General features: G+C 33.5%; 1 pseudogene; it reads left to right on the plus strand.

Annotated features, from left to right (window-relative positions):
• Nucleotides 1-7,501: 7,501 nt before the first annotated feature.
• Nucleotides 7,502-31,170, plus strand: LOC139841957 (peroxidase 17-like; annotated as a pseudogene).
• The last annotated feature ends 40,919 nt before the right edge of the window (nt 31,171-72,089 follow it).

A 72,089-nucleotide genomic window follows, 5' to 3' on the forward strand; every position in this document is an offset into this window, starting at 1 on the left:
TGGGCTTACAAGTTTTAATACATGAGTTCATTAACTAAACAAAGCCCAAGTTCAAGTAGTTAGCAAGTAAATCAATAAAAGTCCAAGTTAAGCCCAAGTAACTAACTAATTGCTTTAGTTAATTAAAATGATTAATAAAATTAATCATGAAGGTAAATAATACTTGAAAATATTATTCGTGCAAGTTCCGGGTGTCACAAAGACGTTTCGGGCATTTAAAGTTCAAGTACGGGCAATTAAAGCAACATGTAAATGTAATAACATACATTCGTTTAATCAAGCGTATTAATAATAATAATTATTAATAAATAACGTTGGAAAAACCAGGGTCGTTACATAAACTCTAACCCTAAAGACACGAGGTAGCTAAATTGAAAAAAAAAGGGTCTTATGATACTGAGAATAAAGATGACTTTTTTGACTTTTTTTTTTTTTTCATTATAATTTAACAATATGGTTTGACCCATTTATCCTGTTGTCAAGCTTGGTTTCAATAGAACATACCCATTTGACTTTTTATCTATAGAACATAACTAGTTTTTGAACCCTCGCTTCGCGCCGGGGGTTAGATTTTCAATGTATTTTATTGCGTTTAGTTTGTAAAATTATTTCGTGGCTAACGATGATGTCTTTGAAGCGCAACTCAAGTCGAACTAAAAGGTATAACCCGTGAAAGATTTAAATGTTAAATTAACAATATATGTGCATGTCCGCGTTTAGCAATTGAATTGTCGACTTTTAAAAATTTAACGCAAAATCAATGTGTATGAAAAGTACCCCAAATATTTAGCGTTTTTTAGAAAACGTCCGTTACGCATAGTTAGTGACATTGTGTTCCTAAAATTATTTCGAGTATAAGGATGGTGTTGGAAAAATTTAACTCGTTGCGAGCGAGAAGATATGACCCGTTGAATATTTGGGTGGAGTTTATTTAAGATTTTTTATGAAAATGGTTATTTGACACTTTACCCCCCTGTTTGGGGGGTCGATTTGAATTTTTGAAAAAAATGTGCGGGGCTTTGTTGGTGTGATGAAATTTAATTAAATTTAAAAAAAAGAAAGTGAAAGAACGAAAATGACCCTAGTTACTATTCATCATTTTTGTCTATTAGATAGTATAGTAATAGTAATAGTAATAGTAATACCCATTTGACCCATTTGACTGATTTATAATAAAACATACCCATTTAGACCCATTCGACTTTTTCATCATTTTAATTTAACAATATGATTTGACTCATTTATAATAAAACACACATGTTCCATATTACAAGAAGAAAATGTTCCAACCCAATACCTTAATGTCTCGGTGTATCAAACCCATATTATGCAAGTATTCAATTACGCAACTTCAGCTGCGTAAAAGCGTTCTTCATCCTCAGTTAAACGACCTTTTTGTAATAAGCAACTCGATAGATAAATTAGATATCATATAACAAAATTCGTACGAACTTAAAGAACATAAAGATGGTAAAAAATTAAGGTTTAAATATAACACATTCATTAAAAGAGGAAAAGAGTTGACAGTTTTGTAGAGTTTATATCTTGACCGAACATACCTACACAAATAAAATGCAGAATATACCGTAAACGCTCACTTTAGTTGAAGCCAGCACCTCAAGGAAGAAAAAGCAATTATACCGTTTAGCAACATAGTAGTGGCAACGACTTCTTGCAGCAACTAATGTATAGTTTTGTTGTTAGCACATGTTGCTAGAGCAAACTTTCAATGAACCGCCATAAAAATTAAGTAGACTATCGAAATCAAAGATGTAGTTGAAGATATTTATATAAAAAATTTTTTGTAATTGAAAATGAAAAATACTTGTCGGGAGAATATTATTTCACCTTAAAGCCAACATCAGAGAAGTCTTGCGTACCAAGGACTTAATTCAAACAAATAACAGTATAATTAAACATAAGCACATTAAAACATGCCAACATATGAAAATAATGAGGAACCGGCTAGTGCAGCGCGGGTCGATAGCGACAAATGATAAATCACAGACGTATACATCGATTTTCCAGAAAAACCACCGAATATACAGTAAGTCAGTAAGGAGATCCGACATGTTTGGAAGCTGCATTTCAAAGATGTTAACAAACAACAAATCATTACACGCTATTTCTGATGTTAGTATATGAGTTAGTAATATTTTATATATTCACTTTGTATAACAAATAGCGCTAAGCATATTTCGGATGGATCAGATATAAAGAATAATCACTGTTAGTAATATACTGAAGTACTGCAGATTGTGAGCATTCGTTTTGATGAGCATTCCTGGCCGGAGGTTCTTCAGGAAGCAATCTCTTGGCTCTCGGGGAGTAGAGGGAGGGACGATCTTATCTAGTCGCGGGTTCTATACTCGCGGGTGGAGTAGTGACTTCCTTCTAATCTAGGGTACGTACGAGGAATGATTGTCTACACTCCACCTCTCCCATACCCTACATTCGTGGGATTGGGTATTGTTGTTGTTGTTGTTGTTGTTGTTGTACTGCAGATTGTGAAAGAGATGTACTTTTTGAAACTGACTTCTCAAGTTGTTTCGATCCTGCAAATATGATGTGATGTTAGTACAGTGACAAACCGGCACATATATTTTCAACTTCACATGATGTTTAGTTGATTTAATTTCAAATTCTAAAATTTATGCATATGACATGGTGTAGTTAAAATGATTCCAACAGTGAGGTTTTTTAACAAATAAAAGAATCAACTTGTAAGAGTTGTTTGATTTTCTATATTTTTGAAATCTGAAGCAATTTATACTTACCATTAGTTATATCATGAAAAGGTGAAGTGCGTGGAACAGACACACTTTATAAACTTGGGATCTCATACTGTTAGTGGCTTCAACTGTACATTAATTACAGACCATTTGTCAAGCTGGATTTTTCAACATCCTTCACTTACATAATTAAAAAAAACATTAAGAAGTATAGAAACATAACATAATAAAATCACAATTTTTGAAATACCATTTTGAAGGCCATTTAGAACGAAGAGCAGCTTCCAGCATAGGTTTACCAATTGGATGAATTTTATTAGATTCAAGTATGGTACACTTATGCGTACTAAGGATGTCCAACAATAATCAATCATACCCTTTCATTACACTGTTTTCCAACATCCTGCAAACACTTATGCTTCTTTATTATATCATAAAGATTTTTTTTTAAATGGTTTTTTTTGTTAGAGTAATTACAGAAGTGGTTTTTTTTTAAAAAAAGAAAAAATATAGAAATAGGTAAACCGATGTTTCAAACATCGGTTTGTCATTCAAGTTCCAAACCGGCATTTCATTTGCCGGTTTGGTTCCTCATAAACCCTAAACGTATACATTTCTGACAGATACTGATATTCACTGCAAACCGGCATTTTAAATGCCGGTTTGGACGCTGATATTTACTGCTTTTTCAGTTTTTTCAGTGTATTATTACTGTATTTTTCAGTGTATTATTACTGCAAAACTGCAATCTATCATGTCATTGTTTGTTTGTGCATTTGAATTTTTCTGCCAAAAATTTTATTTATAGAGCTATGATTGGAATCAATTAATCTCAATTTCATTGTGATTACATCTTGTTCTTTAATCTCTACAACACATCCTCATATTACTGAAAACACTAAAACACCATTATATTCATCAAATATAATGGCCGAATTTACTGGTTTTATGGTTCATTTTATTTGGGGTGGTAGAATTATATTTCAAAATGGGTGGTTAACTGGTGATGAAACATCACTTAGAACCAGTTTTTCACTATACCAAAAGATTAATTGCATGCAGTTAAACGAAATGGCTTATAAATGTGTGGGTGCTGATCCAAGAACACATACATTGAAGATGATTATGTGGAATGATTACTTCGGTAATGCGTGTTCGACTGAAATTCACGACGATAGGTCTTTGGAATCAATGTATTTTTTGGCAGGTCAAAATGCAAGTTACGTTGGTCAAATTGAAATTCAGTTTGAGCAAGTCTTTCCAACACAAGGATCCGGTTTTGTTGATCAGTTACAACGTTTAATTCAGTCTTCTCAAGTTACACAAACTGGGGCCGGTGGCGCATCCACATCTCAATCGGGAGGTGTGTTTGTAGATGACGATGAAGATGAAGATGAAGAGGTGGGTGAAGAACAAAATAAAGAAGTAAATTCCGACGATGGTGCGTCAACAACGAGTGATGGTTCCGTAGAGAATTATATTGCTGAAGGTGATATATCTGAAGATGATCAAAACGTGATCGAGAGACCGATCCAACCTATCGTGAACCATTATTTCGAGTTTCTTAATGTTGAAGAAGATTCTGGTCGATCTGCGTTCGATGAGGATGACGGGCTAGGATGGGATTGTTATAACGACGATGGTGTAATTAGAAAATGAATGGTTTTCAGAAATAAAGAAGAACTTGTATCCGCTGTTAGGAATTGGAGTATCGACCGACAGAGAGAAATATTTGTTGAAGATAGCAGGCCAAAATATTATAAAGCAATTTGTTACACAAACAGTCCTCATTACAATGGTCCAAACCAAAATAGACGATGTCCTTGAACAAATCCGTGACCTCGTCACAGTACCAAACGTCGGCGGCTTCGCAATCTACCCTATCGCGTATAAAGCTTACTACGCGTTCTACATCGAAGCCGGTAACATCTAGAGCTTCGAACGATTGTGTATACCCGTCGTACCAATACTGGCGGTTATCGGAAAGCTCACCGTTGTGATGGATGTCGAGGTTGATCAAGCAACGATTTGCCATTTTTTTTAGTTGTAAATGTGTATAAAATAATAGGGAAAAGAGAGAATTTTGTGTAAATGTATGTGTAAAAAATGAGATTGTGAGTTTTTTTATATAGAGATATAGAAATGTGTTAAAAAAATCTATAAATAACTTTATAAAACTCAAACAATGATATGATAGGTTGCAGCTTTACAGTAATAAAACACTGAAAAAAACTGAAAATATCAGGGTCCAAACCGGCAATTCATTTGCCGGTTTGCAGTAAACATCACATCTGTCAGGTACGTACTACGTATATATACGGTTAGGGTTTAGGAGGGCTCAAACCGGCAAATGAAATGCCAGTTTGGACCTACACTGACAAACCGATTATTTAAATGCCGGTTTACCTAGTTCTATAATTTTTTTTTTGAAAAACCATTTCTGTACTTACTCTAAAAAAAACATTTAAAAAAAATCTGTTTTGTTAAGGTAAGCATATTCAGATTCATATGTTTTGCTTTTTTTTTTTTTTTTTTTTTTTTTTTGAACAGTAAGAAAAAATTATATTAAATGAGAAAGGATACAAAGATACAAGGGTAATTTAGATGATGCCCTTTTGAAAAAGTACAAAATCGAAAAGCAAACTATAACTATTAAGAACCTACACGATTAATCATTATCTAAGAACGAGCTTGGATTTAGCAACCATTGATTCCAATTGAGCGTAAACTTTCTAGAACGACTTGAGATCCATTCAAACGATTTTAATTGTATTTCGTTGAGAGCCATAGGACCATTGCTTAATTTCTTTCTAAAAACCGAGGCGTTCCGGTTTGACCAAATTATATAACCGCACGTCCATTCGATGGCCTGCCATAAGGGGAATACCGGGATTGATTTGCCGTGTTGTAGTGACCCAGAAATAACTCATTCATGTTTTGGATCGATCTATTGGGTTGATTCCACCAACGAAATATTCTAGACCATAAATCTTTTGCGAACTTGCAATGAATGAGAATATGATCGACCGTTTCGATATCTAAGGGTGTCTAAATCAATACCTAGTTTATCCAACTCCACACGGACTGGTAGTCTTCGTTTTTGAGCTCGCCAAATAAAAAGTCTCAACTTTTGCGGGACTAGACGATTACACTTCGTTTCTTCATTTGCTCGATAAGCTGCCAATATTTTTTCATCAATCAAAGACGCGAGAGTTTTTGTAGTGAAAATCTCGTTTGTCTGTAGGTTACAAGTCCAGTAATCAGAATCTTTGTTCCCGAAACTGAATTTGTTAAGTAGCTCCGTTAGTTCGATGAGTTCATCAAGTGTGCGACCACCCGGATCTCTGCTCCAACTCCACGAGAATTCCCATGAGTTTCCTGTTTTGAGCAGCCTGTCCCCAATCATTGCCTGCTGATTAGTTTCGAGCCGGAACAGGCGGCTGTATTTCAACTCGAGACTGTGGTTGAAAAGCCATTTGTCTTTCCAGAACATTGTATTTGTCTTTCCAGAACATATGTTTTGCTAACAATTCTTAATTCTTAATTTGATTTGTTTTAATACAAAATAATGTTATCATAAATAATTATTCTTTGTACTTGTTCCATGTTAAAGTATGTAGTCAAACAAATTATTAAATGACTTGACTTATATTGATGCAACCAGATTTATATGTTGATTGTACCTTAATTACATGAACCAAATATTCTGTGGGGTTGTCTAAATCTACCGAACTTTTCTACTTGATTTACCATCAACTTGCATCTTTTTACATTTTCAAGATAAACATACATGATACACCACCTACTTATTATACATCTATATATCCGTATGATTAAATAATTACATTATTATTAATTATTACTATTACTATTATTTTATTTTAAAATTATTAAATTACTTAATCAATAAATATTTTTAAATATTAATGAGATAATGGTTGTGACTTTTTTATAATATTTATTTTATTATTTATCTTTAAGTTGCTTACAACATTTTTACCATCTGCAAATAATAATAAAAGTTACTATTTAAATTGGGACGAATCGAGTATTACTCTGTACAAAGTAATGAAAAAATTATTTGTATAACATAAACTTAAGTGAGTAATACTACTTCTATGTGGGAACAATCACGTGTATTCATAAAATAGGCAAAGTGAATTCAATGATTTAAAACCATGAAAAATAATACTTGAGGTTTTAATTAAGTATATGATTTACAATACGCAATCTCTTAAAAATTCGTACGTGACTCCATGTTAAAGGTAATCTGATTATAATTTTTTTATTGACTGATTGTGGATATGCATAAAAATATGTTCAATAAATGTGATTATTGCAAAATGTAAAATGTGGGAAAAGATGTGGGATAAAAAGTTTTGAAATTATCAAAAAAGTAAAATTGTATTGTGAAGTCCAAATAAAAAGCATAGTTAATATTGTAGGGAGTATCGCGTAAAACTAAAATAGGAGAGAGAAAGTCGAGTTGACTGGGTAGATTTAGCAGTACCTAAACTAAAATAGGAGAGAGAAAGTCGAGTTGACTGGGTAGATTTAGCAGTACCCTATTTGTTTGATTATGGGAGTTATGAATTATTATGAATTTATAAGTTCTGTTTTTTTATTTTTTAATTCTTGTGTGTATTTGTTTGTGTAAAAATAAAAGTGTAGATTGGCAGGGACACCTTAACCCTGTGTTGCCTTTGGCAACCCACCAAGCCAACCCCGTAATAGCTGGATGCCTGTAAAACACCTCCACCGAATACCCCATGACTGGCAAGCACGAGTCTAACCCAAAGGCATACTCCGAGGGAATTGCTCCCCCCGGGACTCGAACCTGCGCCCTGTTTGTGTGTAGCTTCCAAACATGGGGCCCCGGCTTCAAAGGGACGGGTACCGTTGAAGCACTGCTTCTTTGGTTTTTTTTTTTTAATTCTTGTTAGAAGGTAACATAATTTAATTAGAAACAATTAATTAATGAATAGGGATGTGATGGTTCAATGTTGTTGGATGATACTCCGACCATGCTCGGAGAGAAGCTGTCGTTATCAAACATAAATTCGTTGCGTTCTTACGAGGTTGTCGATGAAATCAAGGAAGCGTTAGAGACGTCCTGCCCGCAAACTGTCTCTTGTGCATATATCATTATCAAGGCCTCTAGAAATGGATCGATAATGCTATTCTACCTTCGTTACATCATCGTACAAGGTGGAATAAATTTCTTCCGAAAAAAGTAAATATTTTTCTATGGCGTTTAGCTCTTGATAGACTTACTACCCGGTTCAATTTTGTAAATCGGGGAGTGGAGATTGGGGATATAGGATGCCCAATTTGTAATCATGGGTTGGAAGATATTAATCATACATTTTTTTCATGCATTTTGGCAAAGGAGATTGGGAGGAACCTTCGAATATGCACGTGTGCAGATTTTGATAATTTCAATTCGTGGTTTGATTTCTTAGAATGGTTTGATCTTTGTATAGAGAATGAAACAGTCAAGGGTCGTTTGTATTTGATAGTGGCTTCGATGTTCTGGGTTATTTGGCGATTTCGAAATGGCGTTATTTTATCGGAATGAAGAAAGAGGAGATTTTTGATTCTATTAGAAACTTTTCTTATAGTTAGTTTTCTAGTAGATGTAAAAGTAATATGTCTTGGAACAATTGGCTTATAAAGCCATTGTAATTGTTGTTTATTTGTTTTTGCTTCTAGTTCTTGCTAGAAGCTTTAATAAAAATCATGCCGTTAAAAAAAATAAATAAATAAATAAAAGAGATGCTGTTGCTCTGGTATTTTATTTTTATTTACATTACATTACGTTACAACAAATTATATTAGTTGATTGACGTATAATAATTTAATATAAACTAGTTTATTTAGTGATCACATATAAGTGGTGTTTTGAACTTTGATTGCTTGTTGCAGTTGATAATTTGTTCTTTTGGAAATACATCCTTGAAATGTGTCTGTACATTGCTGCAAGACAAGCATGATAGAAATTTTAACAAAATATGATACTTGGTGGGGACAACTAAAATAAATGTTACCAATTGCCTATACTAAGTTAATTATGCATATTTAAGTTAAAAAAAATATAGCAAAATATAGCAGAATCGAATAAGGTGTGTTAAAATTAATGCAAACTTTAATCATTTTGGAGCAAGTAGCACAACTACTCCATGTGTCTAGTGTGTTAAGTTGCTTTATGGTGAGCAACTTTTTGTCAATGTTTTATGACTTTATTCCATGTGTGTATTAGGTGTAACTCATCAATGATTGATGACTTTATTAGGTGTGTTTATGATTATGTCTTTGCTTTATTTAATATTTAAGCATGTAAGTTGTAACCATTTTGATTCAACGTGAGACAATCCATTACACAAATTAATTTTCATTCTTATTGTTTCATAATTGTTTACGGCATTTTTCATTACTAGCAAGATATCTAGTAATTTTATCGTATCAAGAGTTTGGTTATAAACTTGGTTATAAGTTTAGTTGTAAGTTAAACTTTGTGTGCAATTACTCAAAGTCTAAACTAGTTTCTCGCTAATCAAAAATGGAAGTCTCAAATGTAAACAATGGTGGTATGGTCAATGGAATGAAGAAACTTGTAGGCAACAACTACAAGTATTGGAAGATGTGTATTGAGGCTTTTCTTCAAGGTCATGATCTATGAGAACTTGTGTCCGGAGGTGAAGCCATAATTCCCATAGAAACTCTAGAGAATGTAGAGTCAAGAAGAAAATGGAAGGTACGTTGTGGAAAATCTCTCTTTGCATTGAGAACTTCAATTAACAAAGAGTTCACTGAACACGTTCGTGATATTACTTCTCCAAAAGAAGTATGGGATACTCTTGAGAAACTCTTTTCTAAGAAAAACACCGCAAGGTTGCAATTCTTGGAAAACGAGTTAGCAATCTCAAGACAAGAAGGGATGAGTGTTTCCGAATATTTCTTACGGGTCAAAAATCTATGTTCTGAAATTTCAGAGATTGATGACAAAGAGAAAATTAGTGAAGCTCGTTTGCGAAGATATCTAATTCGCGGTTTGAAGAAAGAGTATGTCACGTTCATAACCTCTATTCAGGGGTGGGCTACTCAACCTTCGGTTGAAGAATTGGAGAATTTACTCTCTAATCAATAAGCTTTGGCCAAGCAAATGGCTAAAGGATTTGAAAATGACGCAGTTTTGTTTTCAAAGGGAAAGAATCACAAGAAAGGTTCTTCAATCAATGAAAAAGAAGAAGATCAAACTAGTTACAAAGGTAACTATGAGAAGAAATCTCCTACATGTTACAAGTGTGGGAAGGTTGGTCACATCAAGAGATATTGTCGTTCCAAAGTCACAAAAAACAAACGTGGCTTGTTCAAGCAACGATGGTGATGAAGTCAAATGGGAGCAATGTTTTACCGTTGATACGGTTGTCAAGAAGAATCAATGGATTGTTGATTCGGGTTGTTCTCGTCATGTGACCGGTGATGGAACTCTTCTTCATGACGTTAGAGATCACAATCAAAATCGAGTTGTAATCACGGCCGACAACTCAACTCATCCGGTGAAAAAGAAAGGTAATGCTATTATTGATGTTAATAATGATACATTTACTTTGAAAGATGTTTATCTTGTTCCTAAATTGACCAAGAACTTAGTTTCGGTACCTCAAATTACCGAATCCGAGAAGTATGTTCTTTTTGGTCCAACGGATGTGAAAGTCCTTGAGAATGTCAAGGAGATTGTGGGCGATTTTTTTTTCACGGGAGAAAAGAAAGGTTCTTTGTTTGTGTTGTCCGCAGGTGAAGCTTAGGTGAAGAAAACAAGCAAAACCGACAACGAAGCTATTTGGCATGCAAGACTAGGCCATGTGGGATATCAAATGTTGCAAAAGATATTCTCACATAAACTAGTTGATGGAATTCCTCAACTCAAGAATGTTCGTGAAGAGATGATATGCCAAGGATGTCAATATGGAAAGTCTCACCGGCTTCCATATAAGAAGTCAACAAACCGAAAACAAGGTTTGCTTGACTTGATTCATACGGATTTGATGGGGCCAACAAGAACACCAAGCTATAGCGGTCATTGCTATGTCATGGTGCTAATTGATGACTATTCTCGTTACACTTGGGTGAAGTTTTTAAAGGAGAAGAGTGAAGCCTTATCAAAGTTCATAGAGTTCAAAGAAGCGGTCGAATCCGAATTTGGGAGAAAGGTAAAAGCTCTTACAAGTGATAATGGTGGAGAATTCATGTCTAATGATTTCTTTACTTATTGTAAAATAAATGGTATTTATCGCCAAATGACTTGTCCGGATACACCACAACAAAATGGTGTTTCGGAAAGAAAGATTGCTTACCTCGTTTCTATATGCTTATCATGGTTACATGACAAAGGGTTGCCTAGGGAGTTATGGGCGGAAGCACTTCAATGTGCTTGTCATGTGACAAATCGGTTACCATCTTGGCCAGGTACAAAAAAATCATCTTTTGAGCTAGCTTATGGTTCAAAACCTAATGTAAGCTATTTTAGGGTGTTTGGTTCTATTTGTTATGTTCATGTTCCAAAAGCTAATCGAACCAAACTTGACCCAAAAGCTCGAAAGTGTATTTTTGTTGGTTATGATTCTCACAGGAAAGGTTGGAGGTGCATGGATCTAGAAACAAAGAAGTATGCCAATTCAAGAGATGTGGTATTTGATGAAGTGTCTTCTTAATTTTCTGAATCAAGCAAAAGTGATGAAGAAAATAGAGATTACAAGTTCATGTTTCCTAGTTTTGAAAATCAAGAAGAAAGTGAGAATGAAGGTGTTTCTCAAACTCAAGAAGAGGCACCCAGTGAAGAAGCACCAACTCAAGTTAGAAGGTCAACAAGAGAAAAGAGACAACCAAGGCATCTAAGTGACTATGAGGTGAACACGGTTACAACTTGTTTCTTTTCAGGTGGTCTAACCGAAGAACCAACATGTTATGAAAAAGCTAGAGATTCTCCGAATTGGAGAAATGCAATGCAAGAAGAAATAGATGCATTGGATAAAAATGAAACTTGGGAACTCGTCAAGAAATCGGAAGGATGTAATCCAGTTACTTGCAAATGGGTGTACCGTTTGAAGAAGAACTCGAATGGAACCATTAATAGGTTCAAGGCTCGTTTGGTGGCTCGCGGCTTTTGTAAAAATTATGGGCTTGATTATGAAGAAACTTTTAGCCCCGTGGCTAAAATGGTGACGGTGAGAACAATAATCTCACTAGCGGCTTACAAAGGGTGGAAGTTGTGGCAACTTGATGTGAAGAATGTTTTTCTATATGGGGAGCTTGATTGTGAGGTGTTCATGGAACAACCTATTGGGTTCACTTCAAATCAATTTCCAGAATATGTATGCCGTTTGAAGAAAGCTCTTTATGGCTTGAAACAAGCTCCAAGAGCTTGGTATGGTAAGGTGGCACAATACCTTGTCTTTTGTGGTTTTGAGATTTCTAACGCGGATTCTAGCTTGTTTGTAAAGAAAGAATCAGGTTTTCATATTTTGATGCTATTATTTATTGATGACATGATAATCACCAGAGGAAACGAGTCAAAAATCTCTCGTTTAAGTGATGATCTTTCGGTTCATTTTAAAATGAAGAATCTGGGGGAGATTGGATGTTTTCTTGGCTTGGAAGTTGATAAATTAGAAAACGGGTACTTTATCTCTCAAAGAGCTTATGCAAGAAGTCTCTTAGAACGTTTCAACATGGGGGAGTCAAAGCCTATGACTACTCCAATGGAACCAAACCTCAAAATGAAGAAAGATCAAGGAAAAATGCTCAACGATGTGAAGTTGTTTCAACAAATGGTTGAAAGTTTAATCTATCTAACCATCACAAGACCGAAAATTGCTTACTCAGTTGGCATTGTTTCACAATTTATGCAATGTCCAACTAATGTTCATCTTGATGCAGCAAAAAGGATCCTTCGTTATGTGAAAGGATCAATAGGCCACGGCTTGTGGTATAAGAAGTGTGATAATGTTTTGTTAAATGGTTTTGTGGATGCAGATTGGATGGGAGACGCAAATGATCGCCATTCAACTTCGGGTTACTGTTTTAACATGGGTTCCGCGGTTATTTCATGGTGTAGCAAGAAGCAAGATGTTGTTGCTTTGTCTAGCACGGAAGCGGAATACATAGCTGCAACAATGGCGGCTCAAGAATGTACTTGGTTAAGAAGATTGATTGGTGACATACTTGGAAAGGTAGATTATGTTGTCAAATTGAAATGTGACAACGAAAGTGCAATCAAGCTTGCTTCAAATCCTGTGTTTCATGCCCGTACTAAGCATATAGAAATGAGATATCATTTTATTCGTGAAAAGGTTCTTAGCGGGGAGATCGAGCTAGCAAACGTAAGGACAAATGCTCAAGTAGCTGACATCTTTACTAAAGCTCTAATGAAAGTCAAGTTCATGGAATTTCGAGAGGCGTTGGAGATTGTTGATCGGGAGTTTGCACTAAGGGGGAGTGTTAAAATTAATGCAAACTTTAATCATTTTGGAGCAAGTAGCACAACTACTCCATGTGCCTAGTGTGTTAAGCTGCTTTATGGTGGGCAACTTTTTGTCCATGTTTTATGACTTTATTCCATGTGTGTATTAGGTGTAACTCATCAATGATTGATGACTTTATTAGGTGTGTTTATGATTATGTCTTTGCTTTATTTAATATTTAAGCATGTAAGTTGTAACCATTTTGATTCAACGTGAGACAATCCATTACACAAATTAATTTTCATTCTTATTGTTTCATAATTGTTTACGGCATTTTTCATTACTAGCAAGATATCTAGTAATTTTAAGGTGTATGTCTCATAATATAAAGGGTGTTTGGTTATGTTTGGCAGAACACACATAAATGGCTACTGTATTATCATCTATCAGATTTTTTCCCTCTTTTTTTGAGGTTTTGTATTTGTTTTTACTAGAGTGGAGGTCTGATAATGCTAAAAACGAACATATATTTCATAGCATTATTCCTCAAGAAAGACAAGCTTTTAGTTGCAATTGTTCTATTTACAAGTGATATTCGTTTAAATAATAAAAGGTGAAGACAAAAGACAGATTCGACGAATTGAAGACGCAAACGACCAAAAAGCTCAAAAGTACAAAATACAATCAAAAAGGTTCCAATTATTGATGAGAAACGTCTCAAAATTACAAGAGTACAAGATTCAAAATGCAAAGTACAAGATATTAAATTGTACGCAAGGACGTTCGAAAATCCGGAACCGGGACTAGAGTCAACTCTCAACGCTCGACGCAACGGACTAAAAATTACAAGTTAACTATGTATATAAATATAATATAATATATAATTAATTATATAAATTATATATATATTATATTTATATAATAAACCGTCGGCAGACTAAGATCCAAATTGGAGTGAGCTGGAATTTCAAACTCCGCGACTCGCGGAGTTTGAAGAGCAAAAATGCCGCGAGTTGCGGAGCAGCCAAATTCGAAAATCCCTATAAAACCCAACGAATTCTGATCGTTTTTAATATCATATATCCATCCTCTCTATATCTATACGTAATATTTATATTTATAATTTATATTTTAATTTTAATTTTAATTCTAATAATAAGGGTATGTTAGCAAATGTTGTAAGGGTGTAAGTCGAAATTCTGTCCGTGTAACGCTACGCTATTTTTAATCATTGTAAGTTATGTTCAACCTTTTTAATTTAATGTCTCGTAGCTAAGTTATTATTATGCTTATTTAATCCGAAGTAATCATGATGTTGGGCTAAAAATATTAAAATTGGGTAATTGGGCTTTGTACCATAATTGGGGTTTGGACAAAAGAACGAAACTTGTGGAAATTAGACTATGGGCTATTAATGGGCTTTATATTTGTTTAACTAAATGATAGTTTGTTAATTTTAATATAAAGATTTACAATTGGACGTCCCTATAAATAACCATATACACTCAATCGGACACGATAGGCGGGGTATTTATATGTACGAATAATCGTTCATTTAACCGGACACGGAAATGGATTAATAGCTACTAGAATTATTAAAACAGGGGTGAAATTATGTACAAGGACACTTGGCATAATTGTTAACAAAGTATTAAAACCTTGGGTTACACGCAGTCGATAACCTGGTGTAATTATTAAACAAAGTATTTAAATCTTGTTACAGTTTAAGTCCCCAATTAGTTGGAATATTTAACTTCGGGTATAAGGATAATTTGACGAGGATACTCGCACTTTATATTTATGACTGATGGACTGTTATGGACAAAAACCAGACGGACATATTAAATAATCCAGGACAAAGGACAATTAACCCATGGGCATAAAACTAAAATCAACACGTCAAACATCATGATTACGGAAGTTTAAATAAGCATAATTATTTTATTTCATATTTAATTTCCTTTATTTTATATTTAATTGCACTTCTAATTATCGCACTTTTATTTATTGTTATTGTATTTAATTGCACTTTTAATTATCGTACTTTTTAATTATCGCAAGTTTATTTTATCGCACTTTTATTTATCGCAATTTCATTATCGTTATTTACTTTACGCTTTAAATTAAGTCTTTTATTTATTTAATATTTTACATTTTGTTTTAACTGCAACTAAAGTTTTTAAAATCGACAAACCGGTCATTAAACGGTAAAAACCCCCCTTTATAATAATAATATTACTTATATATATATTTGTATTTTTATAAAATAAAACTAATATAGCGTTAAGCTTTGTTTAAAAGATTCCCTGTGGACCGAACCGGACTTACTAAAAACTACACTACTATACGATTAGGTACACTGCCTATAAGTGTTGTAGCAAGGTTTAAGTATATCCATTCAATAAATAAATAAATATCTTGTGTAAAATTGTATCGTATTTAATAGTATTTCCTTATAAAATTTAATAGTATTTTATACCCCTTAGCTCTAACTATCAAGTATTTTTGGCGCCGCTGCCGGGGAACTTAAACGCCGAAAGCGCAACGCTAAATATTAAAAAAAAAATTATTTTTAGTTTACTTTTATAAAAAGACGCTTTTGTAAAAATACGTTTTAAATATTCGAAAACATAAAAAGAAAAACAAAAATATAATATTTTTAAGAGTTTGTTAAATATTTAAGTTTTATAAAGTTTCTTTATTTTTATTTTATAAAAATATAAGTTTTATTTAAATATTTGGTTTTATTTAAAACATAAAATCAAAAACCGAAAAAAAATTTATATATAAATCTAGTTTTAAGATTTTTATTTATAAAATTGTAACATATTTTTATTTCTATTCTAGTTTTTAAAATATAAGTTTTATTTAAATTATATAAATATTTTAATTAAATTAAAAACAGAAAAATAAAAAAATATATATAAATAAAATTACGTTGAACCTGTCAAACGAAGCAACCTGATCTGAAATTTAAAACCCCGCGACTCGCGGAGTTTTCTAGCCTCGGGCACCGCAAGTCGCGGAGCAGCCCTGACACGGGTACACAGGAACCCTAACAGCATTAATTACGGGATAATTATTATTATTATTAATTCTAAACCCTAATTAGGGTATTTTTATTATAATATTTAGTTAGTTTATTTTGTTTTATTTAATTTTATTTAGTTTAATTAAATTATAAAATTAATAATTTTATAAAATAAATAATATAAAAATAATATTTTTATAAAAATTGTACTATTTACAACTTTTAGTATATTTTTATATTTTGTCTCTTTTTAATTGTTTTAGCGTAATATTTGTGTTTTTCGCTAGTTTTTAGTTTTTAACTTAATTTTTGACATAGTTATTTTTATTTATAGATTTTTAGGCTTTGTCGTAAAATCCCTTAAGTGCTTTTTTTTTAGACTAAGATCTAGGTGCTTTAGAATTTTGCAACGCCTTTTTTAAGTTTTAGTACCTTTTTAAGTTATTGCCATTTGGGATATAGTTTTACTTGTAAGCTTTAATATTTTTAGACACCTTTTACCTATGTATCAATTATCATTCCAATTAGTAATCTCAATTTGCGATTATAATTTTAAGTTAGTGATAGTAATAAGGTTGGGTTAGTCGAGTGTTTTTAAGTTCTATAAGTCATTTCTTTTTATTTCTTATTTTCCGACGCCTTTTATTTTTCAACCCTTTTCTTTTTCTTTTTCGACGCGCTCTTTTTCTTTCTTATTTCTCGCTATTCTAGTTTTTAGGACATAGATTTTTATTCTACTTCTTATCTAAATTTCTTAAAATTACGAAAATTTATTTTAAGTGGTTAAATTGATAGACATCAAAATTTTCTGGTTCGTAGTAATAGTTGGATTTGTACGTGGACCGGGTTATTGGAGCCAAACAGTCCTCAATTATATTGAGACCAAACGAATCCTGTCCCTCTGCTGCATCTTTTAGCTATTCGAAACGTGGGCAAAATCAGAAAAGTCTATTAATTGGATAACTTATATAATTTTTCTTTCCTTTTTAAAAACTAATAGGATATTCAGTGAATGCACCGAGCAAGACGTTCACCATCTTTTGTACGTTCACCACCTGTAACTAGATCAAGACATCTAGCAAATATTACCGCCGTTGATTTTCCTTTAGAATCGTCATCCAGTCGACCAAGTACTCCAATTCAAATTTCCGATAATCCATTTTTTGAACCCGACTTCACAATTGAGAATCCGGAGAATATTCAGGGACAATTCATAGATCCTGAACCATTAAATTTTCCTCCGGAACCACCAATCATTCAAACAGAGATTGTTGAGGAACGAACCATTAAATCAGAATCCTCTAGTGATTCCGATTCAACAAATTCAATCATGAAAAATCTGGAACCTTTTAGTATGGAAGACCGAATGAGAGCTAAACGCACTGGCCAAGGTCACGCAATTACTCATCCAGACATTAATGCGCCAGATTATGAAATCAAAGGACAAATTCTACACATGGTGACTAATCAATGCCAATTTAGTGGTGCGCCGAAGGAAGATCCAAATGAACATCTTCGTACCTTTAATAGGATCTGCACTCTATTTAAAATAAGAGAAGTTGAGGATGAACATATATATCTCATGTTATTTCCCTGGACTCTAAAGGGAGAAGCCAAAGATTGGTTGGAATCGTTACCTGAAGGGGCGATTGATACATGGGACGTTTTAGTTGAAAATTTTCTTAAACAATTCTTTCCGGCATCTAAAGCCGTAAGACTTCAAGGAGAAATTGTTACGTTCACACAGAAACTGAATGAAACTCTATATGAGGCGTGGACAAGATTTAGAAAGTTATTAAGAGGATGTCCGCAACATGGTTTAGACACCTGTCAAATAGTACAAGGTCACTACAAGGAAAGACATAGATATTGCAGCTGGTGGTTCCATTATGAAGAAAACCGAAACTGATGCTTACAAAATTATTGATAACACTGCTTCCCACTCACATGAGTGGCACCAAGAAAAAGATATCGTTAGATCATCTAAAGCAGCTAGAGCCGATTCTAGCCATGACTTAGATTCCATTTTCGCAAAGATAGATGCTGTCGAGAGACGAATGGAAAAGATGACTAAAGATATACACTCAATACGAATTAGTTGTGAGCAGTGTGGAGGACCACATTTGACAAAAGATTGTCTTAGTATTGAACTAACAATGGAACAAAGAGAGAATATTTCATACATAAACCAAAGGCCTGGAAATAATTATCAGAATAATTATCAACCGCCAAGACCGATTTACAATCAAAATCAGAATTATAACCGAAATATTCCATACAACAACCAACAAGGTCCTAGCAATCAACAAGTATCCAACAATACTTACAACCAGCAAAGACCTAATTTTCAAAACAAACCACCACAAACTGATGATAAAAAGCCGAATTTAGAAGATATGATGACGAAGCTAGTTGAAACTCAAACGCAGTTTTTCACATCTCAAAAATAAACTAATGAACAAAATGCTCAAGCATTTAGAAATCAACAAGCTTCTATTCAAAACTTGGAACAAGAAGTAAGTAACCTAGCAAGGTTAATAGGTGAAAGAAAACCGGAAAGTTTACCTAGTGATACAAATGCAAACCCCCGGAATGAAACAGCTAAAGCCATTACCACAAGAAGTGGTACAACACTTAAACCACCTGAAATACCTGTAACTTCTGATGAAGCTATTCCTACTCCACAAGAACCACAACCTGATCAAGATAAGGAAAAAGAACCGGTAGTTGAAAAGGTTAATGAAGATAACACAGTTAAGGCTAAACCTTATGTTAAACCATACCAACCACTACTTCCTTACCCGAGTAAAATGAAGAAAGAGAAACTTGAAGCCGAGCAATCCAAATTCTTGGATATGTTTAAACAGATAAATGTAAATCTTCCTTTCATTAATGTGATTTCAGGAATGCCTAGATATGCTAAATTCTTGAAAGATCTGATCACGAATAGAAAGAAAATGGAAGAACTCTCGGCTGTTACTATGAACGCTAATTGTTCAGCAGTGCTGTTGAATAAGATACCAGAAAAATTATCTGATCCAGGAAGTTTCACAATTCCATGTTTTCTGGGTAGTCTTAGTTCAATAGAAGCATTGGCAGACTTAGGTGCTAGTATAAATTTAATGCCGTATTCACTATACGCTAAACTAGACCTTGGAGAATTGAAACCAACAAGAATAAGCATACAACTAGCCGATAGATCAATAAAATATCCTAGAGGGATAATGGAGAATATGCTAGTTAAAGTTGGTACTTTAGTATTTCCAGTAGGTTTTGTTGTTCTGGACATGGAAGAAGATTCTCAAGTTCCTCTCATATTAGGAAGACCATTCTTAAACACGGCTAAAGCAATGATAGACGTGTTCGGTAAGAAATTGACCCTAAGTATAGAGGACGAGAGTGTTACCTTTTCAGTTGATAGAGCAATGCAACAACCGCAATCTGCAGATGATACATGTTATTATATTCAAACTATAGATTCACATGCAGAATTGTTGGAAGAATTTCCAGAATTACAAGGATCAGGAGAATGTTCTTTAGGAGAAGGTAATGAACCAATTGATGAAGCTGAAATGTTAGCTACACTTATAGCTAATGGATATGAACCAACAACAGAAGAAATTCAAATGTTAAAAGAAGAAGACAGATATCGATACAAATCATCGATAGAAGAACCTCTGAAATTAGAGTTAAAGCCACTTCCAAACCATTTGGAATACGCTTATTTACATGGTGAATCTGAATTACCTGTAATAATATCGTCTTCTCTTACTGAAAATGAGAAATCACAACTCATTTCTGTGTTGAAAGCTCATAAACCAGCCATTGCATGGAAGATTCATGATATTAAAGGAATAAGTCCTTCGTATTGCACACATAAAATCCTTATGGAAGAAGGTCATAAAACGTATGTGCAACGCCAACGAAGACTAAATCCGAATATGCAAGATGTAGTTAAAAAAGAAATTATTAAACTGCTAGATGCAGGTTTAATTTATCCAATTTCTGATAGTCCATGGGTAAGCCCAGTTCAATGCGTGCCTAAGAAGGGTGGCATGACTGTCATTACAAATGAGAAAAAATGAGCTTATTCCTACTAGGACTGTAACAGGATGGCGTGTATGTATTGATTATAGAAAATTAAATGACGCCACCAGAAAAGATCACTTTCCCTTACCTTTCATTGATCAAATGTTGGAAATGCTAGCCGGAAACAGTTACTATTGTTTTCTAGATGGTTTTTTCGGATATTTTCAAATTCCAATAGCACCCGAGGACCAAGAGAAAACCACGTTCACATGCCCTTATGGTACTTTTGCTTACAAACGCATGCCATTTGGACTTTGCAACGCCCCTGCAACCTTTCAAAGGTGTATGATGGCGATTTTTCTCGACATGATAGAAGAATGCATGGAAGTTTTCATGGATGACTTTTCAGTCTTCGGTGATACATTTGAATCATGTCTAGCTAATCTTGAACGAATGCTTATTAGATGCGAACAATCAAATCTAGTACTTAATTGAGAGAAATGCCATTTCATGGTTAAAGAAGGCATCGTTCTTGGTCATAAAATTTCAAAGGAAGGAATTGAAGTGGATAGAGCTAAAGTAGATGTAATTGCTAAACTTCCACATCCCACCAATGTTAGAGGATTTAGGAGTTTTCTAGGGCATGCCGGTTTTTACCTACGTTTCATAAAAGATTTTTCAAAAATTGCCACTCCTATGAATAAACTCCTAGAAAAGGATGCTCCATTCATCTTTTCAAATGAATGTATCAAATCTTTTAATATTCTTAAAGAGAAACTCACTAATACGCCGATCATGATAACACCAAATTGGAATCTACCGTTTGAACTAATGTGCGATGCAAGTGATTTTGCAATGGGAGCCGTTTTAGGATAAAGGATTGAAAAACGATTTCAACCTATATATTATGCTAGTAAGACGTTACAAGGAGCACAAACGAATTACATAACTACTGAAAAAGAACTCCTTACTATTGTCTTTGCTTTTGAAAAATTTCGTTCATATCTCGTTCTAGCAAAAACGGTGGTCTATACCGACCATTCTGCTCTTAGATACCTATTTTTGAAACAAGATGCCAAATCAAGATTAATCTGTTGGATCTTACTCTTACAAGAGTTTGATATTGAAATCTGAGATAAAAGAGGAGCAGAAAATCTCGCCGCTGATCATCTTTCTCGTCTTGAAAATCCCGAATTAGAAGTTCTAAATGAATCGGCCATACAAGACAACTTTCCTGATGAATATCTATTGAAGATAGATTATAATGAAATTCCATGGTTTGCAGACTATGCAAACTATTTAGTATGTGGATTCCTTGAAAAAGGATTATCGTACTAAAAACGAAAGAAATTCTTCAGTGATATAAAACACTATTTTTGGGAAGATCCACATCTGTTTAAAAGCTGTCCTGATGGAATAATACGCCGATGTGTATTCGGAGATGAAGCTAGAAAAATTTTAAACCATTGTCACACAGGACCAACAGGAGGGCACTATGGGCCTCAACTAACAGCAAGAAAAGTTTATGATGCTGGATTCTATTGGCCTACAATTTACAAAGACGCTCACCTTCTTTGCAAATCCTGTGATACTTGTCAAAGGACCGGAAAAATAAGTCAACGTGATGAAATGCCACAAAATGTCATTCAAGTATGTGATGTATTTGACATTTGGGGTATTGACTTTATGGGTCCATTTCCAAAATCTCATAATAATCTCTACATTCTCGTAGCCATTGATTATGTATCTAAATGTGCGGAAGCACAAGCTCTCCCAACTAACGATGCACGAGTTGTAGTCAATTTTTTAAAACATCTTTTTGCAAGGTTTGGAACACCGAAAGCTTTAATAAGTGATCGGGGTACTCATTTCTGTAATAATCAACTTGAGAAAGTTCTCAAAAGATATGGAGTAACTCATAAAATCTCCACTGCTTATCATCCACAAACAAGTGGACAAGTTAAAAATACCAACCGAGCTTTAAAACGTATTCTAGAGAAAACTGTAGGATCAAATCCGAAGGAATGGTCCATTAAATTGGAGGATGCACTCTGGGCTTTTAGAACAGCCTACAAAACTCCAATTGGAACCACACCTTTTAGACTTGTTTATGGAAAAGCATGTCATCTTCCAGTAGAAATTGAACACAAAGCATTTTGGACTTTGAAGACATGTAATCTTGATTTACATGAAGCTGGACGTCTACGGTTAAGTCAACTAAACGAATTAGAAGAATTAAGACATGAAGCATACGAAAATTCGTTAATCTATAAGGAAAGAACGAAGAAATGGCATGATAAAAGAATCAGAAGTTTAAAAGAATTTAAAAAAGGAGACAGAGTTCTTCTTTTCAATTCACGATTCAAGCTATTTCCTGGAAAATTGCAATCAAGATGGTCTGGACCATTCATAGTCAAAAGAGTTTTCCCATACGGAACGATAGAATTAATAAATTCAAATGGGATTGAATTTAAGGTTAATGGTCACAGAGTTAAACAGTACATAGATAGTCCAATGGAAGTTGACAATGAAGTTAATCACAATTTCGATACCACAGCTAACTAAGTGTGGGGAGAATCAAGTCTTTAAAGGATAATATGTATTTCTGTTAGAGTTAGATTGTCTGTTTTCGTGTAGTTCTCGAAAATGGAACCCGAATGATCTTTCCCTAGCAGACCCTAAAGAACTAGTCTTCTCTCCCCATTCCGAATTTTTATTTTTTTTTAGGTTTTTACGAAATGAAGACTGCCTGTGAACTAAACCATGGTCTAATGCTACACGCCTTGATCACTAAACGTAATAATGACACACTTCCGAGTGAAATAGTATCAGTAATCAGAGAAAGATTGGACGGAGTAAGAAAAGAATCCATATGCGAAGATAATAAGTTACAATTTGGTAAAGGAAAATCAAAATCCGCAGCGAAAAGAAGAGCACGACACCTTGAAAGATGTCACAAATGCGGAAAATGGTCACATGGAGGTAAATGTTCAAATAATCAAACCTATTCAAATACCGAATTTGTTACTTTATGCAGAGACGGACCGTTCATATGTTTAGAAGAAAAAACACTGAATGCTCGAGGTTACGCCTATGTAGCTATGGAAAACCAATTAAACCGACTATCTTATGAGTGGGATAGATCGTATCACTAAGAATACTATCTCACAGGTAAGTCTGTACAGTTTTTATTTTTTTATTTTTATTTTTAACCTTTTGATAATAAACGCTAATTTGTTCGCTATAAAGTATTAAATTGGTATTGAATAAAATTAGGTTTGGCGACCGAAATTATTGATATCATACAAAAATTTATTACAACACTGCGAAATTTAACGTTTATTCTTAAGGTATAAATATCTTTAATCAATCAACCCAAAATATTTCAAAAATTCGTCATGAGTTAAATTAGGTCATGGAACCGAAATTACTTTACCGAAAAGAGGGGCGCATATTTTTGATAATATTTGATTGATTAAAGTGGGATAAAAAGCCAAAAAGATTTTTAATTTTATTTTTACCATGTTTTAAAAATTGATATATAAAAATTAAAATAATATTGTAAACTTTTTAAAATTAATATATTTAAAATTGTAAATATTTGAAAAATTAATCTTTTTAATATAAGTTTGTATGTTTAAAAACAAAAATATAATATAAGTTTGGTGTGAATTGAAAAACAAAAATTTACTTTATTTCGCTAAGTTAAAAATATGATTTTTAAAATTCGCCGTGAGTTGAAGACTAGGTCTTTGAACCGAAATTGCTTTACCCGAGGGAGGGACGAGAACTTTTATTATCATTATTTTTAAACTTATTGAATTAAAATATGCCAAAAACAAAAAAAAACCCAAAAAAAATCTTTGCTTTTAAAACCGCGCTTTAAATAGACAAATTTTAAATTTTTGTCGAAAGACGGACTAGGACATCGATCCGAAACGACCTCATCCTAAAACAAAGGAAAACAAAATTTTAAATTTATTTTATATTTGTTATAAGTTAAGGATTAAAAAAAAAAAAGCACCGCGACTCGCGGAGTTTGCAATGGCCAAATGCCGCGACTCGCGGAGGATGTAAAATACAGAAAAAAAATAAAAGGGGCCGAACAGATCAGTCTGCACACACCACACCCACAAATAACTGCGAAAAACACCCGAAAAATCACACTAAAATCGAATTTTTTCACCAAAAATCATCAAATCTTTTACTAAAATCATGTTGAGAAGGATGCTATCAAGGAATTACTCAAGAAAAACGGTAAATTTCTATACCTAAACACCATTTAATCCGAAAATTAGTGTTCTTGAGCAATTTTATACCCAATTCGATTTTGATGCTTTTTAGTGTAATTATGCTTAAATTGCTTGTGTATTATGCTTGTATAACCTAGATTGATGCTATTTAACATGATTAGAAGCCTTAAACTTCAAATTTTGAGTAATCTAGGGTTTGTGTTCTTGAGCAATTTGGGGCTTTTTGATATAAACAGGTTATGGCCGATTTTTGTCATGAATTGTTGCTAAATTAAGTAGTGTAACATATTTAGGTAGTTAAATGATCCAAACTTTGAGCCTAAACATGATTTTGAGAATTAAAGTGGACTTTTTCAAGTCTAAAATTCATGAACTTGATTTTTAAGAGATAATGCCATTTGAAACTTGTTTAATTGCTAGTAATGATTATTTTGACATGTTATTTGAGTTGAATGCTTATGAACTTGGCGAACATTTTCGTATATGCTTATTTGAAAAAGTGTAGATTTGATAAAAATATGAAAATGAGCTTAAGTTTGATATAAATTGAACATGTCATTGTAATTATTTTGATTGATGATTTTGCTGACACTAATGCATATTTGGATGCAAAAAAATTGTGTTTAATGTGTTTTGCAGACTGAAAGGGGTGAATCTTCATCCCAAGCTCGCAATGCTCCTGCTGAGAATACGGAACAACAGGAGGTGGATAACTACTACAAACAAGATATACCTCATCCAGTCATGACATTTTCATATATGCACTTGAAAGATTTGCACCCGAACTTGAGATTTGACAGACGTTGGATAGATTATCCAAAATACCAATGGGGTTTGCATACTCTTCATTCTAAAGCTGTTGAAGTACCTAGGGTAATAGAATGGGCACCGTTAGAAGCTGTAGAATTAGCCGGGCCAATTAGGGAATTACTTACACAGAGGTATGGTAATTCTACTTTTAACGATTGGGTACGTTTATTCAACATGCGTAGACCTGTATATAAAGTATGGTGTGAAGAATTATTGTGTAGTATAGAAATAAATGATCGGGTAGTTAGTTTAACTGATCGATCTTTTATTAGATTTTTGTTAGGAGGTTCGATGCGCCACATGTCTCTACTAGACATGGCTCAGGCCTTACGTATATATACGCCTGAGGAGTTAGCATCTGCCGATTGTAGAGGGTTGATATTGAACGGTAGAAAAATTGATGAAAATTTTGATACGGATGGTGTATGGAGTCAAATGACTAGCCATCACCGATTTAAAGGGGGAAATTACTCTTATTTGGATATAGATAGAGCAGAGTTAAGAGTAATTCATAGGTTTTTAGCTAATTCGATTACACAAAGAGGTAAGAATAAGGAAAAGGTAAATGAACAGGATTTGTTTTACCACATGTGTATTCGAGACCCACAAAGCGCTGTAAGTATACCTTATTGTGTGGGTTATTATTTATCAGCTATGGTTAGGGGGATGAGACCGCATAGCATAATAGGAGGTGGTATATTTATTACTTTGATTGCTGAATATCTCGGTGTGGATATAAGTCGGGGGGGATTATTAGTCGAAGAACCAGAACCCCGTTATACAATTGGTTTAAATGTATACCATGGTGCTAAAGTTTTGAAGAGGCGAAATAACGCCGCAGTACGATATAATGGTAGACATCCACAGGTTGAGAGAAACCAACAGCCAGGTAATGTGGGATGGGGAAATGAAATGACAGAAATGCAAAGGTTTATAGCTTCACAAGAGTATGAAAATGCTAGACATAGAGCATTTGAAGATTGGCAAGTTCATCAAAACCAAATCATAGCTCATTGCCAACATGTAGGTAGAAACTATATTCCTACTCCATCGCCCGTATTTCCTCCCTGGTCTATAGAGATCCAACCACCGTATCCTACGTATAACCCAGCCGAAGCATTCTATAACACATACGGTTATGCATGGAACCCCTACTGGTATCAGTATCATCCCTAGTCTACTTAGTTTTATTTATTTTATTATTTTTAATGTTAATACATTTAATACTTATGTTAATATTGTAATAGTTTTTATAATTTTCTAACTTTTATTATTAGATTTTAATAATTTTTGAATGTGGGGTAATATACCAAACTTCAAAAATATGTATATATGTTTGCAGTTTATCTTATGTACACAACAGGGTAAAACAACGCATTTTCAAAGACTGGCATTAAGTTCAGCAAAAGCAACTAATTTTGACGACAAGATGCAAAATATATGTGAAATAACAACAAGACGGAATGAACAAATGATGTGCACCATTTATCATTCAACACAAACAACAATATGTTTGGAAACTTTGGTAAAATTTAATCATTTCTACGCTAATCACCCTCAATAATTTAAATTGTTACTGATTTCTTGCAAATGAGGGCATTGCAAGATCTTAAGTGTGGGAAGGGGTTAAATTCTTTCGGATTTTAAAATTTTTTATCTTAAACACTTGGTTACCATTAAAAATACTAGTAAAGTAGTAGTTGTATTAGAATCTAGTGCTCTCTGATAATAAAGAACAGTCCTAGTCTTATATACTGACTACCCAATTCTAGTAAAAAATTTCTATTAAATGAACTCAAAATCATGTTTATACATATTTATGAACGATAAAACTAGGTGTTAACACCGAAATTATTGTTACCTTGGAAAGGACATAAATTGAGAAACAAACCAAAAAGTTAGAATTCATTTAAAATGGAATAGAGGACAATAAAAAGGAAAATAAAAGCCAAGTGTGGGAAAATTTACCAAGTTATTTTAAACATATGTCACATATTTCTGTAACAAATAACTGAAAATACTTTTGCTTTGGACTAAACTAAACTGTTTTACCCGATGAAAGAAAAGAAGAGATGGATCTACACGATGAATCAATTCCATCATTAAAAGGAAGTAAAGTCTTCCAAAAAAGAAACGCGCTTCTTGATTTAGGTAGGGAAGTTGTCGTCCAGACCAGCTGTAGGTTGATGAAAAATCTAGAAAAGTCATCTCTAAAATCAGCAGGAAATCCACGGACCTCAGCATAAAACAGGGTCGCCAAGTGGTCAGATTTATCCTAACCATGAGAAGGATTTATCTCGTACAATGGGGGGCACCGTGCAAATTAGCTTGATAAGACTAATGAATCAGATCTCCAGAAAGGATAATCTCCTTAAAGATTAAAAATCAGCTTATAAGCCTGATATTACTCAATCCTTGAGATTGACCTTAAAGATTGAGAATTCAAACTCATGGAATTCAATGATATCTAAACTCGAGCATGAACGAGAAAAATATTTTGATCAAATTACAAACCGATTTGTTTTCTGAAAACCCATTTTCAATGCGTTCATTACCATTGAACGTAAAATCCTAGGAATTCACCTGGAATTCATTAGGTCACCTGAACCAAATCGGGTGTCAACCGTAAGAACGGTGGTTGCATAGCCTGGTCAAAGACAGGACCTTGTGCCAGACCGAAAAATCATAAGGGTGAGCTTTACTATTGCTCCTACCAAGGATAGTAATTGCGTCCGACACGTTATAGACCATAATTAAAAGCATGTCAGGGGACATTGCCTTAACAGTTGCTTGTTCAACGCTTTCCTTTACAACCGGACGGTAGTTTGCCGAAAGGTAATATACGGGACAAGTAAACTGGACGTGTTGCTTTCCTAATACAATGTTAGCAAGTGGGTAACACAAAACCACAAGTGTTGAGCTAAAATTTTCAAATCTGAAACCCACACAACCCACAAAAATATTTTGCAAACACCGGTGAAGGGTTATTCCGAAAAACTTATCTAGGGTAAAAGCTAGATTTAATTTTCAAAAGATCAAATGTTTTCATAAAGATCCAATTTCCTTAATGGATCTAAATTTTTATAGTCATGTGGGACTGTAAACCACATCGTTACTACCATTGTTTATACCGCCGTATAGAAATCACTGATGTACAAAGTGTGAAGAATAAAGAAGTGATTCTAGTATTTCAAGACTATATTGCTTGAGGACAAGCAACGCTCAAGTGTGGGAATATTTGATAATGCTAAAAATGAACATATATTTCATAGCATTATTCCTCAAGAAAGACAAGCTTTTAGTTGCAATTGTTCTATTTACAAGTGATATTCGTTTAAATAATAAAAGGTGAAGACAAAAGACAGATTCGACGAATTGAAGACGCAAACGACCAAAAAGCTCAAAAGTACAAAATACAATAAAAAATGTTCCAATTATTGATGAGAAACGTCTCAAAATTAAAAGAGTACAAGATTCAAAATGCAAAGTACAAGATATTAAATTGTACGCAAGGACGTTCAAAAATCCGGAACCGGGACTAGAGTCAACTCTCAACGCTCGACGCAACGGACTAAAAATTACAAGTTAACTATGTATATAAATATAATATAATATATAATTAATTATATAAATTATATATATATTATATTTATATAATAAACCGTCGGCAGACTAAGATCCAAATTGGAGTGAGCTGAAATTTCAAACTCCGCGACTCGGGGAGTTTGAAGAGCAAAAATGCCGCGAGTTGCGGAGCAGCCAAATTCGAAAATCCCTATAAAACCCAACGAATTCTGATCGTTTTTAATATCATATATCCATCCTCTCTATATCTATACGTAATATTTATATTTATAATTTATATTTTAATTTTAATTTTAATTCTAATAATAAGGGTATGTTAGCAAATGTTGTAAGGGTGTAAGTCGAAATTCTGTCCGTGTAACGCTACGCTATTTTTAATCATTGTAAGTTATGTTCAACCTTTTTAATTTAATGTCTCGTAGCTAAGTTATTATTATGCTTATTTAATCCAAAGTAATCATGATGTTGGGCTAAAAATATTAAAATTGGGTAATTGGGCTTTGTACCATAATTGGGGTTTGGACAAAAGAACGACACTTGTGAAAATTAGACTATGGGCTATTAATGGGCTTTATATTTGTTTAACTAAATGATAGTTTGTTAATTTTAATATAAAGATTTACAATTGGACGTCCATATAAATAACCATATACACTCAATCGGACACGATGGGCGGGGTATTTATATGTACGAATAATCGTTCATTTAACCAGACACGGAAATGGATTAATAGCCACTAGAATTATTAAAACAGGGGTGAAATTATGTACAAGGACACTTGGCATAATTGTTAACAAAGTATTAAAACCTTGGGTTACACGCAGTCGATAACCTGGTGTAATTATTAAACAAAGTATTAAAATCTTGTTACAGTTTAAGTCCCCAATTAGTTGGAATATTTAACTTCGAGTATAAGGATAATTTGACGAGGATACTCGCACTTTATATTTATGACTGATGGACTGTTATGGACAAAAACCAGACGGACATATTAAATAATCCAGGACAAAGGACAATTAACCCATGGGCATAAAACTAAAATCAACACGTCAAACATCATGATTACGGAAGTTTAAATAAGCATAATTATTTTATTTCATATTTAATTTCCTTTATTTTATATTTAATTGCACTTCTAATTATCGCACTTTTATTTATTGTTATTGTATTTAATTGCACTTTTAATTATCGTACTTTTTAATTATCGCAAGTTTATTTTATCGCACTTTTATTTATCGCAATTTCATTATCGTTATTTACTTTATGCTTTAAATTAAGTCTTTTATTTATTTAATATTTTACATTTTGTTTTAACTGCAACTAAAGTTTTTAAAATCGACAAACCGGTCATTAAACGGTAAAAACCCCCCTTTATAATAATAATATTACTTATATATATATTTGTATTTTTATAAAATAAAACTAATATAGCGTTAAGCTTTGTTTAAAAGATTCCCTGTGGACCGAACCGGACTTACTAAAAACTACACTACTGTACGATTAGGTACACTGCCTATAAGTGTTGTAGCAAGGTTTAAGTATATCCATTCTATAAATAAATAAATATCTAGTGTAAAATTGTATCCTATTTAATAGTATTTCCTTGTAAAATTTAATAGTATTTTATACTCCTTAGCTCTAACTATCAAGGTCCGAATTGGGAAGTGAAGTTGGGAAGAAAAGATAGTCTAAATGCGAGTCAACAAGATGTGGATGACATAATGCCGAGTCCTAGAGCAAATGCAACTACTCTCATTGATCTCTTCGCAAGATTCAACCTGTCAATCAAAGATTTAGTAGCACTTTCGGGTTCTCAATCCATTGGTAATGGGCGTTGTTTCTCCATTGTTTTTAGGTTATACAACCAATCGGGATCAGGCTGCCCTGATCCCACAATCGAGCCTAAGTATAGACAACAATTGGACAAACTTTGCCCTCCTGGGGGTAACAGGAACATCACCGGTAATTTAGACTTTATGCCTCGTCTTTTTGACAATCAGTATTTTAAGGATTTGGTGAATGGAAGAGGTTTTTTAAATTTGGATGAAATGTTGTATACTTATCCGTTAACAAGAGAATACGTTAAAAGATATAGTAAAAATCAATCGGAGTTCTTTAAAGATTTCGTCGAAGGGATGATAAAGATGGGGGACTTCCAATCCGGGCGGCCAGGGGATGTTCAAAAGAATTGGCGGGTGGTTAATGACTTGTCTCCAGTCTAATCGGTAGTCGAAGGATTAAAACAACGAAAAGTATTGAGTTATTAAATATATTGTGATCATATAAATATATAATGTACTTTATCACCAGAAAGTTTGGCATGTTTGTAGTTACTTTTAGCAATGTTATACTTACAAAGAGTTAATCAAGATATGAACATAAAATGATCATTTCAACATGAAGATATAGAGTTAAGGCCTAATTCAGAGACCTTAGGCTAAGGTTTGACAACAATTTAATGACCTACTTAGTCTTCTTCAACACGAACACTGAAGCTCGGGTCGAATTACCGAGTGATATTAATGAAAAAAATCATACAATTAAAGTCACTGATTGGTAATTACATAGAACTCACCTTCCTTGGAAAGAATATATCACGTTTGCACTTTGCACCCTGAATACCAAAATGTCCATATACCTCTTTTAAGGATTCCAATCCAAAAAAAGAATTGATAGCTTGTACTTCTGTTGTATCAATTATCATTTTAACGATCAACTTGTTCCATAATGATATATATACTACCTAGTATCGTCATAATATCAGCCAATTTCAGGCGAAGCTAGGATTTGAAGATGTGGGTATCGATAATCATATATTGTGTTTATAGATTTTAATTAATAATAAGATAAAACAAAATAATTTTTATAAGTGATAATAAGCTGGTTGTAAATTATATGTTTCATGCCCCGTCCTAATCCATCTGGACGAATACATTATATTTGGTTACATCGCGAGGTACTTGACCTCTATATGATACATTTTACAAACATTGCATTCATTTTTAAAAGACAAACTTTCTTTACATCAAAAGTTGACGGTATGCATACCATTTCATAATATATCCAACTATAAATGACTTAATAATATTCTTGATGAACTCAACGACTCGAATGCAACGTCTTTTGAAATATGCCATGAATGACTTCAAGTAATATCTATAAAATGAGCAAATGCACAGCGGAAGATTTCTTTCATACCTAAGAATAAACATGCTTTCAAGTGTTAACCAAAAGGTTGGTGAGTTCATTAGTTTATCATAAACAATCATTTTCAATAATATAATAGACCACAAGATTTCCTTTATTCAATAATCATACACTCGCAAGTGTTTAAAAATCATTCATATGGATTGAACACCTGGTAACCGACGTTAACATAATGCATATAGAATATCCCCAAAACAGAAATCCATCTGTATTAATAACTCGAAGTACTAAAACATACCATTTTCCAGTATGGGGGGAGTTAGGGCCCGTAGATTTACCTTTAGGATTCACGTCAATTAGGGTGTCTGTTCCCTAATTCTTAGGCTAACAAGCTAAAAGGGGTGATATTCGATTTCGATAATCCAACCATAGAATGTAATTTTCGAGTACTTGTGTCTATTTCGTAAAACAGTTATAAAAGCAACGCATGTATTCTCAGTCCCAAAAATATATATTGCAAAAGCATTTAAAAAGGGAGAAAATGAAACTCACCATACTGTATTTTGTAGTAAAAATACATATGACAAAACTGAACAATGCATGGTTGACCTCGGATTCACGAACCTATATCATTTGTATATTTATTAATATTCATAGTTGTAATTGAACATATATATATATATATATATATATATATATATATATATATATATATATATATATATATATATATATATATATATATATATATATATATATAAATATATTAGTTATATCATTTTTATGTTAGTAATATATATATATATATATATATATATATATATATATATATATATATATATATATATATATATATATATATATATATATATATATATATATGTTTTATATGTTCATTTTGTATATAAAAATATTGAATTTTGTTATGTTATATGTATTAAATATATATATCGTTTGTTTGTTAAAACTAGTATTTGTAATAATACTAAAATGATATTTGTAATGGTAAAATGATAATATTGACAATACTTAATATTACTAATAAAAATAATAATGTTAATAATTCTATTAGTGATAAATATAATGATATTAATAATAAAAAATGTAAAGCTATTAATTTTACTATTACTGTTAGTTATGATAATGATTTTAGTAATTATATAATACGTAGTAATACTCATTAACAATACTACTTATAATGATATTAATAGAAGTAATAATATAATTGTAGTGATAATAATAATATTAATAAAAGTAATAAATATGATAATGTTAATAATAATGATAATATTTATAATAATACTTATGTTAATAATAATAATACTATCAGTCATAAAATGATACTAATACTAATATTAATGAAAATAATACTAATTTTTATTATTTTCTTAATAATAATAATAATATTCATAATTGTATCTAATGTTATAATAATGATAATAAATGATAACTTTTATAAATATACTTATATTAGTAATAATAATAATAATAATAATAATAATAATAATAATAATAATAACAATAATTATAATACTAGTGATAATTAATATACTTAGTAGTAATAACAATAATTAATAATCAATCAAAATAATAACAACAACAACAATACTAATAATAATAATAATAATAATAATAATAATAATAATAATAATAATAATAATAATAATAATAATAATAGTAATAATAATAATAATAATAATAATAATAATAATAATAATAATAATAATAAAGAAATAAATGAGTATACCCTTAGAAGATCTCCTCTAAAAAAGAATTGCCCAAGACAGGGATCGAACCCGGGACCTCTCGCATACCCGTTAATACCTCAGACCATTTAACCGTTTCTGTCTTTTTGAAATAAATTCCAACTAATTTTAACTATAACCCGTATTTAAATGTGTTTTACTTCTTCTTCTTCTTCTTTTGATTAATCGATCAGAAACCAAAACAATTTTATTTACTAGATATCAGTTTACTTTAAATTTTATAATTTGAAACAAAAACATTGGAAACAAGTTTGAATTAAAATAACAGAAAGAATAAACCAAAACAAATCAATACAGCGGTTTTTTTTTAACATATGAACACAAAATCAAAATCGAAGATTTCGAACGTTTTAGCTCAAAGTTTCTACATGAACATGGTTTCAAATAGAACTTATAAACTTTCTGTAATCCCAATTTAGCTTGAAATATAAACACGACCACGAATTTCCTCAAGAACAAATCATTGACTTTTTGAAAACGAAAGTTTGACTCAAAAATTCACATTCGATATCATGAATTAAATTTTGAAACTTTGCAGATAGATCAAATAGATGATTCCTAACTAAACCTCATTAATAGATTTCAAGATAAAAATCGAAATCGAATTTTGGTTGAAAATGTGAAGAACAAAGGGTACCGACTGTATTTTTAATTTTTATGTTTTAATTTCAATTGAACATTGCAGAGTATGATGTATATGATGTAAGATTGTTGTTTATTAATCGTGTTTGAGAGTGACTTGTAACAATATCTGACAGTTACACACATCATATACAGATATCTGGTCGACAGATGATGTGCGTAGGGGTGTATACGAAATAGCTTATATTTTACTAGGAAATACTATTAAATACGATACATTTTTACACAAGTTATTTATTTATTTATAGAGTAGATATACCTAAACCTTGCTACAACACTTATAGGCAGTGTACCTAATCGTACAGTAGTGTAGTTTTTAGTAAGTCCGGTTCGTTCCACAGGGATCTAGCCAGGTTTAACGCTATATTTTTAAAACTATATTTGTAAATATATAAATATATATATATAAGTAGTATTATTATTATAAAAGGAGGTTTTTACCGTTTAATGACCGGTTTGTCGATTTTAAAACTTTAGTCGCAGTTAAAACCTAACGTAAAATATTAAGAATAAATATAACTTAATTTAAAGCGTAAAGTAAATGACAATAATTAAAGTGTGATAAATAAAAAGTACGATAATAAAAAGTGCGATAAATAAAATGACAGTAAATAAAAATGCGATGAAATATGAAATAAAGGAATTATGCTTATTTAAACTTCCGTAATCATGATGTTTGACCTGTTGTTTTTAGTTTAGTACCATGGGTTAACTGTCCTTTGTCCTGGAATGTTTGATATGTCTATACAGTTTTGTCCATAATAGTCCATCAGTCATAAATATAAAGTGCGAGAGTCTTCGTCAAATTATCCTTATACCCGAAGTCAAATATTCCAACTAATTGGGGATTCGAACTGTAACAAGGTCTTAATACTTTGTTTAATGAATACACCAGGTTATCGATTGCGTGTAATCCAAGGTTTTACTACTTTGTTAACAATTACACCAATTACACTTGAATGTAATCCACCCCTGTTTCAACGAGTCTATTGATTATTAATCCATCCCTGTGTCCAGTCAAATGAATAATTATTGGTATTTATAGATATCCCGCCCACTGTACCTAGTTAAGCGTATGTGGTTATATATAAATACGTCAAATTATAAGTCTATATATTAAATTAACGAGGTATCATTTAGTTAATATAAAGCCCATTAATAGCCCATAGTCTAATTTCCACAAGTGTCGTTCTTTTGTCCAAACCCCAATTATGGTACAAAGTCCAATTACCCCGTCTTTAATATTTTAGCCCAACATCACGATTACTTCTATTTAAATAAGCATAATAATAACTTAGCTACGAGACATTAATTTAAAAAGGTTGAACATAACTTACAATGATTAATAATAGCGTAGCGTTACACGGACAGAATTTCGACTTACACACTTACAACATTCGCTAACATACCCTTATTATTATTAAATTAAAATTAAAATTAAAATTAAAATTATATATATATATATATATATATATATATATATATATATATATATATATATATATATATATATCTGTGAGAGAGAGATTGAAAATATGTGTACATAAATCGGCTGAAAACTGCGAAATTTATAGATGTGGCTACCAACTTCTTTCCATGCGTTCGCATGGAAATTGGTCTTCCTGGCCATGCGATCGCATGGCCTTCTTTTACAGCTCAGGAAGCTTTGTTTTCTTGTTTGCCGACGGTTTTAATATATAATATAACATATATATATATATATATATATATATATATATATATATATATATATATATATATATATATATATATATATATATATATTTTAAGAATTAATTATATATTATATTATATTCATGTGCATAGTTGACTTGTAATTTTTAGTCCGTTGCGTCGCGCATTGAGAGTTGACTCTGGACCCGGTTCCGGATTTTCGAATGTCCTTTCGTACTATTTAATATCTTGTACTTTGCATTTTGCGTCTTGTACTCTTGTAATTTTGAGACGTTTCTCATCAATAATTTGAACCAATTGTACTTTGTACTTTTTAGCTTTTTGGTCGTTTGCGTCTTCAAATCGTCGAATCTGTCTTTTGTCTTCACCTTTTATTATTTAAACGAATATCACTTGTAAATAGAACAATTGCAACTAAAAGCTTGTCTTTCTTGAGGGATAATGCTATGAAATATATGTTTGTTTTTAGCATTATCAAATATTCCTACACTTGAGCGTTGCTTGTCCTCAAGCAATATAGTCTTGAAATAAAAATACTAGAATCACTTCTTTATTCTTCACACTTTGTACATCAGTGATTTTAATACGGTGGTATGAACAATGATTGTAACGTTGTGGTTTACAGTCCCACATGACTATGAAAATTTAGATCCTTAAGGAAATTGGATCTTTATGAAAACATTTGATCTTTTTAAAAATTTAATCTAGCTTTTACCCTAGATAAGTTTTCCAGAATAACCCTTCACCGGTGTTTGCAAATTGTTTTTGTGGGTTTTGTGGGTTTCAGATTTGAAAATTTTAGCTCAAAACTTTGCGGTTTTGTGTCACCCACTTGCTAACCTTGTATTGGGAAAGCAACACGTCCAGTTTACTTGCTCCGTATATTACCTTTTGGTAAACTACCATCCGGTTGTAAAGAAAAGCGTTGAACAAGCAACTGTTAAGGCAATGTCCCGTGACATGCTTTTAATTATGGTCTATAACGTGTCGGATGCAATTACTATCCTTTGTAGGAGCAATAGTAAAGATCACCCTATAGTTTTTCAGTCTGGCACAAGGTCCTGTCTTCGACCATGCTATGCAACCACCGTTCTTACGGTTGACACCCGATTTGGTTCAGGTGACCTAATGAATTCCAGGTGAATTCCTAGGATTTTACGTTTAATGGTAATGAATGCATTGAAAATGGGTTTTCAGAAAACAAATCGGTTTGTAATTTGATCAAAATATTTTCTCGTTCAAGCTCGAGTTTAGATATCATTGAATTCCATGAATTTGAATTCTCAAACTTTAAAGTCAATCTCAAGGATTGAGTAATATCAGTCTTAAAAGCTGATTTTTGATCTTTAAGGAGATTATCCTTTCTGGGGATCTGATTCATTAGTCTTATAAGCTAACTTGCACGGTGCCCCCCAATTATACGAGACAGATCCTCTCATGGTTAGGATAAGTCTGACCACTTGGCGACCCTGTTTGATGCTGAGGTTCGTGGATTTCCAGCTGATTTTTGAGAAAACTTTTTAAGGTTTTTCGTAGACTCTACAACTGGTCTGGATGACAACTTCCTGACCTAAATCAAGAAGCGCGTGTATTTTTCTCTCGGAATACTTTACTTCCTTTCAAATTTCATTTATATTACAATAAACTGGGTAAAACTGATTAAAATTGTCCAAAACAAAAGTATCTTCAATTATTTGTACAAAAATATGTGACATATGTTCTAAATAACTTGGTAAATTTTTTCCACACTTGGCTTTTATTTTCCTTTCTTTGCCTTCTTATTGTCCTCTATTCCATTTTAAATGAATTCTAACATTTTGGGTTGTTTCTTAATTTATGTCCTTTCCGAGGTAACAATAATTTCGGTATTAACACCTAGTTTTATCGTTCATAAATATGTATAAACATGATTTTGAATTCATTTATTTGAAAATTTTGAAAAAGTTTACTAGAATTGGTAGTCAGTATATAAGACTAAGGCTGTTCTTTATTATCAGAGAGCACTAGATTCTAATACAACTACTGCATTACTAGTATTTTTAATGGTAACCAAGTGTTTAAATTAAAATTTTTAAAAATCCGAAAGAATTTAACCCCTTCCCACACTTAAGATCTTGCAATGCCCTCATTTGCAAGAAATCAGTAACAATTTAAATTATTGAGGGAGATTAGTGTAGAAAAATGATTACATTTTACCAAAGTTTCCAAACATGTTGGCGTTTGTTTGTTGAATGATAAATGGTGCACATCATTTGTTCATTCCGTCTTGTTGTTACATCACATTTGTTTTTCGTTTTGTCGTCAAAATTAGTAGCTTTTGCTGAACTTAATGCCAGTCTTTGAAAATAAGTTGTTTTACCCTGTTGTGTACATGACAATATACATACATACAAATAATAACATGTATGGTAATTTGAAATGGGACTTAACATCCCACTTTCAAATCAAATATGAAATATTAGTACAACATAATAAAAATATTAAACATTACATTAAAAGTATCACAATTTTATATGTTTAAACATAAATAAATAAAAATAATAAAAGATAAAAATCACCAACGGGAACTATTTCAATCTGGATAGGGGTTCCAGTTCATGTCATCGGGCGAGTTCCATGGTTGGTTATAGGTGTACTGATAGGCCTGGTTAGGGTCGTAGAGAGTAAATGGTGGTCGCATATCGGGCTGGTGTGGAGGATAGTAAGCAGGTCGGGTTGGTACATAGTTATTTGGTATCTGAGGTGAGAGCTGGCTCATGATCTGATGCTGATGATAGTGACATCTATCATGTTGTCGTTGCCTGGAATGCTCGTACACATTCTCGGCTTGCCACTGCTCGTACCGACTATGTCTATCCTGGTTTGTCATTACTACCTCATCTATACACTGGTAGACGTCAGTCATAGCCTCCCTAATGGCATCCCTAATGTCATCCGATTCCTCCATTTCCTCATCTGAACCTCTCTCTACCTGTGGATGATGACCATCATATGGTACTGCCTGATTGCGTTTGCTCTTTAATACCTTAGCACCCTGATAGACCTTCAATCCTAAAGTATCAACCTGTTCCCTACACACCATCAGTGGATCCCCTTGGTCCCTATCTACACCTAAATACTCTCCAATGAGAGTAACAAAAATACCTCCTCCTATTATTCCCCCGTCCTGTATTCCTGCTACCATTTTGGACAGATAAAAACCAACACAGTAAGGGATATTAACAAAGCTTCTAGGGTTTCGAATACACTTAAGGTAAAATAAATCGTGTAAGGTCATCTTCTCTTTGTTTTTACCTCTTTATGTAATCGAATTTGCTAAAAATCCATGTATAATACGTAGCTCTTCTTTGTTAATATCTAAATAGGAGTGTCTTCCTCCCAGCGTAAAAACATTATAATCTGACATACGCCTCCAGACGGTGTCCGCGTCAAAATTCCTATCTACCCGCTCCCCATGATAAATCAAATTTGTACAATCGGGTAGGAGTAATTCACCAGGAGTGTAAATCTGTAAAGCCCTGGCCATGTCCAACATGCACATCCTGTACATCCTACGGCCAAGTAAAAATCTAAGAAAACTTCTATCATCTAACCTAACTACATCCGCATTAAGGGAAATAGTACTCATAAGCTCAATGCACCACTCTTTATATACAGGCCTACGAATGGTGAATAAACGTTCTCAATCGGAAAAAGAAGAGCTGCCATACCTTTGATCATATGCTACCTAACTGAGTTAACTAGTTGGACCCTTTACAAATGCTCCCAATCGATTACCCTTGGCACTTCTACATTTTTCGTTACCAGTTTGAATTTGTTACTTTGATACGTCGGGTAATCTCTCCAACTTCTATCAAATCTCAAATTAGGATGCAACTGTTCTTCATGAATCGTTGGGTGTTCTACTATCGGATGAATCAAAAAAATTATGTAGACATTAACATATTCTTGTTGCGGATCATAATATGGTACGTGTTGATCAGGTTGTTGTTGTTCCTATTGTTGCTCCAGTTCATATTGCATTTCTAGTTCAGGTTCTGGAGCAGGTTGTCTAGATGATGACGATGCACCATCAGTATTGGTAAATCTCTGCAAAACACATTAAACACAAAATTTGTGCATCCAAATATGCATTAGTGTTAGAAAAATAACAACTTGAAACAATTACAATAACATGTTTAATCAAAATTTAACTTATACACATTTTCACAATTTTAACAATTCTACATTTTTTTCAAATAAGCATATATGAAAATGTTTACAAAGTTCATAAGCATTCTACTCAAATAACATGTCAAAATAACCATTACTAGCAATTAAATAAGTTTCAAATGGCATTTACATCAATTTAATCAAGTTCATGAATTTTAGACCTAAAAAGTCCACTTTAATTCTCAAAAATCATGTTTAGGATCAAAGTTTGGATCATTTAGCTACCTAAACATGTTACACTACTTAATTTAGCAATAATTCATGACAAAAATCGGCCATAACCTGTTTATATCAAAAAGCCCCAAATTGCTCAAGAACACAAACCCTAGATTCCTAAAAATTTTGAAGTTTTTGGCTTCAAATCATGTTAAATAGCATCAATCTAGGTTATACATGCATAATATACTAACAATTTAACTCTAATTACACTAGAAATTAACAAAATCAAATTAGGTAAATTATAGCTCAAGAACACTAAAAATCAAATTTAAAGAGGTTTAGGGGTATAATTGTTACCTTCTTTGAAAAACTTCTGAACAATTTCATGATTAGAGCGGATTATAGCAAGAAATTTGGTTGAATTTAGTTGAAAATTGGTGATTTTTGGTGATTATATGAGTGTATGCTCGTGTGTTTGTGTGTGTGATGGTGTGAGACAGAGAACTCGACTGATTTTTATACCTGTCCAGTATTTTGCCTCCATGCGATCGCATGGAGGTGTAGTGTAAATCCCATGCGATCGCATGGGTCTCGGGTTTTTTTTTTTTTTTTTTAATAAAAACCTTTACTAATAAAACATAGATTAATAAATTTTAAAAATTTGTTTCTTTTAGAATGAGGGCGTTTCGGATCGTTGTCCTAGTCCGTCTCTCAACAAAATTTTAAAAATTTGACATTTTAAAGCGTTGTTTTAAAAGCAAAGATTTTTGAGTTTTTTTATATTTTTGGAATACTTTAATTTAATGAGATTAAAATTAATGATAATAAAAGTTCTCGTCCGGCCCTCCGGTAAAGAAATTTCAGTTCAACGACCTAGTTTTCAACTCACGACGAATTTTTAGATATCAAATTTTTAACTTAATGAAATAAAGTACATTTTTTGTTTTTAAATTCACACCAAACTTATATTTAAAATGCATAAAATTAAAAATTCATATTATTAAAATTTTTATACATACAAACTTATATTGAAAATATTAATTTTTAAAAATACTTAAAAACTTAAATATATTGGTTTTAAAAAGTTTACAATATTAATTTAATATTTATATATTAATTTTAAAAACAAGGTAAAAATTAAAATAAAAAAAATCTTTTTGGTCTTTTATCCCACTTTAATCAATCAAATATTATCAAAAATATACGCCCCTCTTTTCGGTAAAGTAATTTCGGTTCCATAACCTAGTTTTACTCCTGACGAATTTCTGAAATATTTTGGGTTGATTGATTAAAGATATTTATACCTTAAGAATAAACGGTAAATTTCGCAGTGATGTAATAAATTTTTGTATGATATCAATAATTTCGGTTACGCATACCTAATTTTATTGAATACCAATTTAATACTTTATAGTGAACCATTCAGCGTTTATTATCAAAAGGTTAAAAGCAATAATAACAAAAATAAAAACTGTACATACTTACCTGTGAGATAGAATTCTCAGAGACCTGCTTTAGCCGACTCATAGGAGAGTTGTGTGATTTGGTTTTCCATAGCTACGTAAGTGTAACCTCGATTCTTCAATATCTTTTCTTCTAAACATATGAACGGTCCTTCTCTGCATAGAGTAACAAATTCGGTATTTGAATATGTTTGATTATTTGAACATTTACCTTCGTGTGACCATTTTCTGCATTTATAACATCTTTCAAGGTGTCGTGCTCTTCTTTTTGTTGCGGATTTTGATTTTCCTTTACCAAAATGTATCTTATGATGATCTTTTCTGAGTTCTTTTCTTACTCCGTCCATTTTTCCTCTTATGAATGATACCAATTCACTCGGAAGGGTGTCATTATTACGTTTAGTAATCATAGCATGTAGCATTAGACCATGGTTCAGATTAAAGGAATTCTTCATCTTGTAAAACCTAAAAAAATTAAAAATTCATAATGAAGGGAGAAGACTAGTTCTTTAGGGTCTGCTAGGGAAAGACCATTCGGATTCCATTCTCGGAAACTACACGAAAACAGAATATCTAACTCTAACAGAAATATATATTACCCTAAAAAGATTCGAACCTTCCCACACTTAGTTATCTGTAGTGTCGAAATTGTGATTAACTTCGTTTTCAATTGGACTATCAATAACTTGTATATCTCTGACTTTTGCTTCAAGCCAATTGTTGACTTCCTCTGTAACTTTCACAAATTCAACTAACATTGCCTTTTCTTTAGGCGACAAATTGGATATTAATCGGTTACATAACTTAAAGTTCCCCTTAATCCTAGCATCTTGAATCCGTTTATAAAGTTTCTTCGTTGAACTGTTGAAAATGGGTTCATATAAATTCGTATCAACAACGGGGTTCTTTGTTATCAGGTCATCATTGGTTGTTGCTTTATCTTCCCCACACTTAGGCATTTTTATTGGTTCAACAGTTTTGGTTGGTGGAGATCTAAACTTTCGGTTCACAAAGGTAATTGATTTGTCACCATCCCTAAGTGTCATTCTACCTTCTCTTACATCAATGAACGCTTCGGTGGTTGCTAAAAATGGGCGACCTAAAATTAGAGGAATATCAAGGTCTTCCTCTATATTAATAACTATGAAGTTTGCAACAAAGGTCAAACTTCCCACTTTAACAAGTGAATTGTTTGCTATTCCAACCGGGTGTTTAATGGTTTGAGCAAATAATTGAACACCTATTCTGGTTGGTCTTAATTTACCCACACCTAATCTTTTATATAAGGAAAGAGGCATAACATTTGCACTTGCTCCTAAATCTGCGAGTCCATTATACATAGCACCATCATTAAGCAAGCAAGAAATGATAAATTCACCTGGGTCTCCTACTTTAGTAAGTAGAGTTGGTTTGTTAACCTTTTCCAAGTGATCTTTTCTTAGTTCTTTCACTTCTACTTGAACTTCTTGTTCACATTTTTCTTCGTTTCTTGGAATGGGAGGTTTGTATAGAAATTCTTCTTCATCACTCCAATTTTAAGTTTTCCCGTCTTCCAATTTTGGTTTTTCATATGTTATTGATAACATATTTATGTTTTCATTCTGAGGGTTTTCTTGGGTTGTGAAATTATGATTGACTTCATTGTCAACTTCCATCGGATCATGTATGTAATGTTTAACTCTGTGACCATTAACTTTAAATTCAATCCCATTTGAATTTATTAACTCTATTGTTCCGTATGGGAAAACTCTTTTGACTATGAATGGTCCAGACCATCTTGATTTCAATTTTCCAGGAAATAGCTTGAATCGTGAATTAAAAAGAAGAACTGTCTCCTTCTTTAAATTCTTTTGAACTTCTGATTCTTTTATCATGCCATTTCTTCGTTCTTTCTTTATAGATTAACGAATTTTCGTATGCTTCATGTCTTAATTCTTCTAATTCGTTTAGTTGACTTAACCGTAGACGTTCTGCTTCATGTAAATCAAGATTACATGTCTTCAAATCCCAAAATACTTTGTGTTCAATTTCTACTGGAAGATGACATGCTTTTCCGTAAACGAGTTTAAAAGGTGTGGTACCAATTGGAGTTTTGTAGGCTATTCTAAAAGCCCAGAGTGCATCCTCCAATTTTATAGACCATTCCTTTGGATTTGATCCTACAGTTTTCTCTAGAATACGTTTTAAAGCTCGGTTGGTATTTTCAACTTGTCCACTTGTTTGTGGATGATAAGCGGTTGAGATTTTATGAGTTACTCCATATCTTTTGAGAACTTTCTCAAGTTGATTATTACAAAAATGAGTACCCCGATCACTTATTAAAGCTTTCGGTGTTCCGAACCTAGCAAAAAGACGTTTTAAAAAGTTGACTACAACTCGTGCATCGTTAGTTGGGAGAGCTTGTGCTTTCGCCCATTTAGATACATAATCAATGGCAACGAGAATGTAGAGATTATTATGAGATTTTGGAAATGGACCCATAAAGTCAATACCCCAAATATCAAATACTTCTCATACTTGAATGACATTTTGTGGCATTTCATCACGTTGACTTATTTTTCCGGCCCTTTGACATGCATCACAGGATTTGCAAAGAAGGTGTGCATCTTTGAAAATTGTAGGCCAATAGAATCCAGCATCGTAGACTTTTATTGCTGTGAGTTGAGGCCCATAATGCCCTCCTGTTGGTCCTGTGTGACAATGGTTTAAGATTTGACTAGTTTCATCCCCGAATACACATCGGCGTATTATTCCATCGGGACAACTTTTAAACAAATGTGGATCTTCCCATAAATAGTGTTTTATATCACTAAAGAATTTCTTTCGTTTTTGGTACGACAACCCTTTTTCAAGGAATCCACATACTAAGTAGTTTGCATAGTCTGCAAACCATGGAATTTCATTATAATCTATCTTCAATAGATATTCATCAGGAAAGTTATCTTGTATGGCCGATTCATTTAGAACTTCTAATTCGGGATTTTCAAGACGAGAAAGATGATCAGCGGCGAGATTTTCTGCTCCCTTTTTTGTCTCGGATTTCAATATCGAAATCTTGTAAGAGTAAGATCCAACGGATTAATCCTGGTTTGACATCTGGTTTCGAAAATAGGTATCTAAGAGCAGAATGGTCGGTATAGACCACCGTTTTAGCTAGAACGAGATATGAACGAAATTTGTCAAAAGCAAAGACAATAGCAAGGAGTTCTTTTTCAGTAGTTGTGTAATTCATTTGTGCTCCTTGTAATGTTTTACTAGCGTAATAAATAGGTTGAAATCGTTTTTCAATCCGTTGTCCTAAAACGGCTCCCATTGCAAAATCACTTGCATCACACATGAGTTCAAACGATAGATTTCAATTTGGAGTTATCATGATCGGCGCATTAGTGAGTTTTTCTTTAAGAATATTAAAATATTTGATACATTCATCTGAAAAGATGAATGGAGCATCCTTTTCTAGGAGTTTATTCATAGGAGTGGCAATTTTGGAAAAATCTTTTATGAAACGTCGGTAAAAACCGGCATGCCCTAGAAAACTCCTAACTCCTCTAACATTGGTGGGATGTGAAAGTTTAGCAATTACATCTACTTTAGCTCTATCCACTTCAATTCCTTCCTTTGAAATTTTATGACCAAGAACGATGCCTTCTTTAACCATGAAATGGCATTTCTCCCAATTAAGAACTAGATTTGATTGTTCGCATCTAATTAGTATTCGTTCAAGATTAACTAGACATGTTTCAAAAGTATAACCGAAGACTGAAAAGTCATCCATGAATACTTCCATGCATTCTTCTATCATGTCGTGAAAAATCGCCATCATGCACCTTTGAAAGGTTGCAGGGGCGTTGCAAAGTTCAAATGGCATGCGTTTGTAAGAAAAAGTACCATAAGGGCACGTGAACGTTGTTTTCTCTTGGTCCTCGGGTGCTATTGGAATTTGAAAGTATTCGGAAAAACCGTCAAGAAAACAATAGTAACTATTTCCGGCTAATCTTTCTAACATTTGATCAATGAAAGGTAAGGGAAAGTGATCTTTTCTGGTGGCGTCATTAAATTTTCTATAATCTATACAAACACGCCATCCTGTTACAGTTCTAGTAGGACTAAGCTCATTTTTATCATTTGTGATGACAGTCATGCCACCCTTCTTAGGTACACATTGAACTAGGCTTACCCATGGACTATCAGAGATTGGATAAATTAAACCTGCATCGAGCAGTTTAATAATTTCTTTCTTAACAACATCTTGCATATTCAGATTTAGTCTTCGTTGGCGTTGCACATATGTTTTATGACCTTCTTCCATAAGGATTTTATGTGTGCAATACGAAGGACTTATTCTTTTAATATCATGAATCTTCCATGCAATAGCTGATTTATGAGCTTTTAGCACAGTAATGAGTTGAGATTTTTCATTTTCCGAAAGAGAAGACGATATTATTACAGGTAATTCAGATTCACCATGTAAATAAGCATATTCCAAATGGTTTGGAAGTGGCTTTAACTCTAATGTCGGTGGTTCTTCTATCGATGATTTGTATCGATATCTGTCTTCTTCTTTTAGCATTTGAATTTCTTCTGTTGTTGGTTCATAATCATTAGCCATGAGTGTCGCTAACATTTCAGCTTCATCAATTGGTTCAGTTCCTTCTCCTAAAGAACATTCTCCTGTTCCTTGTAATTCTGGAAATTCTTCTAACAATTCTGCATGTGAATCTATAGTTTGAATATGATAACATGTATCATCTGTAGATTGTGGTTGTTGCATGGCTCTATCAACAGAAAAGGTAACACTCTCGTCCTCTATACTTAGGGTCAGTTTTATTACCAAACACGTCTATTATTGCTTTAGATGTGTTTAAGAATGGTCTTCCTAATATGAGAGGAACTTGAGAATCTTCTTCCATGTCCAGAATAACAAAATCCAGAATAACAAAATCTACTGGAAATACTAAAGTACCAACTTTAACTAGCATGTTCTCCATTATCCCTCTAGGATATTTTACTGATCGATCAGCTAGTTGTATGCTTATTCTTGTTGGTTTCAATTCTCCAAGGTCTAGTTTAGCGTATAGTGAATACGGCATTAAATTTATACTAGCACCTAAGTCTGCCAATGCTTCTATTGAACTAAGACTTCCCAGAAAACATGAAATTGTGAAACTTCCTGGATCTGATAATTTTTCTGGTATCTTATTCAATAGCACTGTAGAACAATTTGCATTCATAGTAACAGCCGAGAGTTCTTCCATTTTCTTTCTATTTGTGATTAGATCTTTCAGGAATTTAGCATATCTTGGCATTCCTGAAATTACATCAATGAAAGGAAGGTTTACATTTATTTGTTTAAACATATCCAAGAATTTGGATTGCTCGGCTTCAAGTCTTTCTTTTCTCATTTTACTTGGGTAAGGAAGTGGTGGTTGGTATGGTTTAACATAAGGTTTAGCCTTAACTGTGTTATCTTCATTAACCTTTTCAACTACCGGTTCTGTTTCCTTATCTTGTTCAGGTTTTAGTTCTTGTGGAGTAGGAATAGCTTCATCAGAAATTACAGGTATTTCAGGTTGTTTAAGTGTGATACCACTTCTCGTGGTAATGGCTTTAGCTGTTTCATTCCGGGGGTTAGCATTTGTATCACTTGGTAGACTTCCCGGTTTTCTTTCACCTATCAACCTTGCTAGGGTACTTACTTCTTGTTCCAAATTCTGAATAGAAGCTTGTTGATTTCTAAATGCTTGGGCATTTTGTTCATTCGTTTGTTTCTGAGATGTGAAAAATTGAGTTTGAGATTCAACTAGTGTAACGACCCGGCAAAATCGTCATTGACAGCACCGCTACTTAGGTTCCGTTGCGTGGTCATAGTCTCTATGTGAGACGCGTTTGACCAAAATTATGTCGCATTCATTTAAAAAGTACAAAACTTACAAAGTTTAGTTTACCAAACGGATCGACAACAAGTTTAAGTATACAAAAGTTATGAAGTGTAAATGAAACAACTTGTGACATAATTAGTTTAAAATCACGGTTTGCTATAAATAGCGAAAGTATGTATGCTTAAAGTTTGAATCCAAAAGCGCTATCCCTAGCGTATGCATGTATGCTTGACTCCAAGCAAGTAATCAAAGTGTGCGGAAGCATGTGTCAAGTAGCCAAGTATGAACCTGAGAAACATATAGAAAACTGTCAACGAAAAACGTTGGTGAAATCATAGATGTAGCAATAAACGTTATTTTTGAATCACAAGATTTAGTATTTCCATAAAATTGATCATCCAAAAGTTGCATTCCAAAAGTTTTTTCGCGAGCACCCAATTATCAATGCTTAACATTTCCTTCCATAGAACCCCATCACAATAGTGTTAAAACATACACTGTTTCTCGAAAATATATTTCATTCGTAAACGGTAGCGAACCGTTTGAATGAGGGTTTGTCAAACCCATATGGATCCATACAACATAAGTTCTCGCTTACACCCGGCAAGTGTAACTAATGATAATAAAATTGAGGATTTTGTTCTAAACTCGCTGTAGAATGTTTGTTTCATCGGACTTGTGTTCAAAACATAAAAGTAAGTAGTACAAGATATAACAAAGTATATGTTTCTCAGCCCACGATTTAAAAGTATAAAAGTTGTTGAAAAGGTGGGACTATGATCTCACCTCGAGTGCACGAGTATAAATGTACTTCACAAAGTAAACGTGTGCATGAAAGTTGCTTAGCCTTGACCTAAACAAGTAAGTTGTATCAATTAATCGGTTACGACACAAGGCAGGGCGAAATGTGTTCAATTAGTCCTATGGCTCGTTACGACTCGATTAAATATAGCATGTGAATCACGTTGTCAAGTTTCATGCAAGAATCAAGTATAAAATAAAATTTGAACGATTGCATAAGTGTTTGGTTAAGTTTGACTAAAAGTCAAACTCGGTCAAGTCAAAGTCAACACGTTCGGGTCGGGTCCCAAACTATTTTTCTGAAGTTTTTAATCATATATAAGCATGTTAGAACAAGTTACATGTGAATCGGAGGTGCGTAGCATAGCAAACATTTTTAGAAATTTGACAAAGTAGGTCAGAAGCCAAACACGGCAAATGCCGCGCCGCGGCCCCTGCTGTCGCGCCGCGCCAATAGGCGTGGCCTGGTGCCTGGTCTGTTTCAAAAGTTCGAGTCTCAACCAAACCTCAATTTAGCACAAATCACAAATCGTAAACACTTAGAATACGTATCTTATATCGTTGGAAAGCTCTTTTGACAAGGAATACAACTAACCACTTTTCATCAAGCAAAAACATCAATTACAATAACCGAAATCTCGTCAAGTGATCATTTCACACACATGATGTGCCGTTTTGAAGGTAATGAAACATACATTACAACTAAACACTTACTAATAACATTTCATGGCATTCAAAACATCAAAAGTTCGTTTTAAGTCTATCAAACCCTAACTAAAATTCACAAAAATCAATAATCATGTGTTTGAAGTTTTCTTAATCAACCTACGCATCAAAACGAAGCAAGTGATACTAGTAACACAATTAAAACATGAACTTTAACAATTTCACAACATTAACTCATCCAAAATCAAAGATAAAGCACACCCATTTTCAAGTTCATGCTAGTTACCCAAAACAACAAATCGAGCAAACAAAACATATATTCATGTTATACTTGAGCCATAGACACTAACTATATATATATATATATATATATATATATATATATATATATATATATATATATATATATATATATATATATATATATATATATATATATATATGGAACACCATTTCAAGTATATAAAACGAATTTAGAGAAATCTAGTGTTTTAGAAAAGTTACGCAAATGTGATGAAATTGGTACCAAAATGTAGAGGATGAAGAGACGATCACGAATATGTAATTTGTTTTGATGTTTCCTTCTTGATTCGGATTTGGATGATGAATTAATGAAATGGGTGTTTGAGTTCAAAAATGGAAAAGATAAAAGAGAGAAGAGATGAGGAGGTTGAATGAGTGGTGGTGGTGAAGTGGTTGACTAGTTGACCTAGTCACCACTTTGCTCACTTGGCAACTTTGGTCCCTCAAGTTTCAAAGCGGGTGCGGGAATTAACCCAACGAATATTTTAAAAACGCTAGAGTAACCGGGAGATGTTATAACCAAATAAATGAAATATTTAGAATGTTAGTCAACGAAAGGTACGAATTTAGATAACGGAAGATATTATCTAAAAAAAAAAATGGGCGTTAAAATAATTTAACGGAAAAATGCGGGATGTTACATTACCTACACCTTAAAAGAAATTTCGTCCCGAAATTTAGTTGGAAGAAGTATTTGTTGATTCTTCCTTGAGGTCTTGCGTTGCAAATTCTACGAATAAGTGAAGGTACTCCCTTGGACATTTCAACGAACTTGATAGTCGGGGTTTTACGTCGTTTCAGAGTTTGGTTTCACGATTCACAATTTCAACCGGTTCTCCTAGGAAGTGGAGTTTGTCATCGATAGTAAGTTCATTGTAACGACCCGGAATTTTCCGATCGTTCTATACTTATGAGATTAATATTTACATAAATTAAACCTTACCAACATGATAAGCAATCTAAACTGTTGAGACTTATATTTTTGAAAAGAGTTTTACACAACGTTTGACCGTCCAATTTGACCGATGATATCACGAACTATATAACACATGATAATTATACGATTATGTATATGTACATATCTATACATATTTAACATGATTTAAGGATGGTTTAACATTTCATTGTGAACTAACAACAATGAGTTATAAGTATACTTTGAGACCACTAACTTAAGTTTTCAAAACGATAACTATATGTAACGTTCTTTGACATATATACTTACAATCTATAATGTGTTGTGATTTATGTCACTAATATGATTTAAGTGTAATGGGATTAATTTGTAACCAAAATAATCTTGATAAATATCGAACAAGTTTGGGGAAGTGTGGAGTGCACACTTGTTTGAACTTATCTTGATTATGACGGGGGTTCGGGGGCAGCGCCCCCAATAAGCGGGGTCCAAGGGGTGGAAACCCCTGGCGGGGTCCAAGGGGCAAAGCCCCTGGCTGGGGTCGAGCTGCCAGGTCAGCTTGGAATTTTTTTTTTTTGGGCTAACATTGCTTTATTAAAAATGTCTTAAAATTTTATTTTTGGCCCGGTTGGACCCAAAATAAAAGCCCGATTTTGAGCTTCTTTTATCGTATCATACCCATCATCTATACGTATTTACTATTGGTAAATACACATCAAATCAATATCCTTATCAGCCTTAGATCTGCCCTAGATAAGAGGGAATCTTATTTGTAAGCTAGCATACATTATTACTTAAAAATTCAACACAATAATTTGTCCTTGTTCCCTCAACAACCAGACTGTCCTATAAGTATCACCATCACCTTGGTTTTTCATTTCATTCTTACAACCATCTTTCTCTAACCAAAAACACACTCTTAAGAATTCTAAGTGTTCTTCACAATCTCAGCAAATACTCATGAAGAACTAGCTTCAAGAACAACTTATAATCATCATAAGAAAGTTTGATCAAGATTATTTTCTATCTTTTCCAGTAGCTTTATCCAAGTAACTTGAGGTAGTAACCTTATTCATAATCTTATTCAATTCATATTTATATAGCTATCTTATTTTGTGTTATAAAATTTTTAACAACAAGAACATAGTTTGAATGATTTCAAACCTGTTCGCAAACTAAATAGATCCTTCTAATTTGATTTTTAAAACACTTCAAAACCTGTAATATATCATATTATGACAAAATCGGATTAATCATATATTGGCTAATTAACATAATATTTAATATATATTTACTTATGATTTGATTTTATATATTTCAGGACCACCCGTAAACAACACGAGAAGATTAATCATAAGACCTCATGATTGTACGCAACACGTCATCTGACAACACGGTACTTTATGTACGCAACACGTCATTTGACAACATGGTACCATGGGTCGAGATTAATTCTAATCAATACGAATACGATGGGGTCTTTATTTATTTTATTGAGCAACTAATTGTGGACCATTAACAACAGACTGCTAACTACGGACTAAGAAAATATTAAAAGTATTATAAGTATATATATATGTAACGATTACTTGAAAAGAAAATATGTTGATATATTATATATATGGTTAGGTTCGTGATATCTATCGGAGACCAAGTCGAGTTAAATACCTTCAAGGAAAAGGTGAGTATATAGTCCCACTTTTAAACTCTAAATATTTCGGGATGAGAATACATGCATTTTATGATTTACGTTATGGACACAAGTGATTAAAAATATATATTCTACGTTGAGTTGTACCACTGGCATACTTCCCTGTAACTTGGTAACTACTATTTACATGAGGTATTGTAAACGCGAATCCTGTTGATAGATCTATCGGGCCTGACAACCCCAACCGGACTGGACGACCAGTATTCAACGGTTACACAGTACTTCGTTTCGGTGACTACACTTGGTACGGTGTAGTAAGATTTCATAATAAAGGGAATATGCGACGTTGATTAAATGTTAAGTATGGTTATCAAGTGCTCAACAACTTAGAATATCTTTATTAAAACGTTTATATATGAAATCTTGTGGTCTATATTTATAACGCTGCCGGCATTAAACCTATATCTCACCAACTTTATGTTGACATTTTAAGCATGTTTATTCTCAGGTGATAACTAAAAGCTTCCGCTGCAACATGTTGAATTTAAGCAAGATCTTGAGTATGCATATTTGTGTCAAAAATAAAACTACATATCGGAGGATTTGTAATGTAAAATATGTTGGAAGTCGTATTGTTATTATCATATATAAAGTTTGTAAGTCTAAGATTATCGCTAAACGATAATCATTATTATCTTATTTAAACCTTGTATTTGTAATAAAAGTTATGGTTTGTATTGTAAAAAATGAATGCAGTTTTTGAAAAATGTCGCATATAGAGGTCAATACCTCGCGATGAAATCATATGTTATTGTATTCGTCCTTATGGTTAAGGTCGGGTTATGACATGTGGTATCAGAGCGTTGGTCTTAGAGAACCAGAAAATTTGCATTAGTGTGTCTTATCGAGTTGGTTAGGATGCATTAGTGAGTCTGGACTTTGACCGTGTTTGATTTCGAAAACTATTGCTTATCCTTGTTGGTTAAAAATTAATATGTAAATATTATGTGGTATTAACGTGCTAGTTGTTATGTGATAGATGTCTGGCTTAGAACTTATTATCACATTCAGCGACTCCGAACCAGAATCTTCAGATGGTGTTCCAATCATTAACCTATCCGATGATGAAAACGACACCTTTGGGGAAGACTCACAAGTTTCGGATGAATCAATTGAAGAGGAACAGGAAAGTGATCCTGAGGAGGAAGAAATACAGGAAATTATGAAAGACAAGTTCGAACGAGGAAAGAAACGAAAGGCTACTGAAATGGAAAATCTAAATCCCGAGTCTAGAGAGGATGTTGTGGCACCAACTCCACCAGATACTTCCACACCTATTTCCGCTATTCCTATTAGTTCTATCCCGACATCCAGTTCTTCAGTTCCTCAGCCAAAACGCAGGGAGATAACCAGGATAACCTTTAAGCAATTTCTTTGAACACAAACGCTTTGGGTTAAATGATGCGCTGTTGTTTTAAACCATGGGATCATATAATGTTTTGTATAATATTACTAGTGTGGTTTGCTTAATGTTTGATGTAAGATAAGCATATGTAAAATAGTGAAGTGTGAAATGCAATAATTTTCCATGGTTAAGTATTATTTGGGTGGTAGTAATTGATTTTCGTACTAAGCTATTAAGTATGAACTTTAACGGGTAGGTACTACCCTAGATATAATTATAAAATGCTAATAAGAAGAAAAGGCTTTTATAATAATAACTGGTTCATATTATTAATAAGCTACGATGTACTGTAAACACATACTACATCTATAATATTCCATGTGAATAATTTTTTTTTCATTCTTATTGAAGATTATGGCGCGATTGAACCGAATGACGGAACAAGAAATCCAGGAACTCATCAATCAGCGAGTGAACGACAGAATGTTATGGGTTGAGGCTGCAAGAGGTGCTGCAGTTAACCCAAATCCTCGTGTGGGGTGCACTTACAAAACTTTTCAAGGTTGCAAGCCCTCATCATTCAGTGGAACAGAAGGACCGGTCAGTTTAACCCGGTGGATCGAAAAGATTGAGTCTGTGTTTAAAATCAGTGGTTGTATTGAGAAGGACATGACCAAGTATGCATCGTGCACCCTACAAGATAGTGCACTCACGTGGTGGAAAAACTATGTGAAGGCCGTAGGAGGAGATGTAGCTTATGATACTCCTTGGGAAGAATTTAAAACAATGCTAATCAACGAATATTGTCCAAGGAACGAGGTTAGGAAGTTGGAAGCTGAATTACGAAGCCTGAAAGCTGTTGGTACTGAACTCACCAACTATAATCAGCGATTCATGGAATTAGCTTTGCTATGTCCCGAATTGGTACCAACCGAAGAACGGAAGATTGAACTGTACAAAGACGGTTTGCCTAAAAAGGTCAAGGCAAATGTTACAGCATCCAAACCCAAGACTATTCGTGAAGCTATCACCATGGCGAACAAATTGATGGACCAGATTATTCTGGATAAGAACACCGATGTCAAGACATCGGGAAACAAAAGAAAGTGGGAAGGTAATCATCAACAATCCAACAAGAAACAAGAAACCACGCAAGGTGCGGGTAGCGGTTCAAACTCAGGTTACAAAGGAGGAAATCCTTTATGTAACAGATGCCACAAACATCACTCTGGTTATTGTAATGTGGTGTGCAACAATTGTAATCGAAAAGGTCATCTTGCTGAAGATTGTAGGGTTCCCGCTACAAATACAAACGGTACCAAGACTCCTGCCACCAATGCAAATAGAACTGCCTTGGCCACTGTTACTTGTTATGGGTGTGGGAAACAGGGTCATTATAAGAGCCAGTGTCCGAATCTAGGGAAGAATAATGGATCTGCACGTGGAAGAGCATTTGTTATTAATGCTAGAGAGGCGTGTGAAGACCCGGAGCTTGTTACGGGTACGTTTACCATTAATAACTTATCCGCATCTATTATATTTGATACTGGTGCCGATAGAAGTTACGTGTGTAGAGACTTTTATGCTAAATTGAATTGTTCATTATTACCTCTAGATGCTAAGTACATGATTGAGTTAGCTAATGGTAAACTAATTAAAGCCGATAAAATTTGCCGTGATTGTAAAATAAATTTAGCCGGAGAAACATTTAAGATTGATTTGATACCCGTAGAATTAGGAAGTTTTGATGTAATAGTCGGCATGGACTGGATGTCCAAAATAGGAGCTGAAGTTATGTGCGCCAAGAAGGCAATTCGCATTCCTCGTAAGGATAAAACGCCAGTAATGATTTATGGAGAGAAGGGTAACTCAAAGCTAAAACTCATTAGTTGTTTGAAAGCTCAAAAGTTCTTGAAGAAAGGGTGCTATGCTATCTTAGCACATGTTAATAAAGTCGAAACGAAGGAAAAAGTGAGGAGCATCAACGACGTGCCTGTGGCAAGAGATTTTCCCGATGTTTTTCCGGAAGAATTATCGGGATTACCTCCATTTAGATCTGTAGAATTTCAAATAGATTTAGTACCAAGAGCTGCACCAGTGGCTCGTGCTCCATATAGACTTGCACCGTCCGAGTTAAAAGAACTTCAGAGTCAGTTAAAAGAATTACTGGACCGTGGATTCATACGACCAAGTACTTCACCGTGGGGAGCTCCAATTTTATTTGTTAAGAAGAAAGATGGATCTTTTAGGATGTGTATAGATTATCGTGAATTAAATAAGTTAACTATCAAGAATCGGTATCCATTACCGAGAATTGACGACTTATTTGATCAATTGCAAGGATCATGTGTGTACTCGAAAATCGACCTCAGATCGGGCTATCATCAATTACGTGTCAAAGAAGAAGACATTCCGAAAACAGCTTTTCGGACACGTTATGGTCATTACGAATTTTTGGTTATGCCGTTTGGATTGACAAATGCGCCAGCTGTATTCATGGACCTCATGAATTGAGTTTGTAGTCCGTATTTAGATAAGTTTGTTATCATTTTCATTGACGATATTCTTATCTATTCCAATAGTGAACAAGAGCATGAACATCATTTAAGGTTGATATTAGAGCTGTTAAGAAAAGAACAACTATATGCTAAATTTTCTAAGTGTGCTTTTTGGTTGAAAGAAGTACAATTTCTTGGCCACGTTGTTAGTAGCAAAGGAATTCAGGTTGACCTAGCTAAAATTGAGGCCATTGAAAAATGGGAGACTCCTAAGACACCAACGCAGATACGCCAATTTTTGGGTTTAGCAGGTTATTATAGAAGGTTTATTCAAGATTTTTCCCGAATAGCTAAACCATTGACAGCGTTAACACAAAAAGGGAAGAAGTACGAATGGACCTTTGAGCAGGAGAGTGCATTTCAATTACTCAAGAAGAAGTTGACCACGGCACCTATTTTATCGTTACCTGAAGGGAACGATGATTTTGAGATATATTGTGACGCTTCGCGACAAGGTTTTGGTTGCGTCCTTATGCAACGAAAGAAAGTTATTGCATACGCATCTCGTCAATTGAAGATTCACGAGCGGAATTACACGACGCATGATCTAGAACTGGGAGCAGTAGTGTTTGCATTGAAGATATGGAAACACTACTTATATGGGGTTAAATGCACTGTGTTTACCGATCATAAAAGCCTTCAACATATCTTCGATCAGAAGCAGCAGAACATGAGGCAACGTAGGTGGGTCGAGCTGATAAACGACTACGATTGTGAGATTCGATATCATCCTGGGAAAGCGAATGTAGTGGCCGACGCTCTAAGCAGAAAAGAATGGGAACCAATTCGAGTACGACTGATGAACATAAAAATTCGCATGAATCTTAACTCACAAATCAAAGAGGCTCAACGAGAAGCTCTTACTAAAGAAAACATAGGAAATGAAATAATGAAGAAGTATGAGAAGCAAATCGTTATACGGGAAGACGAAATTCGATATTTCGCAAACCGTATTTAGGTACCGAAGTTGGGTGGATTAAGGAAGTTGATATTGAATGAGGCGCACAATACAAGATACTCGATACATCCTGGAGTTGGAAAGATGTACCAAGATCTTAAGACGCATTATTGGTGGCCTAATTTAAAGACAGACGTTGCGACATATGTTGGGGAATGTTTAACTTGTTCCAAAGTCAAAGCAGAACACCAGAAGCCGTCAGGGTTACTTCAACAACCAGAAATCCCAGAATGGAAATGGGACGGTATTACCATAGATTTCATCACAAAGTTACCTAAGACAGCCTGGGGTTATGACACCATTTGGGTAATAGTTGATTCACCAAATCTGCACATTTCTTGCCTATAAAGGAAACGGATAGAATGGAGAAACTATTACGATTATACATAAAGGAAATTGTTTCAAGGCATGGAATACCTATTTCCATTATATCCGATCGTGATAGTAGATTTACATCAAAGTTTTGGCAATCACTACAGGAGGCCCTGGGAACTCGTTTGGATATGAGCACCGCATATCATCCACAAACTGACGGGCAGAGTGAAAGAACAATTCAGACTCTTGAAGACATGCTCAGGGCATGTGTGATCGATTTTGGAAACGGATGGGATAAATATCTACCATTAGCAGAATTCTTGTATAATAACAGTTATCATGCGAGCATTAAAGCTGCACCATTCGAAGCATTGTATGGAAGGAAGTGTAGATCCCCTATCTGTTGGAATGAAGTAGGAGATCGACAATTAACTGGTCCCGAGATCATATACGAAACGACTGAGAAGATAGTACAAATCAAGGAGAGATTGAAAACAGCCCGTAGTTGCCAAAAGAGCTACGCCGATGTCCGAAGGAATCCATTAGAGTTTCAAATCGGTGACATGGTTATGTTAAAGGTGTCATCTTGGAAAGGTGTAATACGTTTCGGTAAAAGGGGTAAACTGAACCCAAGTTATGTAGGCCCGTTCAAGGTCATCGAACGCTTTGGACCGGTAGCTTATCGACTCGAGTTACCGCAAAAACTCGCCGGAGTACATAATACATTTCACGTATCAAACCTTAAGAAATGTCTTGCAAAGAAGATCTCACCATTCCTCTTGAAGAAATCCAAGTCGACGAGAAACTACAATTCATAGAAGAACCAGTCGAAATCATGGACCGTGAAGTTAAACAACTCAAGCAGAGCAACATACCAATCGTTAAGGTTCATTGGAATGCTTGAAGGGGTCCTGAGTTTACTTGGGAACGAGAGGATCAAATGAAACAAAAGTACCCACATTTGTTTCCCGAGAACGCAAAATAGGTACAATTTTAAAATTTCGGGACGAAATTTATTTAACGGGTAGGTACTGTAACGACCCGGAATTTTCCGATCATTCTATACTTATGAGATTAATATTTACATAAATTAAACCTTACCAACATGATAAGCAATCTAAACTATTGAGACTTATATTTTTGAAAAGAGTTTTACACAACGTTTGACCGTCCAATTTGACCGATGATATCACGAACTATATAACACATGATAATTATACGATTATGTATATGTACATATCTATACATATTTAACATGATTTAAGGATGGTTTAATATTTCATTGTGAACTAACAACAATGAGTTATAAGTATACTTTGAGACCACTAACTTAAGTTTTCAAAACGATAACTATATGTAACGTTCTTTGACATATATACTTACAATCTATAATGTGTTGTGATTTATGTCACTAATATGATTTAAGTGTAATGGGATTAATTTGTAACCAAAATAATCTTGATAAATATCGAACAAGTTTGGGGAAGTGTGGAGTGCACACTTGTTTGAACTTATCTTGATTATGACGGGGGTTCGGGGGCAGCGCCCCCAATAAGCGGGGTCCAAGGGGTGGAAACCCCTGGCGGGGTCCAAGGGGCAAAGCCCCTGGCTGGGGTCGAGCTGCCAGGTCAGCTTGGAATTTTTTTTTTTGGGCTAACATTGCTTTATTAAAAATGTCTTAAAATTTTATTTTTGGCCCGGTTGGACCCAAAATAAAAGCCCGATTTTGAGCTTCTTTTATCGTATCATACCCATCATCTATACATATTTACTATTGGTAAATACACATCAAATCAATATCCTTATCAGCCTTAGATCTGCCCTAGATAAGAGGGAATCTTATTTGTAAGCTAGCATACATTATTACTCAAAAATTCAACACAATAATTTGTCCTTGTTCCCTCAACAACCAGACTCTCCTATAAGTATCACCATCACCTTGGTTTTTCATTTCATTCTTACAACCATCTTTCTCTAACCAAAAACACACTCTTAGGAATTCTAAGTGTTCTTCACAATCTCAGCAAATACTCATGAAGAACTAGCTTCATGAACAACCTATAATCATCATAAGAAAGTTTGATCAAAATTATTTTCTATCTTTTCCAGTAGCTTTATCCAAGTAACTTGAGGTAGTAACCTTATTCATAATCTTATTCGATTCATATTTATATAGCTATCTTATTTTGTGTTATAAAATTTTTAACAACAAGAACATAGTTTGAATGATTTCAAACCTGTTCGCAAACTAAATAGATCCTTCTAATTTGATTTTTAAAACACTTCAAAACCTGTAATATATCATATTATGACAAAATCAGATTAATCATATCTTGGCTAATTAACATAATATTTAATATATATTTACTTATGATTTGATTTTATATATTTCAGGACCACCCGTAAACAACACGAGAAGATTAATCATAAGACCTCATGATTGTACGCAACACGTCATCTGACAACACGGTACTTTATGTACGCAACACGTCATTTGACAACATGGTACCATGGGTCGAGATTAATTCTAATCAATACGAATACGATGGGGTCTTTATTTATTTTATTGAGCAACTAATTATGGACCATTAACAACAGACTGTTAACTACGGACTAAGAAAATATTAAAAGTATTAAAAGTATATATATATATATGTAACGATTACTTGAAAAGAAAATATGTTGATATATTATATATATGGTTAGGTTCGTGATATCTATCGGAGACCAAGTCGAGTTAAATACCTTCAAGGAAAAGGTGAGTATATAGTCCCACTTTTAAACTCTAAATATTTCGGGATGAGAATACATGCATTTTATGATTTACGTTATGGACACAAGTGATTAAAAATATATATTCTACGTTGAGTTGTACCACTGGCATACTTCCCTGTAACTTGGTAACTACTATTTACATGAGGTATTGTAAACGCGAATCCTGTTGATAGATCTATCGGGCCTGACAACCCCAACCGGACTGGACGACCAGTATTCAACGGTTACACAGTACTTCGTTTTGGTGACTACACTTGGTATGGTGTAGTAAGATTTCATAATAAAGGGAATATGCGACGTTGATTAAATGTTAAGTATGGTTATCAAGTGCTCAACAACTTAGAATATATTTATTAAAACGTTTATATATGAAATCTTGTGGTCTATATTTATAACGCTGCCGGCATTAAACCTATATCTCACCAACTTTATGTTGACATTTTAAGCATGTTTATTCTCAGGTGATAACTAAAAGCTTCCGCTGCAACATGTTGAATTTAAGCAAGATCTTGAGTATGCATATTTGTGTCAAAAATAAAACTACATATCGGAGGATTTGTAATGTAAAATATGTTGGAAGTCGTATTGTTATTATCACATGTAAAGTTTGTAAGTCTAAGATTATCGCTAAACGATAATCATTATTATCTTGTTTAAACCTTGTATTTGTAATAAAAGTTATGGTTTGTATTGTAAAAACGAATGCAGTTTTTGAAAAATGTCGCATATAGAGGTCAATACCTCGCGATGAAATCATATGTTATTGTATTCGTCCTTATGGTTAAGGTCGGGTTATGACATTCATCAAAAGAAATAACAAGTTCTTGTTCGGCAAGATACTTCTTTAAGTTTGATAGGTGGATTGCAGGATGAATGGAGACTCAAATGAGTCGGAAAATCTAAACGACTAGCAACGGGTCCAATACGCCCCAAGATTTCAAAAGGATAAAAATATCGCGGATTTAGCTTTCTACGTTTCTCGAAACAGATTACACCTCCTCAAGGTGCGACTTTTAACGTTACGCGGTTTCCCACTTGGAATTCGAGAGGTTTACCTTTAACATTTGTATGGCTCTTTTGGAGACTACGGGTCGTCTTGGGCCTCTCTTGGATTTGAACGATCATAACGGTTATTTCATGAATGAGTCCGGGTCCGGTGGTTTGCATGTCACCTACTTCGGTTCAACAATTTAGAAAATGACAATTGTGGCTATATGAGTTCTCGAAAGGTGTGGCGTTAATACTCGAATGAAAATTATTGTAGTACTAGAATTCGGCTAAATGCAAATACTTTTCTCAAGTAAATTTGAAGTTGATAACGCAAATTCGTATTACGGTTTCCAAGGTTTGAATCGTATGTTTGCTCGGTCCGTCGAGTTGTGGTTGATGTGCGATACCCATGTCTAAACGTGGTCCCGAGGCTTTTTGTAAGTCTAGAAGTGAAACGAGGATCTCGATCCGAATCGAAGTATATCTCCTTAAGATATATTTTGAACAAGTTCGTTAGGACTTGAAAACGTTAGTTAGAACAAGTTTCTCAAGAAATTCGCGCCGCGGAAGATTTATCGGTTTTTGAAGACGTTTATTAGAGCAAGTTTCGTATCGGGTTCTGAAAAACGTTCATTAGGACTATTCACCCTCGTGGTGAATACTAGTATAACGTGAAGTATCTATCCCTCCATTGAGAATTTAGATAAAAGATTTCCTTATATGGAAGTACGAGTTTAATGCGAGAGAAATTTCTGCCTCGATGTGAGCATAACAAGCATATCATAGTTCGTCGATAAAACTGCGCGAAAACGAGATACTATACACGTGTATCATATGTTTGAAGTCGAAGGAATTTTTCATTCATTCGGAAGCATAAATATGGTTCGACAATAATCGACGATGTGTCCCGGGTATGGTTGTTATCAGTATTCTCGGAGTTGTCGGATGTTCAAACAAGAAAAATGAAATCATGTACATGGCACATGGTGGTGATTAGGTTGATCGAGTCCAATCACCATCACGTGTCATTAGAACTTTGGTATGACTTACCGTAATATAACCACGTTGATCGAGTGTCGTTATATTACGCTAACTCATACATCCATTCCCACATCACTCCATAGATTCAAGTTCATGTAATCGTGAAGGTTTAAAATGAACAAAGTGTAACGACGTCTCTAACGTGACTCGTATTGAATCGAAAGAATTAGTGCAACTCTAAAGAATCGTTCCCCGAGGGAAGTGTATAAATGATTGTTCACGTCAATGCGGTTCAAGTCAAACAATAATGTATTTCGGTACGAGAAGTGTAACGAATCATGATAACGAATAGTACGCAACCGTAGTGATAAACGGTGATGACGATACTCAACTCGAGTAGTGATGGTAGTAACAAGAAGTGGTAGATAGTAAGGAACACCGGTGTGACACCGATAGTAAGTTGAAACGGTGGCGAATCATAATCTGGGAGACAGGGTTCCCGAACAAGTGTGACTAATGAAGTCATCGTCATCCTTACGCGTATGAATCATGAATTTACGTGTATTACCAGAAAGTAGCAGAATACGGATTCGTATGATGAAAACTTGGTACCATTAAGAAGTTTGCCTAAGAATGATTCAAGTATAATGCACAAGTAGTCAAATAAGTGCTATCTATAGCAAATGTATGTCAGAATGCAATGGCTAACTATCCGGTTGTAGTCTAGATTCACTAATGCGTCCTAACGACTCTGTCAGACACACTAATGCACATCCTAGTTCCCTACAACCAACGCTATGATACCATCTGTAACGACCCGGCAAAATCGTCATTGACGGCTGATGATGTAGGGGGTGTATACAAAATAGTATTATTTTTAATACAAAATACTACAAAATATGACACAAGTTTTATTAATTTACGGATGGGATATACCTAAACCTTGCTACAACACTATAGGCAGTGTACCTAATCGTAGAGTAGTGTAGTTTTTAGTAAGTCCGGTTCGTTCCACAGGGAGCTGGTGAAGTTAACGCTATATTATTAAGTTTATTTGTAAAAATATATATATAAATAAGTAGTAGTATTATTATAAAATGGGGGTTTTACCGTTTAATGACCGGTTTGTCGATTTTAAGCGTAAAAATAAATGACAAAAATTAAAGTGCGTAAAATAAATTGCGATAAATAAAATGACAGAAAATAAAATTGCGAGTAATAAAATGACAGTAAATAAAGATACGATGAGAAATATAATAAAAGAATTATGCTTATTTAAACTTCCGTAATCATGATGTTTGACGTGTTGATTTTAATTTATTACCATGGGTTAATTGTCCTTTGTCCTGGTTTATTTGATACATCTATCTGGTTTTTGTCCATAATAGTCCATCGGTCATAAATATAAAGTGCGAGTATCCTCGTCAAATTACCCTTATACCCGAAGTCAAATATTCCAACTGATTAAGGATTTAAACTGTGACGCAGTTATCACTTCTGTCAACAATTACACCAGTTATCACTGTATGTAATCCACCCCTGTTTTAATTAGTTTATGAATATTAATTCATCCACTTGATCAGAATGAATAATCAATTACCCAACCCAATTGATTAATTAAATGATTATAACAGATTCCATATGAACATCACTAAATAGGACAACCATAATCATTATTAATTATTAGGTTAATTAATTTGAAGATAGGTTCGACAGACTCCAATGAGTTGTCACTCAATTAGACAATACCCCCCATCTATTAATAGTCAATAGTTCAATTTCCACAAGTGTCGGTCTTTTGCCCAAACCTTAATTATGGTACAAAGCCCAATTACCCAATTTTAGTAATTAGCCCAACATCATGATTACTTCGTTTTAAATAAGCATAATAATAACTTAGCTACGAGACATTAATGTAAAAAGGTTGAACATAACTTACAATGATTAAAAATAGCGTAGCGTTACACGGACAGAATTTCGACTTACACACTCAAACGATCTCTATCATAAATCTTATTATTATCATAATTTAAAATTAAAATTAAGATTATTGTTATATCTTATTAAGTTAACATTATGATAGAGATATAGAATATAGATATTGATATTTGATATTAAGGATAGAAAAAAAAAGATCGAATAGAAAAAGGTCTCCCTTATTTCATCGATTTACATAGCCTTTTATAGGCTAATTGTAAATTGAAATTTTCACTTATGACCCCTTAACTATGCTCAATTAACAACTTTTTATTATTTAATATTATTCTTATTATGAATTATTTAAATATTGTATTTTATTCTTGTGCATAGTTGACTCGTAATTTTTACACCGTTGCGTCGAGCGCTGAAAGTTGGTTCATGCCCCGGTTCCGGATTTTCGAACGTCCTTTCGTATAATTTAATATCTTGTACTTTGCGTTTTGTAACTTGTACTCTTGTCATTTTTAGACGTTCTTCATCAATAATTTGAACCTTTTTGATTGTATCTTGTACTTTTGAGCTTTTTGGACCTTTGCGTCTTCAAATCTTCGTTTTCGCCTTTTGTCTTCGCACTTATTTAATATAACCGATTATTACTTGAAAATGGAACAATTGCAACTAAAATATTGTCTTTCTTGGGGAATAATGCTATGAAATATATGTTCCTTTTTAGCCTTATCAATATCCCCACACTTGAGCGTTGCTTGTCCTCAAGCAATACAGTCTTGAAATAATATAATACATCACACGAATCACTTCTTTATTCTTCACACTTTGTACATCAGTGATTTTGATAGAGCGGTATAAACAATGATATTAACAATAGAACCATGGTTAAAGGTGGGTGTGTCATCCATAGTTACCTTGGGTTTAGGTCAACGACACTTGCAATCAAATAGCCGATTTACTTTCGGTTTCCAAAGCAAAGTGCACATTTGAAAGGCGGTTTACAGTCCCACATGACTATAAAAATTTAGATCCTTTAAGGAAATTGGATCTTTATGAAAACATTTGATCTTTTGAAAATTCAAGCTAGATTTTACCCTAGACAAGTTTTCTGATTTGATCCATCATTGGTGTTGCAAAATATATTTGTGGATCAATATTTTGGCTAAAAACTTTTAGGTTCGTGTAATCCACTGCTATCCCAGTATCGGAAAGCACACATCCAGTTTACTTGTTCCGTATATTACCTTTCGGTAAACTACCGTCCGGTTGTAAAGGAAAGCGATGAACAAGAAACTGTTAAGGCAATGTCCCGTGATATGCAGATGATTATGGTCTTTTAACGTGTCGGATGCTAGAACTATCCTTGGTAGGAGCGATAGTAAAGATCATCCTATGATTTTTCGGTCTGGCACAAGGTCCTGTCTCTGACCATGCTATGCAACCACCGTTCTTACGGTTGACACCCGATTTGGTTCAGGTGACCTAATGAATTCTGATGAATTCTCAGGATTTTACGTTCAATGGTAATGAACGCATTGAAAATGGGTTTTCAGAAAACAAATCGGTTTGTATTTTTGATCAAAATATTTTCTCGTTCAAGCTCGAGTTTAGATATCATTGAATTCCATGAGTTTGAATTCTCAATCTTTAAGGTCAATCTCTAGGATTGAGTAATATCAGTCTTAAAAGCTGATTTTTAATCTTTAAGGAGATTATCCTTTCTGGGGATCTGATTCATTAGTCTTATCAAGCTAATTTGCACGGTGCCCTCCCCATTTTACAAGACAGACCCTCTCATGGTTAGGATAAGTCTGACCACTTGGCGACCCTGTTTGATGCTGAGGTCTGTGGATTTCCTGCTGATTTTAGTGATGACTTTTCTAGGTTTTTCGTCAACCTACAGCTGGTCTGGACGACAACTTCATGACCTAAATCAAGAAGCGCGTGTCTTTTTCGGAAGACTTTACTTCCTTTTAATGATGGAATTGATTCATCGTGTAGATCCATCTTTCTTTCAAATGTATTACAGTAAACCGGGTAAAACTGATTAGTATCGTCCAAAGCAAAAGTACCTGCAATAATCTTGTACAAAAATATGTGATATATGTTTTAAATTGAATAACTTGGTACATTCTTCCCACACTTAGTTTCTTTCTTTGCCTTTTTATTTTCTTTTATTTCATTTTAAATGAATTCAAGCGTTTTAGGGTGTTTCTCAATTTATGTCCTTTTCGAGGTAACGATAATTTTGGTATTATCACCTAGTTTTCACCGTTCATAAATATGTATAAACATGATTTTAAATTCATTTAGTTGAAAAATTTTCAAATTTTCACAAAATTTGGCAAATAAACTAAGTGCAAACCCGAGAGAATTTATAACCCTTCCCCACACTTGAGATCATGCAATGCCCTCATTTGCATGAAATCAGACTATAATTATAAATTCATGAGGGTGATTAGTGTAGAAAAGTGATTAAAAATACCCAGTTTGTAAGCATATTATTTTACATCACATTTGATATTTTGCTTCTTGTCGTCAAAATCAGTAGCTATTGCTGAACTTAATGTTAGTCTTTGAAAGTGCGTTGTTCTACCCTGTTTTGTACATAAGATAAAATACAAACATATATATATATATATATATATTTTTGAAGTTTGGTTTATAACCCCACTTTTCAAAAATTTATAAAGTATAATATTTTTGGCATACTTTAAATCAATAAAATTAAAAATAATGATAACAAAATTTGTCGCCCCGCCCTCGGGTAAAGCAATTTCGGCTCTATGACCTAGTCTTCAACTCACGACGAATTTTAGAAATCAATTTTTTTTTTAACTTAATGAAATAAAGTAAATTTTGTTTTTAAAATCACACAAAACTTAAATTTAAAAAGCATATTAATTTTTATATAAAACCTACAAAATAAAAAAAAATTCAGAATGGAGGGAGGAAACTAGTTCTTTAGTGTCTGCTAGCGGAAAAGACCAATCGGATTCCATTCTCGGAACTACACGAGAACAGAACAACTAACTCTAGATAGCATTTTTTTTTAAGACACTTAAATCTCCCCACACTTAGGTAGCTGTGGTGTTGAAATTGTGATTAACTTCATCGTTAATTTCTTTTGGTCCATAATCAACTTGCGTATCTGTGAATTTTTCTTTAAGCCATTGCCTAGCTTCTTCTGTGAAATCCCATAATTCAACTAGTTTGGCCTTTTCTTTAGGCGACAGATTGGATACTAACCGGTTACATAACTTAAAGTTCCCCTTACTTCTAGCATCAATAGCCCTTTTAAAAAGTTTCTTCATTGAACTGTTAATAACGGGGTCATTTAATTTCGTATCAATAACGGGGTTCTTTGTTATCAAGTCATCATTAGATGTTACTTCATTTTCTCCACACTTAGGCGTTTTATTATTGTTAAGCACTACCGTTGGAGTTGGTAAAACAACATGGTTATTACCAATCGATTTTACTGGTTCAACGGTTTTGGTTGGTGGAGATTTAGACTTTCGAATCATAAAGGTGATTGACTTGTCACCACTTTTAAGTGTCATTCTACCATTTCCTACATCAAATAACGCCTTGGTGGACGCTAAGAATGGTCGACCTAAAATTAGAGGAATGTTTGGGTCCTCTTCTATGTTAATGACAATGAATTCGACTAGAAAGGTTAAATTGCCTACTTGAACGGGTAGGTTGTCAACAATTCCAACTGGGTGTTTAATGGTTTGATCAAAGAGTCGAACACTCATATCCGTTGGACTTAACTCACCTACACCTAATCTCTTATATAATGAAAGAGGCATAACACTTACACTTGCACCTAAATCTGCTAGTGCATCATACATAACACAATCACTAAGTAGACAAGGAACAATAAATTCACCCGGATCACCTACCCTAGGTGGAGGTTTTGGTGGAACTGTATTCACCGGGTTTACTTCTACGGCTTTTGTTTCTTGTACTTTCTTATTCTTTTTCTTCTTCTTCTTTCCAGAGGTATCACAATCTTTATTACCTATCACTTGCTCATACTCAACTCCTTTTCTTGGAAACGGGATGGGTGGTTTGTATGGTGCCACCATTGGCTTTACATACTCGGGTGGTGGTGGTGTAACTTCTTCATTGTTACTCTCATCTGAAACCTTCCCATCTTCTGGTGCTGGTTTTTCAGAATTCGTTGAAACCATATTAACATTCTCATTCCGAGGATTTACTTCAGTATTACTCGGTAGCTTTCCTTGTTCCCTCTCACTCATCATGCTAGCAAGAGTACCTACGTGTTTTTCAAGATTCAAAATGGAAGCTTGTTGAGTTCTTAATGACTGATCAAACCTCTCGTTCGTTTGGGTTTGAGATGTAATGAATTGTGTTTGAGATTCAATCAGCTTTGCCATCATTTCTTCAAGATTTGGCTTTTTCTCTTCGGGTTGTTGTGGTGGTTTATACAAGCTAGGTCTTTGTTGATTGAAAGTGTTGTTTTGAGTTGGTTGGTTATTCGGACCTTGTTGGTTATACCAGTTATTTTCGGGTCCTTTTGGATTGTAAAGAATGTTTTGATTTCGATTTAAGTTTAGCCTTGGCGGTTGATAATTATTTTGATAATTATTTCCCGGCCTTTGGTTCATATAGAAAACATTCTCTCGTTGTTCCAATGTTGGTTCAATGTGACAATCTTTCAATAAGTGTGGTCCACCGCATAGCTCACAACTGATTCGTATTGCGTGAATATCTTTATTCATCTTTTCCATTCGTCTTTCGAAAGCATCTATTTTTGCGGAAACGGAATCAAAGTCATGGCTAGAATCGGCTCTAGCCACTTTAGATGAACGAAAAATATCTTTTTCTTGGTGCCACTCATGCGAGTGGGAGGCTGTGTTATCAATAATTTTGTAAGCTTCAGTTGCGGTTTTCTTCATAATGGAACCACCAGCTGTTATGTCGATGTCTTTTCGTGTGGCGATGTCTACGCCTTTATAGAAGATTTGTACTATTTGAAAAGTATCTAATCCGTGTTGAGGACATCCTCTCAACATCCTTCCGAATCTTGTCCACGCCTCATATAATGTTTCATTTGGATTTTGCGCGAACGTAACAATTTCTCCTTGAAGTCTCACGGCTTTGGATGCCGGAAAGAATCGTTTAAGAAATTTTTCAACTAAAACATCCCATGTGTCAATCGCCCCTTCAGGTAACGATTCTAACCAATCTTTGGCTTCTCCCTTTAAAGTCCAGGGAAATAACATGAGATAGATCTGCTCATCTTCCACTTCTCGGATTTTGAATAGTGTACAAATTCTTTTAAACGTACGAAGGTGTTCGTTAGGATCTTCATTCGGTGCACCACTGAATTGGCATTGGTTAGTTACCATGTGTAGAATTTGTCCTTTGATTTCATAATCTGGCGCATTAACTTCTGGTTTAATAATGGCATGACCTTGGCCCGTGCGTGTGGCTCTCATTCGATCTTCCATACTTAGAGGTTCCGTTACTTCCATAATTGAATTTGTTGAATACGAATCACTAGAGGACTCTGATTTAACGGTTTGTGGTTCAGGAGGAATAATTAGTGGTTCAGGATCTTGGAATTGTCCTTGAATATGCTCCGGGTTCTTAATTGTGAAGTCGGGTTCAAAAGATGGATTATCGGAAATTTGAGTTAGAGTTCTTGGTCGACTAGATGATGATTCTAAAGAAAAATCAACGGCAGCTATATTTGTTAAACGATGTCTTGATCGAGTTACAGGTGGTGAACGTACAAAAGGTGGTGAACGTCTTGCTCGGTGCATTCACTGAATATCCTATTAGTTTTAAAAAGGAAAGAAAAATTATAATAAGTTATCCAACCAATAGACTTTTCTGATTTTGCCCACGTTTCGAATAGCCAAAAGATGCAGCAGAGGGGCAGGATTCGTTTGGTCTCAATATAATTGAGGACTGTTTGGCTCCAATAACCCGGTCCACGTACAAATCCAACTATTACTACGAACCAGAAAATTTTGATGTCTATCAATTTAACCACTTAAAATAAATTTTCGTAATTTTAAGAAATTTAGAGAAGAAGTAGAAAAAATTCTAAGTCCTAAAAACTAGAATGGCGAGAAATAAGAGAGAAAAAGATTGCGCGTCGAAAAGTGTCGAAAAATGAAAAAGACGAAGAGTAGTTTGTAAACACGCGGTTAATCCAACCTTATAACGATCACTATCTTAAAATTAAAACTACAAATAGAGATTACTAATTGGAATTGTAATTGATACATAGGTAAAAGGCGTCGAAAAATAAAAATAAGAAAATAACTATGGCAAAACTAAACTTAATACTAAAAGTTGCGACTATAGTCTAAAAATCTAAAGGTAATAAAACTAAAAAAAACTTTTTTTTTTATAGACAAAATTTTAAAAATATATATATTTTTTTTTTAATAAATTTTTTTTTTTTTTTTTTTACGTTTTTTTTTTTACGTTTTTGTTTTTTTTTACGTTTTTTTTTTTTTTCGTTTTTTTTTTAAATTTTAAAAAAAAAACGATTTTTTTTTACAAATTTTTTTTTAAAAACGAATTTTTTTTTTTTTTTTTAAAAAAACGATTTTTTTTTTACACAAATTTTTTTTTTTTTTTTTTTAAAAAACGAAATTTTTTTTTTTTAAAAAAAAAACGATTTTTTTTTTTTTTTTTAAAAACGATTTTTTTTTACAAATTAATAATTTTTTTTATAATTATAATTTTTTTTTCAAAACCTTTTTTTTTTAATTCATTTACTATTCATGAATAGTAAATGAAAATAAATTAATTAATTTACTATTCACATGAAAGCGACATGATAGCAATTATTAATTATAAGTTACATAATATACCCCTGAAATATTTAATAAATACGACTTTTTTAAAATTTACGTATAAATTTTTGATTCTTAAATATTATTATATTATTATATTCTATTTCAATATTATTATATTATTATATTCTATTTCAATATTATTATATTATTATATTTTATTTCAATATTATTATAATTAAAAATATAGCGTTTTAGCGCTCCCCGGCAGCGGCGCCAAAAACTTGATGATGTAGGGGGTGTATACAAAATAGTATTATTTTTAATACAAAATACTACAAAATATGACACAAGTTTTATTAATTTACGGATGGGATATACCTAAATCTTGCTACAACACTATAGGCAGTGTACCTAATCGTAGAGTAGTGTAGTTTTTAGTAAGTCCGGTTCGTTCCACAGGGAGCTGGTGAAGTTAACGCTATATTATTAAGTTTATTTGTAAAAATATATATATAAATAAGTAGTAGTATTATTATAAAATGGGGGTTTTACCGTTTAATGACCGGTTTGTCGATTTTAAGCGTAAAAATAAATGACAAAAATTAAAGTGCGTAAAATAAATTGCGATAAATAAAATGACAGAAAATAAAATTGCGAGTAATAAAATGACAGTAAATAAAGATACGATGAGAAATATAATAAAAGAATTATGCTTATTTAAACTTCCGTAATCATGATGTTTGACGTGTTGATTTTAATTTATTACCATGGGTTAATTGTCCTTTGTCCTGGTTTATTTGATACATCTATCTGGTTTTTGTCCATAATAGTCCATCGGTCATAAATATAAAGTGCGAGTATCCTCGTCAAATTACCCTTATACCCGAAGTCAAATATTCCAACTGATTAAGGATTTAAACTGTGACGCAGTTATCACTTCTGTCAACAATTACACCAGTTATCACTATATGTAATCCACCCCTGTTTTAATTAGTTTATGAATATTAATTCATCCACTTGATCAGAATGAATAATCAATTACCCAACCCAATTGATTAATTAAATGATTATAACAGATTCCATATGAACATCACTAAATAGGACAACCATAATCATTATTAATTATTAGGTTAATTAATTTGAAGATAGGTTCGACAGACTCCAATGAGTTGTCACTCAATTAGACA

The sequence above is a fragment of the Rutidosis leptorrhynchoides genome, chromosome 4 (genome assembly GCF_046630445.1).
Source record: "Rutidosis leptorrhynchoides isolate AG116_Rl617_1_P2 chromosome 4, CSIRO_AGI_Rlap_v1, whole genome shotgun sequence".
NCBI classification, from domain to species: Eukaryota; Viridiplantae; Streptophyta; class Magnoliopsida; order Asterales; family Asteraceae; genus Rutidosis; species Rutidosis leptorrhynchoides.